Genomic DNA, 72,089 nt, shown 5'->3' with positions numbered 1-72,089 from the left:
TGTTTCTTGTTTTGCTTCTTGGCTGAATTAGTTGGTTCTACTTAGTTTCCTCTGGGGAAGTGGAAGGTATAGGTGCACCTTTGAGAACAAGCCGATGCATGGCAGACTAGTAGAAGGAGTAGGTTCCCTATACTGAGGGCACAGAAAGAGCCTTCTTCAATCCAAACTGGTCACCCAGTTTATGAGAGGGATACGTAATGTGAATGTTGTTTTTAGGTCAAACTGATATTGAACTAATTTTGATCGAAAGGTTTCAGCTTTTAGTGGTGATACCTATTATATTTAAGATGTTTTCAAAAACAAACTCTGATCACTAAAAACACATTTTTAAACAGCTAATTTCACTACATTCTAAACAGAGCACAGACATTTCCACTCTAGTTTTTCATTCTCCTGTCTCCATATAGCTTTATTTGAAAGGAAATACTTTTTTCTGCTGCTGAATTCACTGAAAGAAACCTCTGGCTAACAGGTGTGACAACTTTCATACGTGAGTGTTAAGACTGGGGGGGAAGAGTTTGCTTGATAGACACTGTATCCTTAACGTAAATTCATACTGTTGTAACTTTGGAGCAAGGATGATATTTTGAAGATAAATGCTTGTTAAGTTGCCTTGGAAAATGTGAAATACTGACCTGTGCCACAACTGTGTGTGTGTGTGTGTGTGTGTGTGTGTGTGTGTGTGTGTGTGTGTGTGTGTGTGTGTGTGTGTGTGTGTGTGTGTGTGTGTGTGTGTGTGTGTGTGTGTGTGTGTGTGTGTGTGTGTGTGTTTAGCCCTGGCTAACTGAGAGTGCTAAATATTGTCTTTGTGATACAAAACGGTGAAATTCCTCCAATGCTCACTGCTTCCACCTCTTAACAGTGTTAGAACACCGTGATGTGTATTGTGTGTGCATTACAGTATGTGACTAGTGTGTATGTGAGCACACAGCATGAAATGAGACGGTTTTACACCCTTTGTGTACTTCGTGGGAGACCTAGTAATAAAGCCACACACACACCCACACTCACATTCACTAGGCCCCCATGAAGGCATCTTCTGCCTGTAACGACCCCGTAGAAGTTGAACTCTGACTCCAGTATAGTTAGTGCTTATTTGTTCCTCCTTTGAGTTCAATCGTCCCTAGAATGGTCTTCTCTTTCCACCGTTAAATACTACTACGGTAACAAACTCTTACATCTCAACTATACCATAAACTGCCAGAGCACCAGTTTCAATTAATTATAGCAAAACGTTGATTCTGAGTGAAAAAGACTGACATTGCAGTAGTTTAGTATGGTTTATACAGTCTCTAATGTCTCTCTATAGGTTAAATCCATGCCTATCAATATAACTATGGGGAGATTTTGAGTTTGACAGCGTATTTGTGGCTTTGCCAGTTTATACAGTAGGATAAAGCTTTTTCTATGCCACATCTACTCCCGTTCCTCCCGCTGTCGACGTCGCCGGTTTACTAACCACAAGTCCTGGCAACCATCATCACGCGTACCTGGAATCAATCATTACGCGCACCTGTGCTTCATCATGAGCCACACCTGGACTCCATTACCTCACTCATTACCTCCCCTTTATCTGGCACTCCCTTAGGTTCATTCCTCAGGCAGTATTGTTTCACGACGCTACTCCTATGTTGTAATGGTCCATGTTCTTTGTTCTATTAAACTTACCACCTGCTTCTCGACTCCCAGCGTTGACAAACAGGGATACCTACTTCGTCAACACCACGACTAGCTGGCGCAACTGGGGACGGCTATGGAAGAGGTTCTTCGCAGCGTTCAACATCTCGAACATACACGAGAGGCGTTGACTTCACCTAGCGGGGGATACCACCAGTCGACCCAGCGAGCCAGCACACCAGTTCATTCAACAACCCACGCAGGTCAGCGATGCCCGTTTGTCCCTCCTGGATAAATATGACGGCACTCTAGCCATCTGGGAGAGAGGAGAGGAGGAGCTGGATTCGTATGAGGGGTTCATGGCTCTGTTCAGAGGTATCTTCGATCAACCACCGGATGGCAGAGAGGGGAGTGAGCAGCTACTCCAACTATGGCAGGAGGACCAGACTGCTTCCGAGTACGTGCTCACCTTCCGGACAGTAGCAGCATTCAGCGCATTGGAATAAGCCGGCGCTTCGTACAGACAGAACCTATTCAGAAGAGGACTGGGCAAGGAGGTCCAGACAGAACTGACCTGTCGAGACGACAACCTCTCCTTGGGCGCACTCATTGTGATGGCCATCCATCTGGATGACCTACTTGAGGAGTGTTGGTAATCTCATCGCTACTCTCCCTCCCTCAGTGAACACTTTAGATCGGAGCCTGAACCCATGGAGGTAGGGGTCACACGCCTCCCAGCGGTGGAGCGACGCAGATGATGACAGCTGGGGCTCTATCTCTATTGTGGTCAAGGAGGGCACCAGCTCCAGCAGTGTCCGGTATGTCCCAACTCGGGATCCACGAGAGCAGATGGATGGTCACATGATCTTCCACCTCCTGGGTCAGGTGTGAGTATCCCCTTTTCATCACTTCCTGCCAAACCCTTTTTGGTGTTGATCACACTAGTTTACTGTCACTTCATTGAGGATGAAAGTCACGGACTGGACACCTGAATTCCGGATGACCTGCTTTCCCCTCCCCTGTGGTTCCATGTCAGTTGTGAGTTCTGTGGTTGCCCTTCAGCCCAACATCCCGGAGGTATACCAGGACCTGCAGGAGGTACAGTATTTTCCAAAACCCGCGCCACCTGTCTCCCTCCTCATCACCCCTGAGAATGTGCCATGTACCTGCTGCAAGCTCTGCCCGCCCGCATCTACCCTCTGTCGGTGGCTGAAACCAAGGCCATGGAGGAGTACATGCATGAGGCGCTCCAACAAGGTTTCATCCGCATGTCCACTTCTCCTGCATCTGCAGGCTTCTTCTTCATGGCCAAGAAGGATGGAGGGTTACGCCCTTGTATTGATTACTGAGGACTCGATGATATCACCACCAAATACCGTTACCCTCTCCCGTTGGTGCCGGCAGTCATCAAACAGCTCTGCGGGGCCCGGTTCTTTACCAAATTGGACCTGCAGAGTGTATACAATCTCATCCGCTTCCAGGAGGGGGATCAATGGAAGACAGGTTATAGCATGATGTCTGGTCACTACGAGTACTTGGTGAATCCTTTTGTCTTAGCCAATGGTCCGTCAGTGTTCCAGGCATTCGTCATTGAGGTATTCGGGGACATCCTCGGACGCCAGGTGGTAGTGTATATCGATGACATCCTGGTCTACTCGGCTACCTTGGAGGATCACATCGCTCATGTCCGAGGAGTCCTGGAATGCCTGCTGGCTAACCAACTGTTTGCCAATGCTGAGAAGTGCCAGTTTCATCAGGAGGCTGTCTCCATCTTAGGCTACCAAATCAGCCCGCAAGGAAGATGAAGATGGACGTCAAGAAGATAGATGCGGTCAGGTCATGGCCAGTCCCAACCACCATAAAGGGGTTACAACGGTTTTTGGGGTTTGCCAACTTCTAGCGCCGTTTCATCAGGAACTTCAGCTCCTTTGCCGATCCTCTCACCTCTCTCCTCAAGGGTGGTCCCTGTAAGTTGGTGTGGAGCATCAGCTGACGAGTCCTTCCGCCTACTGAAGGGACGTTTCACCTCATCCCCATAGCTGAAACACCCAGATCCCACGATACCCTTTGTGGTGGAGGTGGACGCTTCAGAGGTGGGCGTGGGGGCAGTTCTGTCTCAACGACAAGGTAATCCACAATAATTTGATCCGTGTGCGTATTACTCTAAGAAACTGTGGAGACACTAGCTGGAGGGCGCCAAGTGGAGACACTGGCTGGTGTGGAGACACTGGCTGGAGGGCGCCAGGACGCATTCGTCATTCTCACTGACCATCAGAACCTGGAGTACATATGGACAGCAAGGAGGCTGAATCCGCGGCAAGCAAGGTGGGCCCCTTTCTTTATGAGATTTGACTTCACGCTGACCTATCACCAAGGTTCAAAGAACACCAAAGCCGATGCCCTGTCCTGTCTCCGCGATTTGGGAGAGATTTCTGAATGCACCTATAATCCCTTCCTCTCGAGTCGTAGTCCCTGTGGTCTGGGACGTAGATGTGGACATTCGCCAGGCTTTGGAGAGGGAGCCCGCACCCACTACCTGTCTTCCTGAGCGCATCAACATTCCCACAGGGATAAGGGATCGGCTGCTGAACTGGGCGCACACAGCTGTCGTCGCTGGACATCCAGGTATTTCTCGTACTACTCAATCTGTCTCTGAGGGTATTGGTAGCCTACCTTGGTGGAGAGGATTTAACAGGAGCAGGGGAGGTTCCTGAAGAGTCACTGCCAGGACCGGCAGGGAGAGTGGGCCCGATTCCTTCCATGCACGGAGTACGCCCAGAATTTGTTACGTCACTCCTCCACCGGGCTGACTCCCTTAAAGACGTCCACTGTCAGAAGGAGCAGGCGGACCGCCACTGCAGTGAGGCTCCCGTGTTCCATCCTGGGGATCGTGTCTGGCTCTCTACCAGGAACCTCCCACTCCGCCTACCATGCAAGAAAATGAGCACTCGGTTTGTGGGGCCATTCAAGGTTCTTCGGAGGGTCACCGAGGTGACGTATAGGTTACAGCTTCCCAGTGACTACCGTATATCACCTTTTCATTTCTCCCTGCTCAGGCCGGTGTTTCCTAGTCCCCAGGCTGATGCTGTCCCCCAGGACATCGAGGGAGGTCCCGCCTATGCCGTCAAATCCCTACTGGACTCCCAACGTCGTGGGGGTTGGCTCCAGTACCTGGTGGACTGGGAGGGGTACAGCCCAGAGGAGTGGTGTTGGGTTCCGATGCAGGACATTCTGGATCCCAACATCATCTGTGATTTCCATCTGCACCACCCGAATCGGCCCGCTCCTTGTACTCGGGACCTTCCCTCTGGCCGGTTTCGTACTGTGTACCCCAGTTTGGGAGTACCTGGCTCAGTCCATTAAGAGAGTCCTGGCTCGCAAGTGGTCTCTGGAAGAAATTCTGTTAACTCCATCTTATTCTGCACATTTTCTGTCTGTGGTAGGCATACAATTTAGACCACTTATTTGTCAACAAGAGACAGAATAGGTAAAATATTCCCACGTTTTATACCCTGGCTGTCACGCAGGACTAGGTGGGTGAAGGAATCAGACGCAGAGAGTTCCACTTGGGAAAAGTACTCCTTTTACTATTGCACACAAAAAATTATAAGCCCAAACATACAGGGCGCAGAGAACAACTTGATAACCCAAAACACAGGGCGCCAAGTAAATAGTAAACATAATACACCTCTACCTAAACCACACACACGTAACATAAAGACAATCCTGCACAAAACAAGCGCGGGTCCACCTACTAAATATAGGGAAGCTCATTAACCGAAAACAGAAACACAGGTGAAACTAATAAGACAAAACAAACAGACAAACGAAAAAGGGATCGGTGGCGGCTAGTAGGACGGTGACGACGACCGCCGAGCACCGCCCGAACAGGCAGGGGAGCCAACTTCGGCGGAAGTCGTGACACTGGCCTTATGCGACAAAATCCCAAATCTCAATTTTACACTTTAAATCAGGGGTGGTCAACTCCAGTCCTCGAGGGCCTGATTGGTGTCACACTTTTTCTCCATCCCATTTAAACACAGATGATTAATCAAATGTTATTCTAAACTGAGGATCATGATTAGGTGATTATTGGAGTCAGATGTGTTAGCTGGGGCTGGGGCAAAACTGTGACAGCAATCAGGCCCTCGAGGACTGGAGTTGCCCACCCCTGATTTAAAGTGTAAAATTGAGATTTGGGATTTTTTCGCAGAAGGCCAGGGTATAAAACGTGGGACTATTTTAAATGCTTCTGCTGTTTATGGTAGAAATGAAACCTTTTACGAAGTATTTAGGTAATGTATGCATTCAGCTTGTGGGGTTTACATGGGGATTCATGCAGGATGGAAAGGAAAATAAACAGCACCTGGAGCAGGAATGTGAGAGAAGATCCTAGACAGACAGTTACACACCCAGCATTAGGGTTCAGAGGGTACACAGTTATACAACTACATACTACACAACTTCATTACAACTAAATAACTGCATCACAACCACACAACTTCCTCATAACTACACATCTACACCACAACTGATACATACACGCATCAAGCTCTACAGATCAGAGTACACAGTTACACAATTACATATTACTCACAACTACATCACCACTATACCAATACACAACTACACAACTTCATCACAATTACACAACTACAAGTGCACCACCAGATATGCAACCAGCCCCAGGGTTCAGAAGCTAAACAGTTACACAACTACATCAAAACTGCACAGCTACATAACTACATAACAACTGATACAGAGACCCAGCCCCAGGGTTCAGAAAGTTCAGAGGGTACACAGATAACTGACAAGCAGGCACACATACACTTCATAAGTTGAGTGACATATACAAAAATGATTGGCAGGTGGGCACACATGCAGTGGATATGTGAAAGGGGCATGTGGCAGCGCTGACACAGATGGAGCAAACAGAACAGAGTTACATTCCTCCTCAACCAGCTCGGGGCAAACACGCCACCCAGGGGAGGGGTCAGAGGTCACACAAGAAGTACCCGACCAGAGCCTTGCGGTCGGCTGACATTTATAAGACAAACGCTTCATACTGTAATGAGAGACAGAGCGGGTGAGAGAAAGGGGTAAAGAGAGAGTGTTGGGGGGAGCCATCTTTGATACTGTAAATGGATCTTTGCTCTTCCTACTGTTACAAACCAGTGGCATATCAAAGTATCTCAGGGACTCAGTATGTCCCACATCCCTAATACTGCTTTATTACACACAGAAGGTCTGGAGTACACACACAGACTGTTAGATTGCACACACAATGTCTGGGTTATACTGTATTACTACTGTTAGATTGCACACACAATGTCTGGGTTATACTGTATTACTACTGTTAGATTGCACACACAATGTCTGGGTTATACTGTATTACTACTGTTTGATTGCACACACAATGTCTGGGTTATACTGTATTACTACTGTTAGATTGCACACACAATGTCTGGGTTATACTGTATTACTACTGTTAGATTGCACACACAATGTCTGGGTTATACTGTATTACTACTGTTTGATTGCACACACAATGTCTGAAGCTCACCATTACTGACAGGGACCAATGTGTGTGTGTAAGTCACAATGTGTGTGTAAGACTACTGAGATCAAACACCGTGTCTGGAGAGACAGAAACACCACACCGTCCACCCACCAGAGAATAAATATAACCACAAATCAGAGAGAGAGAGAGAGAGAGAGAGAGAGAGAGAGAGAGAGAGAGAGAGAGAGAGAGAGAGAGAGAGAGAGAGAGAGAGAGAGAGAGAGAGAGAGAGAGAGAGAGAGAGAGAGAGAGAGAGAGAGAGAGAGAGAGAGAGAGAGAGAGAGAGACAGCAAACACAGACATCAGACAGTAGCATCTGTCCATCCATACTGTCACCTATGATGTCATTCTGTCTTTGATCTTTTAGAGGGAAAGTTCATCAACAACAAACTCCCCCATAATAGGAGCTTCCATCAAATTAAGAACATTTGTGATACCAAAAATAATTAACCATAACGTGTGTGTGTGTGTGTGTGTGTGTGTGTGTGTGTGTGTGTGTGTGTGTGTGTGTGTGTGTGTGTGTGTGTGTGTGTGTGTGTGTGTGTGTGTGTGTGTGTGTGTGTGTGTGCGCATCTGTCTGCGTTTGCGGCCTAGAAAGGTTTGGGAAGATGGTCTAATCTGTTGTCACCTTTCCTTACCACCTCTCGTCTATTTGTTGGTGTCTCACTAAGCTATTTACAAAACCTTCTAGGTAACAAGCATACACTCTTTCCTCCAAAATAAACCACTAAACTATTCATATATATTAGCCAACGCACATATAAACATACATACACAAACATATGGATTTCTTAAACACGGTGTAAAATGTTACACTGGAGCCTGTGTGTGCGCGGGTGTGTTTTTCATATTACGCAAATGTCACAATGTGCTATATGAGTAGACGTGGAGATCAGATTTTATACAGACCTGGTGAGAAAATAAAGCTTCAGCCTGAACAGGTCTGACCAAAAGAGTAGATGAATATAGTGGGCTAATTTCATAGCTATGGACAGCAGTTTTTCAGATCATGAGCTATAACTAGGTCATTTCTTTTTATGACACGCTCTTTGCGAGAGGGAGGGAATCTAATTTGATTAGTCCTCAATTCACGGCTCCAACACTTAAATCAGTGTAAGTGGAGTTTGCCCTAAGTTAGCCTGCCCCGGAGCAGGTTAGTTCTGAAGGATTCGTTGCCATAGAAATTGACCTGGCTAAAAGGTGAACCACTTTTGTGTCACCGGTTATCCTGAGTTGAACTCCGAGTTGACCTAAGTTAGCTGCCTAACTCCTCTATGTAGATCGGTAGTACACCATTCTGGGCATTGCACTGGGATCATCTTTTCTGCCTCCCCACTACTTTACCACAACGGTCTCCCTAACAATTGGAAATCACATATCAATTGAGGTGGAATTGAGTCCATCTCTAACGAACTTATAATGATATGCCATATACTCACTCACATACCAAAAATGGTGCCGACGGATAGGGCTGCCGTGCTTCAAGCTCTTAGGAAACTTTGCAGTATTTTGTTTTTTTTCTGTGTTATTTCTTACATTATTAGCCCAGGATTTTTTTTGTGTTATTATATACAGCCGGGAAGAACTTTTGGATATCAGAGCGGTGGTAACTCACCAGCATTATCAGCATTACGACCAGGAATACGACTTTCCCGAACCGAATACTTTGTTCGTAAACTCAGGGCAATTGAACTGATCCCAGAGGCTGTTCCAAAGCTCCGCTGGCGGAAAAGAGGTATTCGGAGCGGACTTTTAGTCCGACTCGGGAGGCGCGCACACCACCTACCGCTTCCGAGTATATTACTCGCTAATGTTCAGTCTCTGGATAATAAAGTTGACGAGCTCAGGGCAAGAATTTCCTTCCAGAGAGACATCAGGGATTGTAACGTAATCTGTTTCACGGAAACATGGCTCTCGGGATATACTGTCTGAGTCCTTTCAGCCAGTTGGGTTCTCAGCGCAGACAGGAATAAATATCTCTCTGGGAAGAAGAAGTACAGGTGTATGTTTCATGATTAACTACTCGTGGTGTGATTGTGATCATACAAGAACTCAAGTCCTTTTGTTCACCCGACCTAGAATACCTCACAATCAAATGCCGACTGTATTACCTCCCAAGAGAATTCTCTTTGGTTATAGTCACAGACGTGTGTATTCCCCCTCAAGCCGATACCACGACGGCCCTCAAAAAACTTCACTGGACTTTATGCAAACTGGAAACCACATATCCTGAGGTTGTATTTATTGTAGCTGGGGATTTTAACAAAGAAATTTGAGTAAAACGTTACTGAAGTTCTATCAACACATTGAATGTAGTACTCACGCTGCTAAAACACTCAACCTCCAACTTCCAGGAGGCCTACAAGGCCCTCCCCCGCCTTCCCTTTGGCAAATCTGATCAAGACTCCATTTTGCTCCTATCTTCCTATAGGCAGAAACTAAAACAGGAAGTACCCGTCCTAAGGACTATTCAACGCTGGTCTGATCAATCAGAATTCACACTTCAAGAATGTTTTAATCAAGTGGACTGGGATATGTTCCAGGTAGTCTCCGAGAACAACATAGACGAATACACTGATACGGTGACTGAGTTCATCAGGAAGTGTATAGGAGATGTTGTACCCACTGTGACTATTAAAACCTACCCTAATGTAACGGCTGTCTAATTCCTCCTCCTCGGATGAAGAGAAGGAGTAAGGGTCGGACCAAAATGCAGCGTTGTATGCAGACATGATGAATATTTATTAAGGAAAAAACGAATACGGAAAACACTCGGAAAATACAAAACAACAAAACGAACGTAGACAGACCTGAACTTGAGAACTTACATATACACGAAGAACGCACGAACAGGTACAGACTACACAAACGAACGAACAAACGAAACAGTCCTGTGTGGTGCACAGACACAAACACAGAAGACAATCACCCACAAACAAACAATGTGAACAGCCTACCTTTATATGGTTCTCAATCAGAGGAAACGTCAAACACCTGTCCCTGATTGAGAACCATATAAGGCTAATTACCAAATGAACCTAAACATAGAAACACATAACATAGACTAACCACCCAGCTCACGTCCTGACCAACTAAACAAAGTAAAACAAAGGCAACGTCAGTATAGAGACAAAGTGGGGTCGCAATTCAACAGCTCACACACGAGACGTATGTTGCAGGCTCTACAGACAATCACGGACTACAAAGAGAAAATCAGCCACCTCAGGGACATGGACGTCTTGCTTCCGGACAAGCTAAACACCTTCTTCGCCCGCTTTGAGGTTAACACAGTGCCTTTTGTGCTTTTCTTTCAAAAACAAGGACATTTCTAAGTGACCCCAAACTCTTGAACGGTAGTGTATACTGTATACTGTATTATATCCTATTCTACTGTATCTTTGTATATGCCGCTTTGACATTGCACGTCCAAATATTTATATATTCTTAATTCCATTTCTTTACTTTAGATTGTGTGTATTGTTAGATAGTACTGCACTGTTGGAGCTAGAAACGCAAGCATTTCGCTACACCCGTGATAACATCTGCTAAAAACGTGTATGTGACGAATACATTTTATTTTATTTGAGGTGATTCACACTACTGTCTACCACTTCACCTCAATTTAGACCCCTAACATCCCACCCTGCCCATCACCTTTACACCAGCCCCCCGATGTGTCCATTTAGGCTGCTGTTGCTACAAAAAGCAGTGTCATTTAATGGAACACATATAAGGACAGATACACATGTTTAGGCGGTGTGGTATCCCGGGAGGTCTACCCCGGCGGTTGGTGATAGACGGGAGGTACGTGCCGCGATGTTGGCTCCCTCTGCTGGGAATACACGGGCTGGGCACCCCGACGCTGATGGCTCCAAGTAGAGGTAATTAGGGGAGAGTGCCAATCAGCCATGCAGGTCACATAAAGGGAGCACCGTGGCACACCACGAGGGGGAACAGAGAGACAGATACAGAGCAGAACCTGAGAAGAAGGGCCGAGCCAAACCTACGTTATTTTGTTGTTATGTTTATTTTGTTGCCTAGTAAAGTCGTGTTTTCTGACTAGAGCCTCCATGTCTCTGTGTTAATCTCTGCAAGCTCAACCCAACACCCCACGGTTACCATATATGGTGGAGAGTACGGGCATCTCAGTAGCTTTGGGTGCCGTGGTGTTGAGCGTAAAGAGACTACCATGAAGGAACTGGTGGCTCAGTTCATCCTCAGCCAGCAGAAGCAGCAGGCTCTCCAGGAGCAAGCACTGGAGGAGCAGCGCCAACAAAACCTCAGATTGGTAGTGGAGGTAGCCCACTTTAAGGCTGGGATGGCTCAGGAGTCTAGCCTGAATCAGTTCCTGGTTAAGTTAACTTCACTAGGGTAGGGGGGAGCATTCGGAATTTTGGATGAAAAGCGTGCACAAATTAAACTGCCTGCTACTCAGGCCCATAAGCTAGGATATGCATATAATTAGTAGATTTGGATAGAAAACACTCTAAAGTTTCCCAAACTGTTAAAATAATGTCTGTGAGTATAACAGAAATAATATGGTAGGCGAAAACCTGACGAAAATCCAACCAGGAAGTACTATTATTTTGAAAGTCTGTTTTTCCATTGAAAGCCTATCCACCATACAAAGACGTTAGGGCCCAGTTCACGAGCTCTGTGGCTTCCTCTACATGTGGCCAGTCTTTAGGCATTGTTTCAGGCTTTGACTCTGAAAAATTAGGGAGATACAGCACTTTCAATCAGTGGACAGTGGACATTTCCAGACATCAGCCATGCGCCTGATCGGGATGCCTTTCTTGTTTCTCCTTTCCTATTGACGAAGCTTTAGTCCGGTTGAAATATTATTGAATATTTATGACAAAAACAACCGGAGGATTGATTTTAAACATCATTTGGCATGTTTCTACTAACTTTTATTGTACTTTTTAAAAACTTTTCGTCTGGACTTAGTGAACGTGCCTTGTGCATTTGGATTACTGGACAAAACGCGCGAACAAAAAGGAGGTTTTTGGTCATAAAGAGGGACATTATCGAACAAAACGAACATTTATTGTCTAACATGGATACCTGGGAGTGCCACCAGATGGAGATCATCAAAGGTAAGTGATTAATTTTCATGCTATTTCTGACTTTTGTGACACCTCTCCTTGTTTGGAAAAAATCTGTATGAGTTTCTGTGGCTAGGTGCTGACCTAGCATAATCGCAAAGTGTGCTTTCGCCGTAAAGCCTTTTTGAAATCTTACAGAGCGGTTGCATTAAGGAGAAGTTTATCTTTATTTGTTTGTTTAACACTTGTATTTTTATCAATGTTTACGATTAGTATTTCTGTTATTTGATGTGGCTCTCTGCACTTTCACTGGATGTTTGTTTGAGACAATGCATTTCTGAACATAACACACCAATTTCAAAGGAGGTTTTTGGACATAAAGATTAACTTTATCGAACAAAACACACATTTATTGTGTAACATGAATTCCTGTGAGTGCCATCTGATGAAGATCATCAAAGGTTAGTGATGAATTTAATCGCTATTTCTGATTTTTGTGAGCCCTCTCTTTGGCTGGAAAATGGCTGTATGGTTTTCTGTGACTAGGCGCTGACCTAACATAATCGTTTGGTGTGCTTTCGCCATAAAGCCTATTTGAAATCGGACACCGTGGTTGGATTTACAAGACGTTTATCTTTAAAATGGTGTATGATACTTGTATGTTTGAGGAATTTTAATTATGGGATTTTTGTTTTGAATTTGGCGCCCTGCACTTTCACTGGCTGTAGTTGAGGTGGGACGCCAGCCTTTTGGCACCTTATCTCTCTGGGAAGGCCCAGAAGGCCTACTTCAACTTAAATGCCAACCAGGCACGAATTATGAGGGACACAAACGTGAGCCGTTATGGATTCAGCCTCGCAAGCCGTGCACAACTGGTCCAGGACTGGGCCTTTGACTCCACCATCTCCCCCCTCACTGTAATGAGTGACCTGTTGCGCCTGACCAAGGGCTGCTTAGTGACCGATGTACCGTCCCTCCCGGTAATCGATAAAGTCGACCTGGATCGATACCCATACTCTCCCATACGAGATGAAGAAGGCGGCGAGCATGAAGAACCCCCAGAGCCTGGAGGAATTGCTGACCACGGTGGAAACCCACCAGAACACCCATGACCTGCTGAAAGGGGCCCGGGCAGAGGGAGTGGACATGGGGAGGGGGAAGAAAAACACAGAGAGAGGCGAGGGGTTGAAGGGGGCCTGGACTGAACCAGCCGAGGCCCTGAAGCGGGAAGGCGCACCCAAACAAATGACGACGTCCGCTACTGGACCTAGATCAGAGGCGATGCTATGAGTGCGGCTAGCCGGGACACATTGCGTGGAGCTGCCCCGGCTGGGAGGAGTCCATAGCCTCTGCATCCCCCAGCTCCGGGGTAAATTGGATGGTGAGTTATGTCACCTCCTGTTGGGCGCACACCGAGACGGCCCCTCTGGTGATTCCTGTACGATTCGATTTGACACCAGTGCTCTGCTGGACTCTGGCAGCATGGTAACACTGGCCCAACCGCAGTGGCTCACACGAGAGGGGGAAGACGAACCGGGGGACAAGGAGGTGACAGTGCCCTGTGTACACGGGGACACAATGAGGTACCCAACCGTGCCGGTGTGGATAACCACCTCAAGGGGGGAGTACCAGATGCGCGTGGGGGCTGTTCATAACCTGCCCGTGCCCATTCTCCTCGGTAGAGTTTGCCCTCTCTTCCAGGCACTGTGGAAGGACATGGGGAGGTGCGCAAGCGAGGTAGGAAGGAGAGGAAAAAGGACAGTCGCCTGTGCAACCCATGCCCTGTGGCGAGAGGTGTCTACTGGGCCCGAGTTGAACCAGGAGGAGGGAGACAACCCCGCCCCGGGAAGCGAGCCATTGTCTGAGGAGGACCTCAGGCCCCCCTTTATGGAGAAGGACGCACCAGACGGACTTCCCGACACGGGAATCCTCATGGGCCAGTTAGGGACAGCCCAGTTAGAAGACACCAACCACCACAATGCAAGGGGCCAGGCGAACGCGCTGGATGGCATGCTATTACCTGGGGTAAGTGAGTGGCACTACACCCACTTCGCCATCAAGCATAATTTATTGTATCAGGTAGTAAAGTACAATGGTGAGACGAAAGACTTACTCATACCCACCCAGAATGTTAGGACTGTCTTGCAGCTCGCCCACACCCACCTGCTTGGGGCACACCTGGGGATGGAGAAAACCAAGTAGCGGATCGGGAATCGGTTCCACTGGCACGGAGTAAAGCGCACCGTGGAGGACTACTGCCGTACCTGCCCGGAGTGCCAGATTACAGCTCCGAGGGCACATTATGGAGACCCTTTGGGTCCCTTGGGTGATGTTTGAGCGGGTTGCGATGGATCTGGTGGGTTCGTTGGTGAAGACCATGAGGGAACACCAATACATCCTGGTCATCGTGGATTACGCCACCCGGTATCCTGAGGCGATCCTGTTACGCACAGCGGCAGGTGAAAGGTGGGAGCTCGGGAGCTCTTCCATCGCATGGGAGCTCTTCCATTTATTCAGCCGGGTGGGTATTACAGGGGAAATCCTGATGGACCATGGCACCACATTCATGTCTTGTGTAATGAAAGATGTCTGCAATCTGTTACAAATCAAACAGGTGAGGACCAGTGTGTACCATCCACAAACGGACGGGCTAGTCAAACGCTTCAATAAGACCCTAAAGCAGATGCTGAAGAAGGTAATCAAGAAAGATGGGAGGAACTGGGACCAGCTGCTGCCCCACCTGATGTTCTCGGTGCATGAGGTACCCCAAGCGTCCACTGGGTTCTCCCCGTTTGAGCTCTTGAATGGCCGTTAGCCCCGTGGACTGCTGGACCTAGCCAAGGAGGTCTGGGCAACCAACCCCCCTTTGCAGCGTAGTGGAACATGTGGAGGAGATGAGGGAGAGGATAACTGGGATTTGGCCAGTTGTGAGGGAGGTGCAACTCACTCAGGAGCATGTATTCAACCGGGGGGCCCATCCACCAGAGTTCCACCAGGGTGAGAAGGTCTTGGTGCTGATCCCCACAACGGAGAGAAAATTCCTGGCTACGTGGCATGGGCCCTACGACATCGTTGAGTGGGTAGGCAACGTCAATTATAAGGTCCGCCAACCGTGGCGGAGAAAACCCCTCCAGCTTTGCCATGTGAACTTACTGAAGAAGTGACATGCACGAGAACATCTCGTGGAACATCATATCCACACCTGTCCGGGAGAAAAAGGGGCTATACCACTACCGGGTTCTTACTTTCGGGCTCCACGGGGCCCCCAGCAACCTTTCAGACACTCAGGCTACTACAGTCAAATTGTACCTAACTTTTCTGCAATAGCTTCTCCCCTCACAGACCTAACGAAGGCATGCCTACTCCAAACGGTGCAATGGACGGAGGACACAGAGGCGGCAGTCCAGGCCCTGAAGGACGTTCGCACCCTGTACTCGTCACCCCAGACTTCTCAAATCACCTCCTGGTCCAGACAGTCGCGTCTGACACAGGGGTAGGGACCGTCTTGTCCCAAGAGCAGGAAGGCGAGGAGCACCCCATCATGTATGTCAGCAGGAAGCTCCTCCCGTGGGAGAAGAAATACTCGTTGTCGAGAAGGAGTGCCTCGCCACGTCACCCGCTGGTTCCTGTCCTTACAGCAATTCTGTAAGGACAGGTCTGTCCCTGTCTCTGTGTTAATCTCTGCACGCTCAACCCAACACCCCATGGTTTACCACAAAGGACAGACCGCAGGACACGGGACCCGTAGCTTGATACGGTTCACACACAGATGGAACAAATATTCCTAGAGTTCCTTCCATGACCATGTGCATACTGTACAGAAAAACTATGTCTGTCTAATGTTAGTGTTTCTGTCTCAACATGTATGTCTACACAAAGGCCATGTGTGAATGTGTTATGTGTGTCTGCCCATTCACTAATGTTTGTGTGTGTGCAGTCTTCCCCCTCTGTGTCTATGTATAGTGTGTGTGTGTGTGTGTATATGTGTGTGTGAATGGTCCCTTTGTCCTGTTGTTTAGCTGTGTGTGTTCCCCTGTGCAGATGGGAGGCCAGCTGAGGTAGAATGGTACCCCTCATTTAAAGTCCCAGATTTGGAGATCTGTTGCTTGTTTTTAAGTCCTCAGGGAGAAAAAGGCTGCATCTCCTAAGGTTCCGGGCCACATGGGGGCTCCAAAGAAACAGACAACCATGTGCAGTGTTTATTTGTGTGTGTCTTCTTCTTGTGCAGTTTGAGTGTATTTTGAGTGTCTTCATGTGCAATGTGTGTCTGTGTTTTAAGGTTCCCCATGTGGCCATATGCTGTGTGTGTGTGTGTGTGTGTGTGTGTGTGTGTGTGTGTGTGTGTGTGTGTGCGTGCGTGCGTGCGTGCGTGCGTGCTCGCGTGTGTGTGTGTGTGTGTGTGTGTGTGTGTGTGTGTGTGTGTGTGTGTGAGCCCCAAACATCCCAGCAGAGCACGGTACGTTATGGACGAGGTGGTTAACCGGCGAAGAGCGTCAGACCACCGGCCACGGTCCACTATTAGAAGCTGGGTGGCTTCACTAAGACTGACTCAGCATGGAGCAGACGCTTATTTATGGCACAAAAATGTTACATACATGTAGCTGTAACCCCACCCCAAAAAACCCCCACCATAACCCCAACAACCCCAATGAGTCACTGTGACGATGGTCTGGAAGGCTTGCGTGCGCACGCACACCCTTCTATGGACCAATGATAAAAGCTTCACCATTCACCTGCAAACCTATCAAAGTAATACCCCTACTGTTCATGCCTCCACTATGCTTTTTCCTTCTATGATTTTTTCAAGCTCTCTCTTTAAACCAAACCCTGTTAGAATTGGATCATTAGCCTTTACTTACACAGACAGACAGACAGACAGACAGACAGACAGACAGACAGACAGACAGACAGACAGAGATTCGAGGAATCGCTGAATGTGCTGAAGGAAAAGAGTTTGTTATTCAATAGTCAATCTTCTGGACCAGACATCTGTAGCTTTATACAGTGGATTCTGCAAAGTATTCAGACCCCTTGACTTTTTTCACATTTTGCTACGTTACAGCCTTATTCTAAATCGTTTTTTCCCCATCAATCTACACACAATACCCCATAATAACAAAGCTAAAACAGATTTCTAGAAATGTTTGCAACAGTATAAAGAAATGAAACATCACATTTACATAAGAATAAGAATTCAGACCCTTTACTCAGTACTTTGTTGAAGCACCTTTGGCAGCGATTACAGCCTTGAGTCTTCTTGGGTATGATGCTGCAAGCTTGGCACACCTATATTTGGGGAGTTCCTCCCATTGCAGATCCTCTCAAGCTCTGTCAGGTTGGATGGGGAGCGTCGCTGCACAGCTATTTTCAGGTCTCTCCAGAGATGTTTGATCGAGTTCAGGCTCTGGCTTGGCCACTCAAGGACATTCAGAAACTTGTCCCGGAGCCACTATTGCATTGTCTTGGCTGTCTGCTTAGGGTAGTTGTCTTGTTGGAAGGTGAACCTTCACCCCAGTCTGAAGTCCTGAGCGCTCTGGAGCAGGTGTTCGTCAAGAATCTCTCTGTACTTTGCTCCGTTCATCTTTCCCTCGATCCTGACTAGTCTCCCAGTCTCTGCCGCTGAAAAATATCCCCACAGCATGATGCTGCCACCACCATGCTTCACTGTAGGGAAGGTGCCAGGTTTCTTCCAGATGTGACGCTTGGCATTCAGGGCAAAGAGTTAATCTTGATTTCATCAGACCAGAAAATCTTGCTTTATGTGCCTTTTTGGCTAACTTTAAGAGGGCTGTCATGTGCCTTTTACTGAGCAGTGGCTTCCGTCTGGCCACTCTACCACTGATTAGTGGAGTGCTGCATAGATGTTTGTCCTCCCGGAAGGTTCTCCCATCTCCACAGAGGAACTCTACTATAGGGTTCTTGGTCACCTTCCTGCCCTCCCCTGGTTGATCAGTTTGGCTGGGAAGACAGCTATAGGAAGAGTCTCGGTGGTTCCAAACTTCTTCCATTTAAGAATGATGGAGGCCACCGTGTTCTTGGTGACCTTCAATGCTGAAGACATTTTTTGGTACCCTTCCCCAGATCTGTGCCTCGACACAATCTTGCCTTGAAGCTCTACGGACAATTCCTTTGACCTCATGGCTTTATTTATTTATTTATTTATTTAACCTTTATTTAACCAGGTAGGCAAATTGAGAACACGTTCTCATTTACAATTGCGACCTGGCCAAGATAAAGCAAAGCAGTTCGACACATACAACACATAGTTACACATGGAGTAAAACAAACATACAGTCAATAATACACTGAAGAATAAGTCTATATACAATATGAGCAAGTGAGGTGAGATAAGGGAGGTGAAGGCAAGCAAAATATATATATAAATAAATAAAAATATAAAAAGGCCATGGTGGTGAAGTAAATACAATATAGCAAGTAAAAAAAACACTGGAATGGTTGGTTTGCAGTGGAAGAAGGTGCAAAGTAGAGATAGAAATAATGGGGTGCAAAGGAGCAAAATAAATAAATACAGTAGGTAAAGAGGTAGTTGTTTGGGCTAAATTATAGATGGGCTATGTACAGGTGCAGTAATCTATGAGCTGCTCTGACAGCTGGTGCTTAAAGCTAGTGAGGGAGATAAGTGTTTCCAGTTTCAGAGAGTTTTGTAGTTCGTTCCAGTCATTGGCAGCAGAGAACTGGAAGGAGAGGCGGCCAAAGGAAGAATTGGTTTTGGGGGTGACCAGAGAGATATACCTGCTGGAGCGCGTGCTACGGGTGGGCGTTGCTATGGTGACCAGCGAGCTGAGATAAGGGGGGACTTTACCTAGCAGGGTCTTGTAGATGACCTGGAGCCAGTGGGTTTGGCGACGAGTGTGAAGCGAGGGCCAGCCAACGAGAGCGTACAGGTCGCAGTGGTGGGTAGTATATGGGGCTTTGGTGACAAAACGGATGGCACTGTGATAGACTGCATCCAATTTATTGAGTAGGGTTTTGGAGGCTATTTTGTAAATGACATCACCGAAGTCGAGGATCGGTAGGATGGTCAGTTTTACAAGGGTATGTTTGGCAGCATGAGTGAAGGATGCTTTGTTGCGGAATAGGAAGCCGATTCTAGATTTAACTTTGGATTGGAGATGCTTGATGTGAGTCTGGAAGGAGAGTTTACAGTCTAACCAGACACCTAGGTATTTGTAGTTGTCCACATATTCTAAGTCAGAGCCGTTCAGAGTAGTGATGTTGGACAGGCGGGCAGGTGCAGGCAGCGATCGGTTGAAGAGCATGCATTTAGTTTTACTTGTATTTAAGAGCAATTGGAGGCCACGGAAGGAGAGTTGTATGGCATAGAAGCTCGCCTGGAGGGTTGTTAACACAGTGTCAAAAGAAGGGCCAGAAGTATACAGAATAGTGTCGTCTGCGTAGAGGTGGATCAGAGACTCACCAGCAGCAAGAGCGACATCATTGATGTATACAGAGAAGAGAGTCGGTCCAAGAATTGAACCCTGTGGCACCCCCATAGAGACTGCCAGAGGTCCGGACAACAGACCCTCCGATTTGACACACTGAACTCGATCAGAGAAGTAGTTGGTGAACCAGGCGAGGCAATCATTAGAGAAACCAAGGCTGTCGAGTCTGCCGATGAGGATGTGGTGATTGACAGAGTCAAAAGCCTTGGCCAGGTCAATGAATATGGCTGCACAGTACTGTTTTCTATCGATAGCGGTTAAGATATCGTTTATGACCTTGAGCGTGGCTGAGGTGCACCCATGACCAGCTCTGAAACCAGATTGCATAGCGGAGAAGGTATGGTGGGATTCGAGATGGTCGGTAATCTGTTTGTTGACTTGGCTTTCGAAGACCTTAGAAAGGCAGGGTAGGATAGATATAGGTCTGTAGCTGTTTGGGTCAAGAGTGTCCCCCCCTTTGAAGAGGGGGATAACCGCAGCTGCTTTCCAATCTTTGGGAATCTCAGACGACACGAAAGAGAGGTTGAAAAGGCTGGTAATAGGGGTGGCAAGAATTTCAGCAGATAGTTTTAGAAAGAAAGGGTCCAGATTATCTAGCCCGGCTGATTTGTAAGGGTCCAGATTTTGCAGCTCTTTCAGAACATCAGCTGACTGTATTTGGGAGAAAGAGAAATGGGGAAGGCGTGGGCGAGTAGCAGAGGGGAGGCCAGTGCTGTTGACCGGGGTAGGGGTAGCCAGGTGGAAAGCATGGCCAGCCGTAGAAAAATGCTTGTTGAAATTCTTAATTATAGTGGATTTGTCGGTGGTGACAGTGTTTCCTATCTTCAGTGAAGTTGGAAGCTGGGTGGAGGTGTTCTTATTCTCCATGGACTTTACAGTGTCCCAGAACTTTTTTGAGTTTGTGTTGCAGGAAGCAAATTTCTGCTTGAAAAAGCTAGCCTTGGCTTTTCTAACTGCCTGTGTATACTGGTTTCTAGCTTCCCTGAAAAGTTGCATATCACGGGGGCTGTTCGATGCTAATGCAGAACGCCAGAGGATGTTTTTCTGTTGGTTAAGGGCAGTCAGGTCAGGAGAGAACCAAGGGCTATATCTGTTTTCCTGGTTCTAAATTTCTTGAATGGGGCACGCTTATTCAAGATGGTGAGGAAGGCATTAAAAAAAATATCCAGGCATCCTCTACTGACGGGATGAGATCAATATCCTTCCAGGATACCTCGGCCAGGTCGATTAGAAAGGCCTGCTCGCTGAAGTGTTTCAGGGAGCGTTTGACAGTGATGAGTGGAGGTCGTTTGATCGCTGACCCATTACGGATACAGGCAATGAGGCAGTGATCGCTGAGATCTTGGTTGAAAACAGCAGAGGTGTATTTGGAGGGCAAGTTGGTTAGGATGATGTCTATGAGGGTACCCGTGTTTACGGAATTGGGGTGATACCTGGTAGGTTCATTGATAATTTGTGTGAGATTGAGGGCATCAAGCTTAGATTGTAGGATGGCTGGGGTGTTAAGCATGTTCCAATTTAGGTCGCCTAGCAGCACAAGCTCTGAAGATAGATGGGGGGCAATCAGTTCACATATGGTGTCCAGAGCACAGCTGGGGGCAGAGGGTGGTCTATAGCAGGCGGCAACAGTGAGAGACTTGTTTTTAGAGAGGTGGATTTTTAAAAGTAGAAGTTCAAATTGTTTCGGAACAGACCTGGATAGTAAAACAGAACTCTGCAGGCAATCCTTGCAGTAGATTGCAACACCGCCCCCTTTGGCCGTTCTATCTTGTCTGAAAATCTTGTAGTTAGGGATGAAAATGTCTGAATTTTTGGTGGTCTTCCTAAGCCAGGATTCAGACACAGCTAAAACATCTGGGTTGGCAGAGTGTGCTAAAGCAGTGAACAAAACAAACTTAGGGAGGAGGCTTCTAATGTTAACATGCATGAAACCAAGGCTATTACGGTTACAGAAGTCATCAAAAGAGAGCGCCTGGGGAATAGGAGTGGAGCTAGGTACTGCAGGGCCTGGATTCACCTCTACATCACCAGAGGAACAGAGGAGGAGTAGGATAAGGGTACGGCTAAAAGCTATGAGAATTGGTCGTTTAGAACGTCTAGAACAGAGAGTAAAAGGAAGTTTCTGGGGGCGATAAAATAGCTTCAAGGAATAATGTACAGACAAAGGTATGGTAGGATGTGAATACAGTGGAGGTAAACCTAGGTAATGAGTGATGATGAGAGAGATATTGTCTCTAGAAACATCATTGAAACCAGGTGATGTCATCGCATATGTGGGTGGTGGAACTGAGAGGTTGGATATATAGTGAGCAGGGCTAGAGGCTCTACAGTGAAATAAGCCAATAAACACTAACCAGAACAGCAATGGACAAGGCATATTTACATTAAGGAGAGGCATGCTTAATCGAGTGATCATAAGGGTCCAGTGAGTAGAGGTTGGTTGGGGTCACGGCGATCCAGACAGCTGGCCGGGTAGCTGGCTATCGGTAGCAAGATAACATAGGATGGAGGTCTGCTTTTTTAATTTTTTAATTTTATTATTATTATTTTATTTTTTTGTCACCTCGTTCGTTTCCGTCGGTAGATTAGTGGGGTTCCGTGTGGTAGAGGGGATCGATCCAATTGGCAAAATAGATGTAGTGACCCAAGAAAAAAAAGAAAAAAATTGTCTGGTGTACTTATTTAGATAGCAGCCGATAAGACAGCTAATAATTAGCAGATGGGTATTCAGAAACGTCGCAATGGAAAAGCCTGTTGAAACCACCTCGGACAATTACGTCGGCAGACCAGTCGTGATGGATCGGCGGGGCTCCGTGTCGTAACTGGTGCTTGTTTCGGGACAGAGGTATTAGCCAGTAGTAGCCACTTGGTTGCAGCTAGCTAGCGACGATGATCCGGTGTAATTGTCCAGAGCTTGTGTCAGGAATCTGGTGATGTGGTAGAGAAAAAGCAGTCCTATATGCTCTGGGTTGATATCGCGCCTGCAGACTGGCAGGTATTGGCCCGAGCTGAAGCTGGCTGGTGTCCGAGTTAAGGGTGAAGACCGCAGCAGTGGCTAACTGACTACTAGCTAGTAGCTAGTTATCTGGCTAGCTTCTGATTGGGGTTACGGTTCTAAAGTATAAAAAATTAGCAGATCTGTACCACATTGGGTGAGGCGGGTTGCGGGAATGTATATTCAGTTCCTAGATGGAAAGTGAAATTAAAATATATACGAAATATATACAAAAAATACGAGGACTATTTACGCGGCGACAAGACGGGACAAGACAAACACACGTCCGACTGCTACGCCATCTTGGATGTAAAGCTTGGTTTTTGCTCTGAAATGCACTGTGAACTGTGGGACCTTGTATAGACAGGTGTGTGCCTTTTGAAATCATGTCTAATCAATTGAATTTACCACAGGTGGACTCCAATCAAGTTGTAGAAACATCTCAAGGACGATCAATGGAAACAGGATGCACCTGAGTACCATTTCGAAGTGTCATAGCAATGTGTCGGAATACTTATGGTATTATTATTTTTTTCATATATACACGTTTGCAAAATTTCTAAAAACCTGTTTTAGCTTTGTCATTATTGGGTATTGTGTGTAGATTGATGAGGAAAATATTTTATTTAATCAATTTCAGAATAAGGTTGTAACGTAACAAAATGTGAAAAAAGTCAAGGGGTCTGAATACTTTCTTAATCTACTGTACATTTTATCTCCCAGTATGTTCTATATGTCCATCTACAGTGACCTGAGTCTGCTGGTCTGCTGTCCCTCCAAATCAAACAGAATGATATCACCAGACAGAACCTGTGGCCTCTGCCATATGCTAATGAGGCAACGCTCTGTCCCTCACCCTATCTCTCTCAACACTGGTCTTGTGACTGATCATATAAAGAGCTCTATACTGACACCAGGTGGGTGTAAACAGTACAGCAGGCTGAACTTTGAATTCCAAAGACAGTGAATAGGTATAAGCCTACTTTTACTGTAAAACCAATATGATTTCTATTCCAGAAGGTACATTCTCTCTCTACAGGTCAGTGTGTTAGAATGTATGTGGAAGACACCAACATTCCACAATTGTCTAGTCCACTGACTTCTCTGGAACATTCTGCTCAGAACATTCTAATGTCAGAGGATTCTGGGACATTAATCTAATTGGTCAGATACGTTTAAGTACTTTATTACCCAATTCTCATATTATTCAACTTACATGAGTAGCCTATGGCCTACAATATGAGCACTAATGTATTTTTTCCCGAGCTACAGTTTACAGTCCTTGAGTGCCACAGTCTTGCTGGGTTTCCTTTCCCCTTGACACTAAACTGATTAATTAAATGTGATGTGGCTCTCAACAAATTGATCGGTGCACCCCTGCGCTCACTCCCATGTAATATGTCTAATGCATATGTGTGCAGTTACATGGCCTATGTTTACATCTCTCTGAGCTCTGGCTACTGCTGCTGGGTGTCTGTCTCCATCTCCCAGTAATGAGCCTGGCCTGTTGTCCAGATGGGACTGCTCCTTCATTCCAAACAGTCATCTTAACAGTGACGTCATCAAACAGGGATACTGCCAATCAAACATGAGCTCAAAGCGTGTGTTGACAGATTCCATCTCCCTCCTTTTCCTCAGAATCTTAACCAAGGAGGAGTAGGGGATTGAGGTGTAAACTCTGGGGTTATTATGGTTGTCTTTTGAACTGTGAGGCAGAGAAAGGGTGCTGTTGTGTTGTGTTGGTTCCTGTCTAGACTGACTAAAAGAGAGAGGGAGTGAGAGGGGGGGAGAGGGGGAGGCGGGGGTTACTTATCTGAGGAGCACACGGACACACACCGATATCCTTCAACATCTCAGAGCCCTGCAAACACTCAGAGCCCTGTAACCATGGAATCACTCGCCCAGCCTGCTGGCTGTATCCATCACACTGTGTGGCTGCCATGGTAACCATAGGGCGGCGCACAATTGGCCCAGCGTTGTCTGGGTTTGGCCGCGGTAGGCCGTCATTGTAAATAATCATTTGTTCTTAACTGACTAGCCAAGTTAAATAAAGGTTAAATATTTTTTTAAATAAAAAAACAGGATGAGTGTAATACTATGGAGGTACATTACATTTACATTTACATTTAAGTCATTTAGCAGACGCTCTTATCCAGAGCGACTTACATTATACTGTATATACAAAGGTATGTGGACACCCCTTCAAATTAGTGGATTTGGCTATTTCTGCAACACCCATTGCTGACAGGTGTATACAATCGAGCGCACAGCCATGCAATCTCCATAGACAAACATTAGCAGTAGAATGGCCTTACTGAAGAGCTCAGTGACTTTCAGCGTGGCACTGTCATAGGATGCCACCTTTCCAACAAGTCAGTTCGTCAAATTTCTGTGCTGCTAGAGCTTCCCCGGTCAACTGTAAGGGCTGTTAGTGTGAAGTGGACAAGTCTAGGAGCAAAAACGGCTCAGCCGCGAAGTGCTAGGCCACACAAGTTCACAGAACGGGAGAGCAGAGTGCTGAAGCACGTAGCGCATAAAAATCGTCTGTCCTCGGTTGCAACACTCACTGCCAAGTTCCAAACTGCCTCTGGAAGCAAAGTCAGCACAAGAACTGTTCGTCGGGAGCTTCATGAAAGTGGTTTCCATGGCCGAACAGCCTAAGAATCACATGCCCAATGCCAAGTGTCGGCTGGAGTGGTGTAAAACTCTCCGACATCGGACTCTGGAGCAGTCGAAACGCGTTCTCTGGAGTGATGAATCACGCTTCACCATCTGATAGTCGGACGGACGAATCTGGGTTTGGCAGATGCCACTAAAATGCTACTGGCCCCAATGCATAGAGCCTGTAAAGTTTGATGGAGGAAAAATAAAGGTTTGGGTCTGTTTTTCATGGTTTGGGCGAGGCCCCTTAGTTCCAGTGAAGTTCTCATGCATGTTTCAGTATTACTTGCCTTGAAGCGAGCATAGAAGTAATTTAGCTCGTCTGATAGGCTCGTGTCACTGGGCAGCTCTCGGCTGTGCTTCCCTTTATAGTCTGTAATAGTTTGCAAACCCTGCCACATCCGACAAGCATTGGAGCCGATGTAGTACGATTCGATCTTAGTCCTGTATTGATGCTTTGCCTGTTTGATGGTTTGTCGGAGGACATAGCGTGATTTCTTATAAGCTTCCGGGTTAGAGTCCCGCTCCTTGAAAGAGGGAACTCTACCCTTTAACTCAGTGGGGATGTTGCCTGTAATCCATGGTTTCTGGTTGAGGTATGTACGTACAGTCACAGTGGGAACGACGTCATCTATGCACTTATTGATGAAGCCAGTGACTGATGTGGTGTACTCCTCAATGCCATCCTTTATTTCCATCCAGGGGGCAGAGGTCAACCTCTTAATCAGAAACATATTTCTGCTATTTAGATAATTTGGAACATGTTGTATTACTTTTAGACAACGCATTTGGTCAATGTGAGAAGTTAGCTGGTTAGAGAGGAGGATTCCAGCCACTATCCACTGCCTAGAAATTTCTGCAGGAGAACTGTTTTGCTGTCTGCTGCGTAACCGGCGTACCCCAGCCTTTTCCCAGGGCATCTACTGATAAGAACACTCCAATAACACACATTACTGGAATTCCCCAAACTTTACACACTAGAGAGATAGAGAGAGAGGACATCATATTCAATAACGAGACAATTTTCGGCCACTCCTCCACACAGCAGAAATCATGTCCCTGTAGAAAACATCTGTATGCATTCAGATTCCTCAACTGTAGACCTACACACACACACCTACACTAGGCTCCTCACTGGTAAAAACACTGTTGGTTGCTACGGACTACTAATGGATACTCAGTTAGTTGCATCAAAATCCAAAGCATGCTATCTTGTTCTTCCCTCTCTGCCAAGTGTGCCTGAGCCATAATAAACGCATGACGTGTTCTTGACATAAATGTAGAAATAAACTAATGCACCACTGGGACTCACAAAATGTGTTCATTAATTATAGATGATTACTGGCATACAATCTACTAATTACAACAGACAGCCAATAACTAGGCCACTCAGTGTTATTGGAGAGAAAAAGTAAGCCTTCGATCTGTACACAACAACTAAGTACTGACACTGACACTGTGGTTGGGTCATAGGCCATGGCATTGGGCAGGTATGGTGTATGGCTGTATGGGCAATAGGTTGTAGACCTATGACAATTGTACAACAGTGAATGCTGATTATCTGGTTCATCCCTATCACGTTCAACGGGGAAGTCGTTGCAGGATGCTTAATATTTCTTAATATCTTCCGTCATACCACTTGGTGGATTTCGGATTCCTAGTGAATCATATTGCAGTGTGGGAGGAGCTGAAGTGTAGGAAGTCGTTCTACAGCAGTTTGGGTAATGTTCCTTCAGATTCAGTTGTGAAAACGAATCTGACCGCGACCCGCGCTGTGCTTTCAGAGAGAGAGCGTCGGACGTTTCCGAGCGCAGAAAGAAGAAGTAGCGGTTTTGACTGAGGACGGAGGCTTTGCGGAGCAGCGTTTTAAACTGCCCGTACAGACTAAACTCTGAGTTCACCGGTGTGAAAGCGAACAGTATGCATTCAGACTGCAGGCTGCTATGGGCAGAGCGGTAATGGTGGGCAGGGGACCGACAGAGGCCGGGCTTTTCTTCCTGTGGACTCTCATCATCCTCCTCACCGCCAGAAGCAGTCGAGCGCAGAAAGGTTGGTGTCGGTCGGTACCACTTAATGTAACCATGTGTAATACAAGTGTACAATAGATCCATATAGACAGTACCACATTCGCTTTGACGCAGTGTTAGTATGAAGTGTGTCTGCTTTGTTGCATTCCGGATAGCCAGCGGCAGAGATTATGCTGCTGCGCCTCTGCAAGGTTGGAAAGAGACGATCGCTAGATAGCCTACCTTACATGGCTCGACTGCTTCGTTCTCTCCCCTATCCCAAATATGTAGCCAGAATCAGACTGCAAAAGTTGCTCTCTTCTCCGAACAGTTTGCTAGTCATTGGAATTGGTTATTTAAGTGTTTAGCCTAGATATAAAGGACAGACAGTACAAAATAAACAATAGTCATTTGTGGGCAGGATTTCAGCTGATTAAAGAGAATACACCATTTGGTCAAATTCTAACCGAGGGGGGAAGGGTTGAGGTGGTAGAGAGGTAAACAGCCTCAACGTCTCGTGGCGGTACGGGTAGGCTAGTAACGAGTTAAATAACAGTCTATTTAACCCCACAACCTTCGTTCACAAACTTTTATCACCTCTCCAATTGTCACTTGGACGTTTGCGACGTTTTTTTGAGCTTTTGGAAATATTGGTGACAGAGTACGGCATTTGGTTGGTGTAAACTAATCCGAAAGCTGCTTCTCTCTAGGTCAGGAGGGGTGGGGAGGTCGCTGTGTTTAGATCCAAAAAAAACACGCCACTTCGATACAACTACGATTTTTTGGGGGGTAGCAGGTTGAGAATTTACGCAGAAGGTTATGATAATTAACATAGCAGGTAGGATAATTAGGTCGAGGTTTGGAAGAAGGTTTAGGGTTAGCGAAAATATTATCCTAACCTGCTACGAAAACACATGTATCGAAGTGGCGTGTTTGAAGGGAGTCCCGTTTTTGTCAAGTAAATCTGAATAATATGTCAGTTACGTTACATGACACCAGCCCAGCCGCGGGTCCACTCAACCCATGACGCAAAACTGTCCACTGTTATCTCTGGTCCGAAAACTAGCCCTAGCCAATTCCACAATAGCTCTAGTCTTTACCTCTCAGTTTAAGCACATCTGTAAAGTGTAGCAATATGGGGTGGACTCCACCTAGCTTGACTTTAAATGGATTAAAGGACGGACATCTACTTGGTCTTGTTTTCGAATGAGGCCTCTGACTGGGCCTAGTACAGTATAGGACAGGGTCAAAGGTCAAGCCAAAAACCACAGTCATGATTGACTTAAATCAGCTGCAATGGATTTGTTCACTAGAACTCCGTTGGAATCCTGAAAACTAAACAGTGATGGTAAAATCCTTACACTCATCCTCTCCTGTCCAAACTACTGGTGTGTCAAAGTCTGAACATGTCTACTGTCTATCCCACTGATATTTCCAACTCTAGATTTATCCATAATGTGTAGTTGTGTAACAACCCTTATGTGCATATACATCCACCCATTATGTGTGGGTAGGAACAGTACATGTATGTCTCCACTAAGTCACTCGGTGTGTGTGTGTACAGGTGATGGCTGTGGCCCCAGTGTGTTGGGCCCCAGCAGTGGGACCTTGTCCTCTCTGGGTTACCCCGGGACTTACCCCAACCACACGGTGTGTGAGTGGGAGATCAGTGTGCCGCAGGGCCGGAGGCTACACTTCCGCTTCGCTGACCTGGACATAGAGGACAACAACTGTCAGGTCAACTACCTCAGAATCTACGAGGGTGTAGGACCCCAGAGGACCCAGATAGGTGAGAGAGGGATGGAGATGGGAAGGGGGAGGGGATAGGGATTGGCTCTATCTCCTAGGGGAAAAGAGAGGGGTGTATGAAATATATATCATCAATCAATATACATCACTATATGACAGTATGTCACTATGTGACAAACACATCAATAGAATAAATGTCTGTACCACTATCTGAATGTAGATAATAACCACTACATCAGAGTGCAAGATTAAGAAACTTACCCCTCTCCTCCCGACCCCCAGTGAAGTTCTGTGGTCTGGGTCTGAAGGTTCCTGAGCTCATCCAGTCCGCTGGGAACCGGGTCACCATCCAGTTCATGAGTGGAACTCACCGCAGTGGGCGGGGCTTCTCTCTGTCCTACTCCACCACAGAACACACAGGTACAAGGGGTCAGGGGTTGGGGTCTGAACTGCATCCTAGCTGTGAGGTGATCATTCAAGCTGCTGCTGGTGTCCCAATCCTCAGATATGACAATGTCACCCATCATAGACCGCTGTGTTAACTCTTAGTTGAGATTACAATAGATTGTTTTACAGTAACATTGTGCCCCCATAGCCAAGGGAGTTGCCTAGGTAGCAGTGTGTGTTTGCACGATTGGGAGTTGCAGGGTCTCATGTGAGTCCTATTATAAATGCTTCTCTGCTCCCTCTTTTTTTCCCATTCATCCTCATCTACTCTCTCTCCCTTTTGCTCCTTTTCCTTACTGGATAAATATCTATTTTAAATGTATGAGACTGACTGTGTTGTCTGTAAGTGGTATCTCATGCTGCTCTCTCTGTCAGTGTGTGTGAGATGTATGGAGTGAATTCTGTTACAGGGAGATGTGATCTGCTGTAACATGACAGACATGGAGAATGTCTATTACAGCTGGCATTTATCTCCACATAACTGTGTGTGTGTGTGTGTGTGTGTGTGTGTGTGTGTGTGTGAATACTGGAGTTCTATATCTAGACATACTGCAGCTCTGTGTGTGTTCATCATGCATGTGTACATGTGAGCTTGCATGTGTGGATGTGTTTTGTGTGTCTTTATGTGAATGTGTGTGTGTGAGAGAGAAATAGAGAGAGGGTATAAGAAAGTTGAGATGGGATGTGAGTAGAGAAGGAAGTAGAAGGAGCGTTTTGGTCCAGGGCAGATGGAAGGACACGGAGGTTCAGGCCAAGATTCAATCTGAAACAACTGTATATAGTGCGCTTCACATTTAAAGGTCATTTCCAATTGAGGAGACATCTGCATCGTTTACCTTGAATGCGAACGGGGTAACATTGCCTTTAAGGCGTTTACTGACGGGCCGCATAGACTTCAATGGGAGTAGGGCGGTGAGCGGCAAAATGCCAGCAGTTTTGTAAGCTGCTCGGTCCCGTGCTGATGGCTCAGCGCTTGAGATGCCAAAAGATTAAATTAGCTGAAGTAATGAGCGTAGTTCACCTTGTCAACCAATCAAACTATGGGAAAGGGGGATACAAGGGAAAGAGGGATACCTAGTCAGTTGTCCAACTGAATGTATTCAACTGAAATGTGTCTTCTGCATTTAACCCAACCCCTCTGAATCAGAGAGGTGCGGAGGGCTGACTTAATCAACATCCACGTCTTCAGCGCCCGGGGCACAGTGGGTTGTGCTGCCTTGCTCGGACAGAATGACAGATTTTTACCTTGTCAGCTTTGGGATTCGATCCAGCAACCTTCTGGTTACTGGCCCAATGCTCTAACCACTAGGCTACCTGCCGACAACAACTGGGGCCGCTGTTTTGGCGAGGTAGGTGGGTTTTCTCACGGTTAAATTGTCGTTTACTGCAGCCCGTCTCTAAGCGCCTTTAAAATCTGCATTGTCTATAAGCGTGATCGGATTGAATCCCGGCCTTAATGATGAGGTTGCAGTGAGAGTGTCGGGAACAGTGTGTACGTATCCAGAACCCTTAGATGAAGCCCAACCTGTTCCTGTGTGGCTGGGCTTCGTCACACACCACTCCAAAGAGCTGTACATCTCTGCAGACTAGAGTGGCACAGGCGTGTGTGTGTGTGTGTGTGTGTGTGTGTGTGTGTGTGTGTGTGTGTGTGTGTGTGTGCTGAGAGCCATTAGCGCTGTGCACTGCAGATCCAGTGTGTCGTCACACTTCTGTTGTGTCAGGAGTCTGTCTACATCGGCAGTCTCCCTGGAGTACTGTGGGGAGGGAAGAGATGGATGAGAAGGAGAGATAGATGGGAAAGGAAGATGGAGGAAACTAAAGGGGGATGCAGGGGGGTGGAGAGACAGAATGGTTGCAGAAGGGAGAGTGATGAGAGAGAGGGAGATACAACAAAGCTTTTATTCTGAAAAAAGGAAATCAAATTACTGAAGAGAGAGAAAGAGATGGGGTGAAAGACAGATGGATATGTTATTACACATTCATATGTTGGAGAGCGTTATCATCCTCAGTGACTGGATGGGGTTTTCTAACCCTGTGGGCATCCCCACAGTGTTTTTCTCTTACAAAATGACCATGTCGCCCGTTACAGCACACTGTGTGTGTCGGTCCGTCTGTGCGTGTCTGTTCTGCTTGTGTCCATGTGCATGTGTACCTAGACAGGGTGGAATACAGACAGAGAGAGCTGAGTTAATGTGATCTGTCTGTGTTTGCCTTTGTACAGGGACACAAACGCACCACTTTTGTTTTTCAAAATAGCATTTGTGAGAATTCTACAGAATACATTTTGCTTTCACAAGACCTGCAAATAACAGTTTCAGGGTACGATAAGCAAGACACATATTCTACATTACGTTAGTGAGCTAGCTTGTTTACAACGGGGAAAAAAGTTCCACACGACTTGCGCTGTAGCTTCACAATACCTGGTACTCTTGCCTATGCCGCTTGTCCCATCTGGACAAGAGGAATACCTATGTAAGAATGCAGTACTTTCCAAGCTCATCACTTAACTTGCCCTGGGTCTCAACCCCACTCTGTGCAACTGGGTCCTGGACTTCCTGACGGGCCGCCCCCAGGTGGTGAAGGTAGGAAACAACTTCTCCACTTCGCTGATCCTCAACACTGGGGCCCCACAAGGGTGCGTGCTCAGACCCTCCTGTACTCCCTGTTCACCCATGACTGCGTGGCCATGCATGCCTCTAACTCAATCATCAATGTTGCAGACGACACAGCAGTAGTGGGTTTGATTACCAACAACGACGAGACAGCCTACAGGGAGGAGGTGAGGGCACTTGGAGTGTGGTGTCAGGAAAACAACCTCTCACTCAGCGTCAACAAAACAAAGGAGATGATCATGGACTTCAGGAAACAGCAGAGGGAGCATCCCCCTATCCACATCAACAGGACAGTAGTGGAAAGTTTTAAGTTCCTCGATGTACACATCACGGACAAACTGAAATGGTCCACCCACACAGACAGTGTGGTGAAGAAGGCGCAACAGTGCCTCTTCAACCTCAGGAGGCTGATGAAATTTGGCTTGTCACCTAAAACCCTCACAAACATTTACAGATGCACAATTGAGAGCATCCTGTCGGGCTGTATCACAGCCTGGTACGGCAACTGCACCGCCTTCAACCGCAAGGCTCTCCAGAGGGTGGTGCAGTCTGCACAACGCATCACCAGGGACAAACTACCTGCCCTCCAGGACACCTACAGCACCCGATGTCACAGTAAGGCCAAAAAGATAATCAAGGACAACAACCACCCAAGCCACTGCCTGTTCACCCCGCTCCATCCAGAGGTCGAGGTCAGTACAGGTGGATCAAAGCGGGGACCGAGAGACTGAAAAACAGCTTCTATCTCAAGGCCATCAGACTGTTAAACAGCCATCACTAACACAGATAGGCTGCTGTCTACATACAGTCTCAAATCATTGGCCACTTTAATAATTGGAACACTAGTCACTTTAAATAATGACACTTTTATTTTTTTATTTCACCTTTATTTAACCAGGTAGGCTAGTTGAGAACAAGTTCTCATTTGCAACTGCGACCTGGCCAAGATATAGCAAAGCAGTTTGACACATACAACAACACAGAGTTACACATGGAATAAACAAACAATCCATAATACAGTAGGAAAATCTATACACAGCATGTGCAAATGAGGTAGGATAACCGAGGTAAGGCAATACATAGGCCATGGTGGCAAAGTAATTACAATATAGCAATTAAACACTGGAATGGTAGGATGTGCAGAGGATGAATGTGCAAGTTTAGATACTGGGGTGCAAAGGAGCAAGACAAATAAATCAATACCGTATGGGGCTGAGGTAGATTGGATAGGCTATTTACAGATGAGCTATGTACAGGTGCAGTGATCTGTGAGCTGCTCTGACAGCTGGTGCTTAAAGCTAGTGAGGAGGTAAGAGTCTCCAGCTTCAGAGATTTTTGCAGTTCGTTCCAGTCATTGGCAGCAGAGAACTGGAAGGAGAGGCGGCCAAAGGAAGAATTGGCCTTGGGGGTGACCAGTGAGATATACCTGCTGGAGCGTGTGCTACGGGTGGGTGCTGCTATGGTGACCAGTGAGCTAAAATAAGGCGGGGCTTTACCAAGCAGAGACTTGTGGATGACCTGGAGTCAGTGGGTTTGGCGATGAGTATGCGAGGGCCAGCCAACGAGAGCATACAGGTCGCAGTGGTGGGTAGTATATGGGGCTTTGGTGACAAAATGGATGGCACTGTGATAGACTGCATCCAATTTGTTGAGTAGAGTGTTGGAGGCTATTTTGTAAATGACATCGTCGAGGATCGGTAGGATGGTCAGTTTTACGAGGGTATGTTTGGCAGCATGAGTGAAGGATGCTTTGTTGTGAAATAGGAGGCTGATTCTAGATTTAATTTTGGATTGGAGATGTTTAATGTGAGTCTGGAAGGAGAGTTTACAGTCTAACCAGACACCTAGGTATTTGTAGTTGTCTACATATGTCCAGAGTAGTGATGCTGGATGAGAGGGCAGGTGCGGGCAGCGATCGGTTGAAGAGCATGCATTTAGTTTTTCTTGCAGTTGGAGGCCACGGAAGGACAATTGTATGGCATTGAAGCTCATCTGGAGGTTAGTTAACACAGAGTCCAACGAAGGACCAGAGGTATACAGAATGGTGTCGTCTGCGTAGAGGTGGATCAGGAGCAGCGAGAGCGTCATCATTAATGTATACAGAGAAGAGAGTCGGCCCTAGAATTGAACCCTGTGGCACCCCCATAGAGACTGCCAGAGGTCCGGACAACAGGCCCTCCGATTTGACATACTGAACTCTATCAGAGAAGTAATTTGTTATACCAAGCGATGCAATCATTTGAGAAACCAAGGCTGTTGAGTCTGCGAATAAGAATTTTGTGATTGACAGAGTCGAAAGCCTTGGCCAGGTCGATGAATACAGCTGAATAGTATTGTCTCTTATCGATGGCGGTTATGATATCATTTAGGACCTTGAGCGTGGCTGAGGTGCACCCATGGCCAGCTCTGAAACCAGGTTGCATAGCGGAGAAGGTATGGTGGGATTCTAAATGGTCGGCAATCTGTTTAACTTGGCTTTCAAAGACCTTAGAAAGGCAGGGTAGAATAGATATAGGTCTGTAGCAGTTTGGGTCTAGAGTGTCTCCCCCTAAATTCACATATGGTGTCCAGGGTACAGCTGGGGGTGAAGGGTGGTCTATAGCAAGCGGCAACGGTGAGAGACTTGTTTCTGGAATGGGGAATTTTTTAGAAGTAGAAGCTCGAATTGTTTTGGTACAGACCTGGATAGTAAGATAGAACTCTGCAGGCTATCTCTGCAGTAGATTGCAACCCCGCCCCCTTTGGCAGTTCTATCTTGGCGGGAAATGTTATAGTTAGGGATGGACATTTCAGGGTTTTTGATGGTTTTCCTAAGCCAGGATTCAGACACGGCTAAGACATTTGGGTTGGCAGAATGTGCTAAAGCAGTGAATAAAGCAAACTTATGGAGTAGGCTTCTAATGTTAACATGTATGAAACCAAGGCTTTTATGGTTACAGAAGTCAACAAATGAGAGCACCTGGGGAGTAGGAGTGGAGCTAGCCACTGCAGGTCCAGGATTAACCTCCACATCACCAGAGGAGAAGTAGGAGAAGGGTACGGCTAAAGGCTATAAGAACTGGCCGTCTAGCATGTTCGGAACAGAGAGTAAAGGGAGCCGGTTTCTGGGCACGATAGCATAGATTCAAGGCATAATGTACAGACAAAGGTATGGTAGGAAGAGAGTACATTGGAGGTAAACCTAGGCATTGAGTAATGGTGAGAGTCTCTAGAGATGTTTAAACCAGGTGATGTGATCGCATATGTGGGAGGTGGAAGAACATGGTTGGTTAAGGCATATTGAGCAGGGCTAGAGGCTCTACAGTGAAATAAGACAGTAATCACTAACCAAGACAGTAATGGACGGCATATTGAAGGCATATTGATATTAGGGCGAGGCATGCATAGCCAAGTGATCCTATGGGTCCAGTGGGTGGTTGGGCTGGCTGGGGACACGGCGATTCAGGCAGTTAGCAGGACAGGGCTAGCAGTTAGCAGGCCGAGGCTAGCACAAGGGCCTTAGATGGACGTTGCGACGGGGAAACGTCTGTTTTTGCCTCCTCGTGTGGGGACGTTGATAGACCAGTCGTTGAATTAGTAGGGTTCCAAGTAGCAGAGGGGTCCAAGTCCAATTGTCAAAATGGGTATAGTGGTTCAAGAAACTGGCCGATGGATCAGCTAAGTCCAATATGCTATAGATAGCTAGCAGGCAGCGGTTAGCAGAATGGGCCTTCAGGGGACGTCGCATCTGAGGGGCCTGTTGGGATCCTCGGGCAGATTATGGCGGTATTCCAGTCGTGAAGTATCGGGGGGTTCCATGCCCCGTACCGGCAGTAGAAGGGGTCCGGATATTGTAGCCGAGGAATGGGCTTCAGGAGTAGCCCAGGAGCCCTAGCCGGGAGATGGGTCTAGCATTGGCTTGCTCCAGGCTAGTTGGTGCTAGCTCTGGGACGGAAACGTTAGCCAGGAGTAGTCAACCCGGATTGCGGTTAGCTAGCTGTGATGATCCAGATGAAAAGGTTCAGAGTTTGCGGTAGGAATCCAGGGATATGGAGAGAAAAATAGGTCCGGTATGCTCTGGTTTGGAACGCGTTGTACGAACTGGCGAGAGCTTTCTGAGCTAAAGGTTAGCTGATGACCACTAGCAGGGGTTAGCTGACTGATAGCTAGATAGCTAGCTAGCTAGCTTCATTTGAGGTATTCCAGTTCGGAGGTAAATATAAGTACTTTAGGAAAAAAACAGATCCACACCACATTGGGTGAGGCAGGAGAGTATTTTGAAGTTGAGGATTAGGAAAAATATTAAAAAGAATGCGAAGAAAAATATATAAATACATGGGACGAGACAAGACAAAGACGTCTGACTGCTACGCCATCTTGGATTGTGTTTACATATCTTACATTACTCATCTCATATGTATATACTGTATTTTATACCATCTATTGCACCTTGCCAATGCCGCTCGGCTGTCGCTCATCCATATATTTATGTGTACATATTCTTATTCCATCCCTTTTACATTTGTGTGTGTATAAGGTAGTTGTTGTGGAATTGTTAGATTACTTGTTAGATATTACTGCACTGTCGGAACAAGAAGCGCATGCACTCTTGTCCAGGATCTTGGAAAGCTACCAACTCAGGTCCAGGATTAGTTTCAGCCAGGGTTGGTTTGCGTTTCACACATGCTTTATAGGGAGGATCTGGGTGCTAAACACTCCAGGATCCAGATCATATGGGGATGTAAAAAAACGCACTTAATCTATATATGTCTTTGTCACAGAAAATGGATGATTTGCAGTATGGATCAGATGAGATGGAGGTCATTACCACTGAATATATTAAGAGGGACATTTTTGGTGTGCCACAGAATTTGTTATCCCATCAAGGTGTGCGACACTTCAAATAAGTTGGGAACCACTAAGATAGCCTGTTGAAAAATATGCTTCAATGGTAGGATGCATATACCTAATCAATGTAATTCTGAGCCAAATATGAATAAAAAAAATCTATGTATTTTTCTGGCGTTCCTTAAATTCTGTTTGGTGCCTAACTTTTTGGGGCAAACCGTGTGGTGCCACGATACTGCCTGGTTTTGTGATACTTGGCCTGGTATCACATTCTCTGAAAATAGGCACCTTTTCTTGCAGTTTACACAGATTTCTTTGCATGTTTTGGACCTTCACCAGTTTGCATCCCTGTTTTTAGATCTGATCACCTGTCTCGACAAAGGAATCAACTTCACTGAGGCAGAGTTCACAAGATACTGTCCTGCTGGATGTATGACCTCTGTTGGGGAGGTCGCTGGGACCGTACCCCACGGCTACAGAGACGTGAGTATATGCGCAGTACTCAGGGAATGGTGTGTGGATGTGCATGAGTGGTGCTGAGTGATGAGCAAGTCAATGAAACAGAGATAGACTGGGTGGGAACTGTGCATGTGTGTGGGTGTGTGTATCTTTGTGTGTGTGTATACGTGTGGTATGTGTGTGTGAGTCGTTGTGGAGGGCACACAGTTCCCAGGTTATTCCCACTGCCCAATACCCCCCTCCACCATCACTCAGCAGTACCCACCACCACTGCCACTACCCCACAGGAACTAACTGGCCACACACAGTCATGACTCACTTCATGGCTATGTTCCCCTCTCTGTCATTCTATCTCTTTTTTTCTCTCTCTCTCTCTCTCTCTCTTCCAATCTCTCTTTTCCTATCTCATTCACTCTCTCTTTCCCCTGCTGGACCTTGTCTGTCCTAACCCCCCCCCCCCCCTCTCTCACAAAGTTCTTTGTAAACAGAGCCTCTCTCAGCGTATGCACATCCCAGGCTGATGACCTCACAATACCCCGGCTGTGTCTGAGGTCATGGGGGCTGAGTGAGTCTGCGGATGATGACCTCATGCCTGGGTGGGTCGGGGGGCCATGGGGGTGGGAGGGCTAGATTTGGTGTTGTGGGTGTTATCGAGAGTCAGTGTCGAGAGTACAGAGTCAGTGTCCGGGGGTACAGGTTAGTCGAGGTCATTTGTACATGTAGTAGGGATAAAGTGACCATGCGTAGATAATAAACAGCGAGTGGCCGCAGTGTAAAAACAAATGTCTGTGGGGGGGGGGGGGGGGGGGGGTGTGTCAATGTAAATAGTCCGGGTGACCATTTGATTAATTATTAATTGTTCGGTCTTATGGCTTGGGGGCAGAAGCTGTTAAGGAGCCTTTTGGTCCTAGACTTGGCGCTCCGAGGCACAGTGGAGGGCAAGAGTGTTTGTGTGTATGTATGTGTGTCAGGGGGTGTCTCTGAGTCATAGGGGAGGAGACGAAGGTTTGGGGGTGGTGAGCTAATTGTTTGGCCGACGGAACAGCTTCTTCTAATCCAGTCCATCTGGAGGAGAGTGCTGAGCGGACTGGTGTGTGCTGAGCGGACTGGTGTGTGCAGTGCGTGCGTGTGCACGTGAGCGTGCCTATGTGATGTGTACAGGCGTACGTTTGTACCTGGTGGTGTGTATGTTTCTGTTGTGTAAGCGGTGTTGCAGATTGCATAACAGAACAGGATTCCGGGTTCTCCATGTTCAGCCAAACAGAGCTGTACGGGGTTACAACCCGAGTCAGTCTGACTTTGGTTTCTGTGGAGCGTTGCCATCTGCTGCTCATTGGACCACACCTTAAGTCACAGGGGGGTCAGTGCACCCCACCCATCTCTGAACCTCTACTTTACTCTCACACTCTGTCAACTTTTTCAGTAGGAATTTGTTTCTCTCTCTTGCTCTACCGGTTCTCCCGTACCTTCTCCCATACCTTTTGGATTGGTGTGTGAGGTGTTGTAACGAGTGAGAGAGTTTGTGTGAGTGCATTATGTGAGTGTGTGTGTGAAAGCGGTCAGTGCTCTGAGGTGGTGGTTTGGAGCAGTGCAGTGTGTTTGTGTTAGTGGTTTGGTGGGGGGCTGTTTAGGATGTGGTGTGTTACTGGGATGTTGTAGAGCTGTGAGGGTGTTCAGTGCCTGTGGGTACCTCGACTATGTGGTTAAAGTCTGTGCGTGTGTGTGTGAATGTGTAGAACGTGTCTATGATTGAAAAGTGTGTTTGTGTGTCACAACACGGTGCCTTTGGTGTTACCCACTGTCCTGTCAGCTGTGAAACCCCATGTGGGGCCTTACCAGGAAAACCATCCCACTTCACTCACGCAGCTGCCCACTGCTGGGAACTGTGGTCTCACTAAATGTGTGTTCAGAAGCGTGTGTATGTGTTTTGACTATATGAATGAATAGATCAATTTTATGACATCAGCAAATGACTGAGTTAGTTACTTGAAAGCTAAGGGAATGCTTGAAGAAGAGAGAGGGAAATGTTTAAACAATCCAACCTTTTCAGTGATCTTAATATATTAACTCACGGAAGGAGGGAAGAATTAAGGAAGGATGTATATCAAAGTCAAATAAAACATTTTTATGAAGCCCTTTTTACATCAACTGATGTCACAAAGTGCTGTACAGAAACCCAGCCTCAAACCCCAAGCTGTGCAGATATAGAAGCAAGAGAGGAAACCTAGAGAGGAACCAGACTCTGAGGGGTGACCAGTCCTCTTCTGAATGTGCCGGGTGGAGATTATAAGAGTAAAGTAAGTAAGGCCAGATTGTTCTTCAAGATGTTCAAATGTTCATAGATGACCAGCAGTGGTTGTGGAGAGTTCAACAGGTCAGTAACTCAGAAGTAAATCATAGCTGAGCATTCAGAGTTAGAGACAGCAGGTGCGGTAGAGAGAGTGTGGAAAACAGCAGGTCTGGGACAGGTAGCACATCCGGTGAACAGGTCAGGGTTCCATAGCCGCAGGCAGAACAGTTGAAACTGGAGCAGCAGCTCGACCAGGCGGACTGGGGACATCCAGGAGTCATCAGGCCAGGTAGTCCTGAGGCATGGTCCTAGGGCTCAGGTCCTCCGGGAGGGGAGGGAGAGAAGTAGAGGAAGCATACTTAAATTCAGGACACCAGATAAGACGGGAGAATTACACCAGATATAACATACTGACTCTAGCCCCCCGGCATATTAACTATTGTAGCATAGATACTGGAGATTAAGACGGGTGGGTCGGCGGTGACTGTGACCCCGTCCGACGATTCCCCTGGACAGTGCCAACCAGGCAGGAAATAACCCCACCCACTTTGCCAAAGCACAGCTTTCACACCACTAGAAGGATATCAACAGACCACCAACTTACTACCCTGGCAAAGCTGAGTATAGCCCACAAAGATCTCCACCACACAAACCCAAGGGGGCGCAAAACCGGACAGGGAGATCACGTAAGTGACTCAACCCACTCAAGTGACGCACCCTTCCTATGGACGGCATGGAAGAGCGCTCGTAAGCCAGTGACTCAGCCCCCGTAATAGGATCAGATGCAGAGAATCCCAGTGGAGAGAAGGGAGCCGGCCAGGCAGAGACAGCAAGGGCGGTTCTTCTCCCCAGTGCCTTGCCGCTCAGCTTCGCACTCCTGGGCCAGACTATACTCAATCATAGGACCTACTGAAGAGATGAGTCTTCAGTAAAGACTTAAAGGTTGAGACCGAGTCTGCGTCTCTCACATAGATCAACAGACCATTCCATAAAAACTTAGCTCTATAAGAGAAATCCCTGCCTCTAGCTGTTTGCTTAAAAATTCTAGGGACAATAAGGAGGCCTGCGTCTTGTGTAGGTATGTACGGCAGGACCAAATCGGAGACATAGTTAGGAGCAAGCCCATGTAATGCTTTGTAGGTTAGCAGTAAAACCTTGAAAGCTGCATCATTTTTCGTCAAAAAGTTTCGGATTTTTGCATTACAAAAATGGAAAAAAGCTGTCCTTGAAATAGTCTTGATATGTCAGGGTCCAGAGTAACGCAGAGGTCCTACACAGTTTTATTTGAGACGACTATGCAACCATCAAGATTGTCAGACCCAACAGCAGATGGGACATAGACATCTTGGGACATAGAACTAGCATCTCTGTTTTTTCTGAGTTTAAAAGTTAAAAAAATTGCCACCATCCTCTTCCTTATGTCTGAAACACAGGCTTCCAGGGAGGGCAATTTTGGAGCTTCACCATGTTTCATCGAAATGTACAGCTGTGTGTTGTCCGCATAGCAGTGAAAGTTGACATTGTGTTTCTAAATGACATCACCAAGAGGTTCATTCATTGTTCAGTCAGTATTGTCATTATTACAAATATCAAAATATCAACCGATTTTGAATCGGTATCGGCTTTTTTTGGTCCTCCAATAATCGGTATCGGCGTTGAAAAATCTTAATCGGTCGACCTCTAGTGTAGACCAATTAGGGTTTCCAATCTCTCCAAAAGAATGTGGTGTCAGAAGCAGCGCTAAGGTCTAGGAGCATGAGGACAGATGCAGAGCCTTTGTCTGATACCATTAAAAGGTAATTTACCACCTTCACTTCATAGATAGATAGCTATTAAAACAGGCCAGTTAAAAAAATAAATGTCATGCCACTCAGGGTTCCCGCTGCCAGGAAGTGACATCATCGTGCCGACTCATCTCCTGTTATCTGTGGAGCTGAGGTCTGGGAACTGAGAGCTGTTCTTTGTGATCTATCTCACTGTAAAACCTTATACAAGCCATTACTGTCACTCACTGGGATATATGGCTTCTCAGTTGACAGTGGAACAATCCTAACCACCGACTGACCGCTCTCTCTCCATCTCTCTCTCCTCTCTTGTTGTCACGCTCTTATCTCCCCCTCTCATCATCCCTCTCTCTCCCTCCAGTGTTTGAACCCTTTTCTTACAGCAGTGAGGATTCAATTGACATAGAAGTCATTTGATGAAGATGTTAATACATAAAAATTCACATTTCTAAACACTTGGATAGATCATAATGAATATCTCATTCTCCCTCCCTCCTCTAGTCATCTCCAGTGTGTCTAGCAGCCATCCATGCAGGTGTAGTGTCTAACTCTGTGGGCGGTCAGATCAGTGTGGTCAGCAGTAAGGGCATCCCTCACTATGATGGCTCGCTGGCTAACAACGTCTCCTCCACTGTGTAAGTACTCAGTCTGTCTGGGAGAATACATCTGCGTTCTCTTCCCTTTCCATCTCTCGCCATCATTATGTCTATCTTTCTCCAGTGGTCCCTTGTCCAACAGCCTCTTCACTTTCAAGACCAGTGGTGAGTTAAGCTACAATACAAAAACAGACCATGATACCACAGCCACACATGCTTCTGTAACCGTTTCAACTATACCTGCCACCACAATCACTACCACAATCGCCAAGACAGCCATGTGTCCTCCCACTTAAAATACACTCAGTTTCTTGCTCTCTCTTGCGCTCTCTCTTGCGCCCTCTCTCGCTCGCTCTCTGTTGCTCTCTCTCTCTCGCTCTCTGTTGCTCTCTCTCTCTCGCTCTCTGTTGCTCTCGCTCTCGCTCTCTGTTGCTCTCTCTCTCGCTCTCTGTTGCTCTCTCTCTCGCTCTCTGTTGGTTCTCTCTCTCTCTCGCTCTCTGTTGGTTCTCTCTCTCTCTCGCTCTCTGTTGGTTCTCTCTCTCTCTCGCTCTCTGTTGCTCTCTCTCTCTCGCTCTCTGTTGCTCTCTCTCTCTCGCTCTGTTGCTCTCTCTCTCTCGCTCTGTTGCTCTCTCTCTCTCGCTCTCTGTTGCTCTCTCTCTCTCGCTCTCTGTTGCTCTCTCTCTCTCGCTCTCTGTTGCTCTCTCTCTCGCTCTCTGTTGCTCTCTCTCTCTCTCGCTCTCTGTTGCTCTCTCTCTCTCTCGCTCTCTGTTGCTCTCTCTCTCTCTCGCTCTCTGCTGCTCTCTCTCTCGCTCTGCTGCTCTCTCTCTCGCTCTGTTGCTCTCTCTCGCTCTCTCGCTTTGTTGCTCTCTCTCGCTCTCTCGCTTTGTTGCTCTCTCTCGCTCTCTGTTGCTCTCTCGCTCTCTGTTGCTCTCTCGCTCTCTGTTGCTCTCTTTCAGGTTGCTATGGGACACTGGGTCTAGAGTCGGGCGTTGTTAGGGACTCCCAGCTTTCTGCTTCCTCTGTGTGGGAATGGAGTGACGTGATTGGCCAGCCCAGCGAGTGGGGCCCATCTGGGGCCCGCCTTAAAAGGGTGGGGCTTCCCTGGGTGTCGGCTCACAGCGACCAGCAGCAGTGGCTACAGGTGGACCTGAAGAAGGAGAAGAGGATTACAGGCATCACCACTACAGGCTCCGCCCTCCTGGAGTATCAGTTCTACGTGTCAGCCTATCGGGTCCTCTATAGCAATGACGGACAGTACTGGAGCACCTATCGGGAGGCAGATGCTACCCAGGACAAGGTGAACTAAACACTGCTCTCATCAATAACATTCAAGGGAAACTCCACTCAAAAATGATATTTTTGGCGTTTTGCATCCTCATGCGGATGTGGCAGGTGACACTTTGCTTCTTGAAAGTCCAATATCTTGAAAACTTGACTGCTGACATGCAAAACATTTTGGGAATGTATCAACAGTGGACTAATGAAAGAAATACCAAAAGATAGTTTTGAGTGAATTTTCCCTTTAAGGAGAGAGGAAGCCACTTTAGACAAGAGCAGGGGGGTTTGTGAGTTGTTTGTTTCTATGGCAACAGTGATTGATTGCGGTTGTTTATAGCAGGAAACATGGGAGCTGACTGTGGTTATTAAGTCCTGTGGTCACTCAGGACAGCATGTCATTAAAGATGGATGGAGATTGATTGAATGGCTGTGTTAGTCAGGATCTGTAATCAGGGCTTTTTATCCTATATTTATACAGTAGATGATCTCACTAAGGTTAAAAATCTATTTTACACGGGAAACCTGCCCCAAGAAGGTAGCAATCAGACATTTGTTACAGACCATATATAATATTAACAATACAGTAGGCAAAGGCAAGATAACATGAGATATCATTTGGAAACATACTGTAGCTTCAATGTCCGTGTGTACTGAAGACTGTTTCTCTTTCCTGACAGAGTTTCCAGGGAAACACCAACTATCTCCAGGAAGTGCGCAATAACTTCATCCCACCAATCGAGGCACGATATGTGAGGATGAGCCCCACCCAGTGGCACCAGCGAATTGCCCTTAAGTTTGAGCTGCTCGGATGCCAGTTCCATCAAGGTAACCAAACCAGCCAATCAGATGCAAGTCAGGTGTTTTGATTTTTTTAGCCCTTTAGTAAATGAGATTTTCTTGTGGGCAGTCAAAGGTTTTCTTTTGGCATAGAGGGATTATAACTGTTCTGCCAATTCTCCCATTGGACAGCTAGGCCACGGATAAACCACCCCCCTCGTCCTCCTACTCCCCCACTGGCCGCAGACACCCCCTCACTGTACGGTTTGACCACCCACACCCCTGAAATCAGAAACACCACCATGCCCCCACGCACCAGCAACGGTGAGGGAGGAAGCGAACAGATAGAAGGAAAATAGTTACAGTATCTAGTTGTGTTGATGATCGTGATTGGTTCACACTGGTTGTGTTGTGGTCATAGATGTGGCATTGGCAGCAGTGTTGGTGCCAGTGTTGGTCATGGTTCTGACCGCCCTCATCTTGACCATGGTCTGTGCCTGGCACTGGAGAAACAGGTGATGATTAACTAGTAACAACTGAATACCCATGCAGTCAGTAGCTCCGAACAAAGTACATTTGAATCATTTAGCAGACACTCTTATCTAGAGCGACGTCAGTTAGTGCATTCATCTTAAGATAGCTAGGTGAGACAACTACATATCACAGCTGTAAGAAGTACATTTTTCCAGAGTAAGGACTTATCAGCAAAGTCAGTGCGTGTAGGAAAGTGCACAATTTTTGGGGGGGTGACAGTTGTCTTATTTAAGATAGTCTTTGAAGACGTTTTAATGTTTTCAGAAGATGGGCAGGGACTCTGCTGTCCTAGCATCAGGGCAGAGTATCACACTCTTTGATTTTCTCCTCTGTTCTCTCGTTCTCTCCTCAGGAAGAAGAGTTCAGAAGGGGCTTATGATTTACCTCACTGGGACCGTACAGGTAAACACAACACTCTCAGTGTGTGTGTGTGTGTGTGTGTGTGTGTGTGTGTGTGTGTGTTTAATGTGTGTGTGTGTCTGTCCAGACTGGTGGAAGAGTATGAAGCAGTTCCTGCCGTCCAAGATGGCGGAGGGGGAGGAGTCAGTCCGCTACAGAAGCAGTGCAGTGGGCCGGCTCAGAGGAAGAGGGAACGCCCCCAGACTACAGGCCAAACCCGCAGGTATACACACACACACACACACACACACACACACACACACACACACACACCAAACTGAGTGTTTGTATTTGTAACACACTCTCTTCATCTCCTCCATTAGAATATGCCCAGCCCCTGGTGAGCGGTGTGGTGACATCACTAGGTCAGAGGTCAACCTTCAAGCCAGAGGAAGGTTCTGACCACTGCTACACTGACCCTGACCTCTACGGCGCTCCTATGGCAACAGACATCTACCACGCCTACGCTGAACCTCTGCCCGCCTCCGGTGCTGAGTACGCCACGCCCATCGTGATTGACATTGCAAGCCACTTATCAGGGAGCTCCTTGCTGAGCCAGCCACCCACAGTCTCCAGCTTCATGGGCCGTAGCCCCGCCTCCCTACTAGCACGGACAGACAGTGGGCAATCGGGTAGGTCAATGTACGACACGCCCAAGAGTACAGGACAGGCCACGCCCACTGAGGATCTAGCCTATCAGGTGCCTCAGAGCAGCTCTCAGAAGCCAGCGGGGCAGAGCTGAAGGGGCGGAGGGAGGACTGTGATTGACAGGGCCGTAACCATAAACTACATCCCCCATGGACAAAGAGAGGGGGATGTAACCCTGGGTCTGAGTCTGTAAAAAACACACTGCCTTCAAGTTAGTTCACTTGGCATGTGAGTGTGTCTACACAGGAGTCTGTATGTACAGTATGTGTGTGTTTACATATACATGCGTGGCCAGAGAGTGCTAGCATAGTGCCATACCAGTCTTATCACTGAAATAACAAAGATGAATGTCTACATGAAAGAGGAGAGATGGAGAGCTCACTACTGTTTCAGCCAGGCTTAGTCCACTCTGTCAGTGTGTCTTAATTTTATGTTTAGTCAAACTGTGAGTTTATATTCCTTTCGTGTGTCAATTTAAAAGTTAGCTAATTCTCCGAAGATAAGGTCTCTGAAATGGTTGCCTTCGATAGAAAGGCAATGTTTCTACCACTAATGTGTTCTAATAGTGTTTGCATAAAGGCCAAAGGTCACCTATGTCATTTTTACTACGGTACGCTTTGATTGGAGGCTTTTAGATCTGTTAGTTCTCAAAATCAGATCTCTTAACTTTTGAATTTAACCAATCACCGTTGTACATAAATCTAGAGTGAAATCCACAACAAAAACCTGTGCTCAAGTTACTCAAAATGATTTTATTTAATTTATTTTTCTTTCATAATTCCTGCTGAAAAGGACATACTCTCACTTGAATGTTCCCAACCATTATGTGGTTGCACTGTTTTCATGGTTACACTGTTGTCATGGACACCTTGCCTCACGTGACACTGGTTGGTGACAAGTCAAAAAAAGAACCCATACACAACGTTTAGGTGCCATTTGTGTTCGCCTGATTGGATTCACACACTGCCAGATTAGGACCAGCGACTTGAGGCAGAATCCGCTGTCATGGTGAGCCTAGAGAGGAGCTGCCCAACTGAAGGGCTAATGTCTCTACAGTATGTCAGTGAGACTAAATGTTTTATTATTTTTCATCATATAGCCATGCATGCAAATATGGCCACTGTCTGTAAGTTCACACAGAATACAGAGGGTGTAGGACGTCTGTGTGTGCTAGTTAGAGGAAGCTAGAGTCCACTCCAGCCAAACTCTGTCCCGGGGCCCACCCTGGGTGAAAGTTTTGTTTTTGTCCCCTAGCACCACACAGCTGGTTCACATAATCAAAGCTTGATGGTGAGTTTGGGACCAAGTTTGGGGAAACCCTGGTCTAGGTTACCGCGTCAGCCTTAAAGAGCTGTGTGTAGGTCATGGATCATGTCAAATATGGTCCGGAGAGGGAACATTATCACTAGTGACCGGTCAGCATACTGAAGTCAATATGTACAGAAATACTTCAAAATATACAGTATGCGTGTGAATGTGCATCTGTGTCTGAATTACTCTCCTGTGTGTATTTCTTGGACATTGATTGTCTCTACTGTGATTGCTGTGTTTTGTGTGTGTGTACGTGACTTTCCTTAGTGTCTTTATGTTTAGTTTAAGTTTTTTTTATTCTGAAATTTGAGCAAAAATCAAATGTCTGTCTGTTGAACCTTTGTATCGGTGTGTCTATCTTTGTATGGCTGTCCTAAAGAGAGCATCTGTGTGAAGCTAGCTATGTCTGTATGTCTGTCCCTATGAGTGTACTGTATCTGTGTTTGATTAGACATGTCTTTAGTAATGGATGCGAGTAGATAATTTGTCTGCTCACTCCCGGTCCTGAAAACCAAATCTGATCCTGGACCAGTTTAACTTGTGTGTTGTTAAGGGTTAGGACATCAGTAGGGAAGGCTGGCCCTAGGTCAGTGTGTGTTTCTGTGAGTTCACAGACTGAACAAAGAGAAATAAAGACTTAAAAAATAAGTAGTGTTTTTTACAAAAGTGTTAATGCACAACACATTCATACGGTCGACAGTAAAAAATGTCATCTTAAATGATTCCTTCATATTTCACATGACTTCATATCAATTTCTTGGAAGATATTTTCTTAATAGATATTCAAGCACTGGTGTAAATTATACAGTGCATTCAGAAAGTATTCAGACCCCTTGAATTTTTTCAAAATGTGTTACATTACAGCCTTATTCTAAAGCAAAAACAGTATTTATTTTTATTTTTAATTTGTGCAAAAGCAGAAATATTACATTTACATAAGTATTCAGACTCTTTAGTACTTTGTTGAAGCACCTTTGGCAGCGATTACAACCTTGAGTTCTTGGGTATGATTGTTGTCCTTCTGGAAGGTTCTGCAATGTCTACAGAGGAACTCCAGAGCGGCCCAGCGTTGTCCGGATTTGGCTGGAGTAGGCCGTCATTTTAAGTAAGAATTTGTTCTTAACTGACTTGCCTAGTTAAATAAACTCTGGAGCTCTATCAGAGTGATCATTGGGTTCTTGGTCAACTCCCTGACCAAGGCGCTTTTTTTCCATGATTGCTCAGTTTGTCTGGGCGGCCTGCTCTACTGCTCTAGGAAGAGTCTTGGTGGTTTAAAACTTCTTCCATTTAAGAATGACGGAGGCCACTGTGTTTGTTCTTGGGGATCTTCAATGCTGTAGAAATGTTTTGGTACCCTTTGCCAGATCTGTGCCTCGACACAATCCTGCCTCTAAGCTCTACGGACAATTTCTTCGACCTCGACTTGGTTTTTGCTCTGACATGCACTGTCGACTGTGGGACCTTATAAAGACAGGTGTGTGCCTTTCCAAATCATGTCCAAGCTATTGAATTTACCACAGGTGGACTCCAATCAAGCTGTAGAAACATCTCAAGGATGATCAATGGAACAGGATTTACCTGAACTCAATTTCGAGTCTCATAGCTTAGGGTCTAAATACTCATGTAAATAAGTTATGTTTTTTATTTGTAAAAAATTGGCAAAAATTTCAAAATGGTTTTCGCTTTGTCATTATGGATTATTGTGTGTAGATGAGGGGGAAAAATATGTAATCAATTTTAGAATAAGACTAAAGTAATAAAATGTCTAAGTATGTCCCGAATGCACTGTAATATCTGAAAACAATTTCCAAATGTATCCCACCTCATTTCATTTTAACACCGCTACTGCCACCACATGGCGATGTAGGGAAATTAAACCAAGCACAAGCATTCATGATGATCAAATGCTAACCACATCTCGAATGTGAACTACGTGCATTTGGATCATTGACCATTTCAGTAAATCAATTGGTCACATTCACAGTATTTAGAATGAAATATTAGACTTCTCTTTCTCATGATTCACTCAATATTTATTTTCTTCCTCACCCCTTTTCACATTGGTCCTTTTACATCACTCCATGTTCCAGCTGTTCTTACCAAAATTCCACCAAATGGCAGTGAGGATGACAGCGAGGAGCAGGATGAGACAGCCAGTGATCAGGTAGGCTACGGGCAGGAAGTTGTTCTGACTCCTGAACCAGCTGACTGTGGACAGTACCACTTCCTTTCCGCCCTAGAAGGAATCCACTGCAAATTCTAACGGGGGGCTTCATGTGCTGAGGCCCACATTGTTTTTATAACTGACCAAATAAAGAAATCCAACATTTCAAGCCACAACCTACTGTTTCACTTCCACTCAATGAGAAACTAGCTAACCCCAATCCGTCTCAGGGTCGGAAATAGTCATCTGCCAATTGTAAACCGTTTTAATTCAATTGATTCAAATCTCATAATGATCAATCTGGTAGAATAAAGCATTAATAAGCAGATGAATAATAATGGCTACTGTAGGAGATATGGATGCAGTTGTTCCCAGTCGGCAGCCCTTCAGTTATGGGTTCTCTAGCGCGGGACCCCGTAGAGCTTCTTGAAATCGGGGAAGGCAGCCTCCCTCATCCACACTATCAAGTCCTCGTTCATGAAGCCGTTGTTGTGGTCCCAGGGGTCCAGGTCATACACTGGCTTCTACCAGTACAGAGGCCGGACCGTGCCTGACAACACATAGACAACATTTGGAAAGTTAAGTAAGAGGGAGCAGCGATACATATGTCTATTAATATTAAATAAGAATGTGGTATTACACCATGACTACTAATAATAGAGATGGCCATGAACACACTGTGTGGGTGTATTGTGAGACACACCTTCAATCACATGTGCTAACGTTAGTGTCTTGTTCTCATCCAGTGGGTTGCGGAACTTGACGGTGTACCAGGTGATGCCCTTCCTGAACAGATGAACATGGACCACTGCACCCCCCTCTCCTGAGTGGTACGTCAGCGTGAAGGAGTCTGGGACAAACAAACAAAACACATCAAGAAATCAGTCAGTCAATATATTAATCAAAACCAGGTCTCGTGTCAGATTGATTTGATCATATCACTGGATATTAAAATGTGTTTTCCCCCAAAATCCTATAATGCTGTCACATCATTAGCAGAGACTCAGAACATAGTGTGGGTAATGGTGTAATACCGTTGAACATGCTGTTGGCTACGGCCCAGCAGGGGGCGATAGGGAGTCCATTCTTTTCCTTTATGAAGGGCTCACAGTAGGTGCTGGGGTTATGTAGAGGAGAAAGACAGGAAGAGTTTGACAGGGAAGAAGTTGTAAAAGCTCAGAATGAACCAGCATAAAGTTGGATAGAGGCAGACAGACAGGGATAGATAGATAGAAGTAGATAGTAACAGTAGCTACCTTCAGGTTTTTATTTTCTCCCGACCATCTGTCCATCGTCCCTGGAGTACATGTATGTTCCGGTGGAAGTTGATCAGCCCATAGAAGAAGAACACATTTCTCTGGGACAGGAAATAGGAAACATAATCACTGTGCTTCTCAAAGGACTTAGATTTGGCTCAACAGCTTGTGGTCTCAAAACACGTATCACATGACCCTGCGTGTGTGTAGTCCACCCGTGGAGAGAGAGAAGAAGAGATGGTGAGAGAGGGAGTGACAGAAATAGATAGCAAACAAATAAACCCATGTGAACATTAGATACATGTTTGTTCTCTACCGCCACTCCTCCTGTTATACGGTACTCATTCTCAGGATACCCTTAAACTCTTCTTATTGTCTCTCTCTACCTCTCCATCTCTGTGTTCATGGTTAGATAAGATATGCATTGTGGAGGGTGTTACCTGCTCCATTTCAAGTGATTATGTGTGTGTGTGTGTGTGTGTGTGTGTGTGTGTGTGTGTGTGTGTGTGTGTGTGTGTGTGTGTGTGTGTGTGTGTGTGTGTGTGTGTGTGTGTGTGTGTGTGTGTGTGTGTGTGTGTGTCATCGGTGGAAGTAGAGAAAAAAAGGCAAAAAAGATTTGATTCATTTGAAGGGATTGATTACTCACATTCAGTTCATGTGTGTTCTGCACGGTGACAAGTAGGCACACTCCCAGTTTCACACAGTGGCCATACAGTAAAAGAATGGCAGGGCGGTGTGAGCAGTGAGCATTGGGGACCAGACAGGCAGTCTCTGATGTTTGAAAGCCGAGTTGTCAGGCCAGAGAACAACCAGAGAACAAGCAAGAAATGTGAGTCTTGTCTCTCTTCTCTTCCGGTCTTCTTTAACACAGTCTTATTTCTTTGTTCCTCTCCCTTGTTCTCGGTTCCCTCCCTACCAAGAGATTTTTCCCAGCAGGCTACTGGGAGAAATCCTTAACCAGAATCATCAACTCTTCTTCCTCTTTCCGTCTCTTCTTTCTCAATCTTTTTCTACTGTTCTTCTCTCAGTTCTTCCTTAGAGCTTCAGTCCTACATACAGATGTTTTACAGTCTAACAGATCATCAAGCTAAAATACTTAAGGTTTATTTTAGATGGTAACTTACAATCAGTTCCCCTTCAAACCAGTTGACTGTGTCTGTGCCTGCCTCGTTGTAGAACAACTTCACACACAGGATATTATGATAAATCCCACTTCCTACTGGGTGAAACAACTCAGGGATGGGCTTCACGGTGGTGTGGGTGACCAAACAGATAGAATCTGGTTCCATTTAGAATGTCTATATTCAGACCATCCCACAGGAGGGGTGGAGGTGTTGAACTACAACACTGTATAAACAATATCAGACATGTTACATGGTCACTTAAAATATAAAAATAACATCAAAAGTGTCACACCGAGAAGGTAAGAACAGGATAGGGAAGAGGGTTGAAGTGTCCAGCAGTCTCTGGAGATTGGATTGAGAAGCGCCATTTAAGTTTGTTGCGTGTGTGTGTGTGTGTGTGTGTGTGTGTGTGTGTGTGTGTGTGTGTGTGTGTGTGTGTGTGTGTGTGTGTGTGTGTGTGTGTGTGTGTGTGTGTGTGTGTGTGTGTGTGTGTGTGTGTGTGTGTGTGTGTGTGTGTGTGTGTGTGTGTGTGTGTGTGTGTGTCAAGGTTATTATAGGTTTGTGATTTAATATTTGTTTTTATTTCTATTCATTTTTAGATTTTTATTGGAAATTCAGTTTAGTTACAGTTAGTTCAGAATTGATTTGCTCGTTTTTAGTTTCAGTTTGATAAAAACATTTCTATTTTGTTTTTATATTATTTACTTTCAGTTCTAGTGTTGGGGACAGAATACATGGGAGGCTAGGAGCCATTATGTGCCTATAGTTTTTTGGGGTTTTGGGATGTCACTTCAAGCCACTAGGGGGCAGTAATACATACAGTTCTGGGCCAGGACCATAGAACTGGAAAGACACTACAGGACTCCATACAACTCTGTAGCCAGGATTTAGGTTTAATTATAAAACAATCCTAACGTGACTTGGATTTGAAGGATAAGCACCTAGACTGGTGCAAGAAATATGGTGGAAGGATGTGTAACCTTAATTTATCTAGGCAAGTCAGTTACAAACAAATTCTTATTTACAATGACGGTCTACCCCGGCCAAACCCAGACAACACTAGGCCAATTGTGCGCCACCCTATGGGACTCCCAGTCACGGCCGGATGTGATACAGCCTGGATTAGTGACACATCTTGCATTGAGATGCAGTACCTTAGACCGCTGTGCCACTCGGGAGAAATACTCATGTTTAAACCAATCCAGTCCTTTCTTTTAGATGTAAGAAGAATCAAGTACCTTTCCCTTTATCTGACAGAAAGAGAGGAAAAAACTACAAATTAAGTCATGGCAAATATGACATTATGTTTATGTAATATTAAACAAGTATCACTGACTAACCCCTTCAAATAAGGTTAATAACAGATGCAACAACAGAAGAAACATAAGCAATACAACACTTATTCACAGATCTATCAGTTCACAGCCAGCCAGCTTGTATGTGTGTGATTGTTTCTGTTCAACCAAACAAGATCTTCTGGTTTATCTTCAATAAGACTCTGTGTTCCAGAGAGGTGGCTGTTGGGGTTCTCAAGCCGGATGACAGTTGTCCACAGACAGAGAATATTTTCTCCACGAACACTTGGGGTGCAAGGGAAGAAACCAGATCCAGCTCTACAGCGCACAGCTTTGGATAAAGAGCCACCCTTGTCTGCCAGAACTGGAGAGGTGACTCTGTAAACATACCCCATCCCCCTTACCTCCTTCAGGTATTTCCGCAGCTCACACCGGGAACTTAATGCCCTGCCAGGTTGACCCTCCAGCTGGACAGTGACCTCAGACACAATCTTTGATGCGAGGCTATATTTCTGAAGAACTGTGGTCTAGATATTCACTGGATTCATCGTGCTGGCATCTTCGATGACGTGGATGTCAATTAAGGCAGCCCCCAGCTCCCCTCTGATTCAGAGGGGTTGGATTAAATGTGGAAGACACATTTCAGTTGAATGCATTTAATTGACTGACTAGGTATCCCCCTTTTCCTTTTCCTTTTCCTGGGGTCCTGCTGCTCCACAGCTGTACTCTCCAATTTGTTGAAGTACAAATGACTCCGCTTCCCTCATCAGTGGCTCCATCTCTGTTGAGCGTAGTGCCAGAGACGCATTTGGGTCCATATGGCAAGCTGCTGCAGGGGTTGGATCGAAGTTGGCTGCAAGAGGATTCAGTATGCATGCAAAGAGCTCAAACAGTGACTTCAGGAGGACCTGTGCCAACTGTTTTGCAAGAGTAGTTGACTGCAAGTGTGCCTCAAGGTTGAGAAGACACAGCACCACATCAGACAGTTTGAAGTTTGTCATGGGGATTGCGAACGGTTCCAGCAACTTCACAAGACGTTCTAGCTTGGCCCAGTCACGCTCCTCACTCGCCCTGGGATTTCTTCCCTGTTAGCTAGTGATACAGTAGCTGGTGATAGTGATGCACATGCTACCTAGTAGGCAAGAACTGGTTGAATCAGCATTGTTTCCACGTCATTTCAACCCCAAAAATCAATCTGATGACGTTGAATTAAGGTGAAAACTGATTGGATTTGCAAAATGGAATTAGCGTAAGGGCATTTCATCTTTTTTCACCAACATTTACTGAAATCCAATGACATGGTGACATTTGTTATTGATTTCACGTTGAAATCACTTTAGTTGACATCTCAACCAAATGTAAATCAAAACTAAACGTCAACAAAAAAAAAACATTTGATTTTTGCTCAAACTTCAGAATAAAAAAAACTTAAACTAAACATAAATAATTGTTATTTTTTTTACATTTTCTTTTAGTTTGTTTTGCAGTTTGTTTTGCAATTGTTTTCCCAATTTTTGCTTCAGTTTTTGTTTACTACAATAACTTTGGTGTGTGTGTTTGTGTGAGAGCAGAAGAGGTCCAGTTCGAAATGGTTGGGTGTCAGTCTATGGCAGAGGGCAGAGTATGGCAGTAGGTGTGTGTGTATGTGTATCAGAAGAGTCCCAATTTGACTTTTCCTTCTCTACAGCCTTTCAAGATGTCCGTATCCAGCAGCTTCAGCAAGTCAGTTTGGACCTGGAAGTGAAAAAGAGGGCTATATTATTAAGAAACTCCATATTGTCTGTGACAGAAAGCCCATGTACTACCAGAGAATATTTTCAGTGCTGTGTAAAGTGTGACTGTGTTCTTTGCCCAGCAGAGGGAATTATAGTCTCACCTCAGGGATGTCCACCATCATACGAAGCTCCTGGTCCCTCCAGTTCCAGTCCAGAACCAGGAAGCCCAGCGCTGGCAAGGCCAAACTGGGGTTAAATCCCTGAGGGGGACTAAATGAGTGCCCACCTCAGGGTGAAGTGTAGAATATCCGAACAAAGTATAATGTAAATTAAACCACACTAAGGACAAGCCCTTACCTTTCCCTAGGAGGGCTTTCAGTCTCCCTGGTGTTCCCACCCCAATGTATGTCACCTCAAGCTTCAGCTGCTCCTCTACCTGGGGACAGAGACAGACAGACATACAGAGGACAGTCACACTTGGCTTTACTCACTCACAGAACAGCTCATCTGTATACACAAACATTCATAGGAATCTATTCTACAATAAAGTATGTTACATTGATGTGCTTTGCAAACAGCTTCAGCACTATAGCCTCTTGCTCAAATGTTGTCAACTGTCTGGTGACGACATAAAAACAAGGGAGCATTATACTGAGCTGAGAAGTACCATAAAGTATACACAATCAAAGGAAATACAAATCAGATGAATAACTTTAAAAGAAGGAGATGTGAGTTGTTGAGCTTGATGAGTCTGAGGGTGGAGTTACAGACAATGAACAAAATTACAGAACTATTCTCTGTGTGCTGCGTCTGGACCTCAGCCCATTTGGGACAAACTGAGCGAAAAGAGAAAGGGAAAACATATACTCTGATACAAGGGACGGATGTCAATAATCGAAAGTGTCTTCCTCTTTGAACTTCCTCCACAGATCAGTCAGATGAAGAAGAGGAGATGAGGAGGGGAAGCCAGCACCAGACTATTAAGTTATACCCAAGTACAGATCTAGGAACATGACAGAAGACTTAAAGCACAAATGGGACAGAAGTTCTATTAGTTTAACATTGAGGTTAAAAATGATTAATGGATTGGTGAGGTATGTAGGTATGTAGGAGGGATAGTTTGGTGAGGTATGTAGGTATGTAAGGAGTGATGGTTGGTTTGTACTCACTTTCTTTCAGGTAGGAGGAGAGGCTGTATGTGAGGTCATTACTAGTCAGGAAGCAGGAACCAGAGAAAAAAGTCACATTACATTATTCAGGGAAAGTGAGTGAGTAAGAGTGGGAGAGAGAGTGGGAGAGAGAGTGGGAGAGAGAGAGAGAGAGAGAGAGAGAGAGAGAGAGAGAGAGAGAGAGAGAGAGAGAGAGAGAGAGAGAGAGAGAGAGAGAGAGAGAGAGAGGGAGGGAGGGGGAGTGAAAGGGAGAGAAGGTGTAGAGAGGGAGAGATAAAAGAGAAAGAGAGAAAGAAATAGAGAGACTGACAGAAAGTCTGGTAAAAGAAGACAGAGGTCAGGTGTGACAGTTGAAAGGTTAAAGGTGACTCACCCTGCAGTTTAATCTATTCCAGCTCGATGACGAAGCGCTCATCTTTGAAGTAGAACCAGGTTCTGCAGGTCACCTAGAGAGACCGGTTTGGGTTCTGTCGTGGCCAGGACGCTCGTGATCGTCTTCTTCTGAATACACACAGAGATATAATTCCAACTTCTAACACCAATGTGGTTGAATTTAGGCACAATTTAACGGCAGCTCCTTTTTAGAACAGCGGGTGTCTTTTCACTCCCCTCCATCCTTAGTCTTACCCATCTCTTTTTCTTGGTCTTTTTCTCGACCTCATCAACTTTCTTCTCCTGAGCCACAAAACACTCCTGGATTTCTGTGTAGACAAATAAAATCATTGAGAAAGTAGTAGTACAGTCGTACACCAAACGAAATGCAATGAAGTTTAAAACAAACTTTTACATACAAGTGCAGTCTTCTTCTAGCCGGAACTGGATCCTCTGTTTCCTCTCTTTCCTTTCTTCTCCCGTGGGGTGGTTTCCCTCTCTTTCCTTTCTTCTCCCGTGGGGTGGTTTTCCTCTCTTTCCTTTCTTCTCCTGTGGGGTGGTTTTCCTCTCTTTCCTTTCTTCTCCTGTGGGGTGGTTTCCCTCTCTTTCCTTTCTTCTCCCGTGGGGTGGTTTCCCCCTCTTTCCTTTCTTCTCCTGTGGGGTGGTTTTCCTCTCTTTCCTTTCTTCTCCTGTGGGGTGGTTTCCCTCTCTTTCCTTTCTTCTCCTGTGGGGTGGTTTTCCTCTCTTTCCTTTCTTCTCCTGTGGGGTGGTTTCCCTCTCTTTCCTTTCTTCTCCTGTGGGGTGGTTTCCCTCTCTTTCCTTTCTTCTCCTGTGGGGTGGTTTCCCTCTCTTTCCTTTCTTCTCCCGTGGGGTGGTTTCCCCCTCTTTCCTTTCTTCTCCTGTGGGGTGGTTTCCCTCTCTTTCCTTTCTTCTCCTGTGGGGTGGTTTCCCTCTCTTTCCTTTCTTCTCCTGTGGAGTGGTTTTCCTCTCTTTCCTTTCTTCTCCTGTGGGGTGGTTTTCCTCTCTTTCCTTTCTTCTCCTGTGGGGTGGTTTTCCTCTCTTTCCTTTCTTCTCCTGTGGGGTGGTTTCCCCCTCTTTCCTTTCTTCTCCTGTGGGTTGGTTTCCCTCTCTTTCCTTTCTTCTCCTGTGGGGTGGTTTTCCTCTCTTTCCTTTCTTCTCCTGTGGAGTGGTTTTCCTCTCTTTCCTTTCTTCTCCTGTGGGTTGGTTTCCCTCTCTTTCCTTTCTTCTTCTGTGGGGTGGTTTCCCTCTCCTTTCTTCTCCTTTGGGGTGTTTCTCCTCCTCTTTCTCATGTTCTCTCTCCTTCTCTCCCCCCCAAGGCATCTGAAAAAGCAGAAAAAACGTGTCTGCTATATTTTGACTTTGCGCAACCTCAACCTCTGCTCACTGGACAGGCATAGTTACCATAACAACAATGTGCATTGTCAACATGGACACTACATTATAGTCACCATGGATATCAATGTTGTAACATACAGCCTAACCAAATGCCTGGCTATCTTTAACAACCCTCTCTCCCCTCTTTACCACATCCCCCCCATCTCTCACCCCTCACCTCTTATCCCCATGCTATGAAATCATGTTCAGGCCCCATGGGAACAGAGGACAGAGGAGAATGCTGCTCAGAAATACCTCTGGTTTAATTTAAACAGGCTAATGCCACAGTCCCACCTCTAAGGACCCACTCTTGTACTCTAATATATAACCATAGATATAGGCTGTAAAGAACAGACTGACACAGGTCTCTATTCCACAGGTTATCATGTCATGGACCCACCCACATGGTGATTGAATTGAACAGCTACTTTGACATATTGACATCCTGTCTGTCATACAGTACAAGTCTGCCTTTTAATGATAATGTTCATTCTATCTATTCCATATATGTGGTTGAACCTCACTTGTCCCAGAGAACATTATCTACCCCTGAGGCTGCCTTGTGTCACGTCCTTATTAAAGCCCATGTATGTTCCATTGCCTGTCTGTCTGTCGGTCCCAGGTGAATAATGATCACAATGTGACCAGGGCTTATTGGGGACCTGGTGGCATGTGGCACGGCTGGGTTTTACGAGATCAACCCGAGCTGTGGTGTTTGCTAGACTGAATGTGTAGGCTGAGGAGTTCATACATTTATAATACGTTTGTAAGACACCATTGCCTGATTCCCTCTTCATGTGACCCTCATAAATACCACCAATAGGACAGCAATAGGTCATTCCCAATTCCCATGGATCCATAGGCCTATGAGGTGAAGGAGTAATAATAACCCTCCCTCTAAAATACAGATGAGTGTCTGTCTGCCCAGACAGTGACAGAGCTTACACATTAGTGTATGTATGCGTAGGCAATTATTTACACTCGACTATATTCGTAATGCATTAATCAATTGGTATAGCCTAACAATAACTGACATTTTATTGAGAAAATCTTACAGACTGTGACTTTAAGAGTTGCTGGAAATCACTTGGAGATTTAGATATCACTATGGTTGCCAAGCACTTGTGGAGTAACATCAATGTGGCTACAGAGTATATTTAGAGTAATGAAGGAGTATATTTGGAGTAACACAAGGGTGTCCACTGATCTTTCTAGGCTTAGTACACTCACAGGACACTTTGCAGGATGGTTGGGTCATTCTCTGAGTGGCCGGCATAGCTGACAATCAAATCAAATCAAATCAAATTTTATTTTTCACATACACATGGTTAGCAGATGTTAATGCGAGTGTAGCGAAATGCTTGTGCTTCTAGTTCCGACAATGCAGTAATAACCAACAAGTAATCTAACCTAACAATTCCACAACTACTACCTTATACACACAAGTGTAAAGGGATAAAGAATATGTACATAAAGATATATGAATGAGTGATGGTACAGAACGGCATAGGCAAGATGCAGTAGATGGTATCGAGTACAGTATATACATACGAGATGAGTAATGTAGGGTATGTAAACATAAAGTGGCATAGTTTAAAGTGGCTAGTGATACATGTATTACATAAAGATGGCAAGATGCAGTAGATGATATACAGTACAGTATATACATATACATATGAGATGAGTAATGTAGGGTATGTAAACATATTAAGTGGCATTGTTTAAAGGGGCTAGTGATACATTTTTACATAATTTCCATCAATTCCCATTATTAAAGTGGCTGGAGTTGAGTCAGTATGTTGGCAGCGGCCACTAAATGTTAGTGGTGGCTGTTTAACAGTCTGATGGCCTTGAGATAGAAGCTTTTTCAGTCTCTCGGTCCCTGCTTTGATGCACCTGTACTGACCTTGCCTTCTGGATGGTAGCAGGGTGAACAGGCAGTGGCTCGGGTGGTTGTTGTCCTTGATTATCTTTATGGCCTTCCTGTGACATCGGGTGGTGTAGGTGTCCTGGAGGGCAGGTAGTTTGCCCCCGGTGATGCGTTGTGCAGACCTCACTACCCTCTGGAGAGCCAATGACGTACATTAGCCACTCAATATACCTCAATGACAAACTGCACTCAACACAACGCCAACCAACCGGAGTGTGTGTCTGTGCATGCATGTGAGGGTTATCAGCCATCTCCTTTCCCGTTGTTCTCCATCTTGGTCACCCTCTCTGTTCCCATCTCACGATCTCTCTCCATCTATCCCTTTTCTATCTTGATCTGTCCCTCTCTTTTTCCTGCTCTGTCACTTTTCACTCATGACCATTTGTCCAGGGGAAAGAGGTTAGAACGTTAGCGTGTTTAGGCACAGGGGGTTGTAGCAGGAAAGTGTGTGTGTGTGTGCGTGTGCGTGTGCGTGTGCGTGTGTGTGTGTGTGTGTGTGTGTGTGTGTGTGTGTGTGTGTGTCTAGTGTGAGAGAGGGTGCATGTTACATTTAATTAGCACTGACTCATTTCTGCATGGTAGGTCTGATCCAACCACTACTCCCTGGCCCCACCCCTTCACTCTATACTTTACAGTCCTCTGTCAGGGCAATCACTCCCTCTCTCCATCCGTCCATCCTCCACTCTAAGCCCCACTCCATCCCATCCTTAAGGATCAAACCACACACTCTCTCTCACACACACATCCCCTTCTCTTTCCTTCTATCTGGACCACTTGGAGAAAATGTAAGGACACAAAAGTGGGGGAAACAGGGAAGAGAGAGAAAAGCGTATCAAAGAATAGACAAACAGGGGACAAGAGGAGAGCATAAGAAGAAGAAAAAAGAATAGGGGAGCACTTTATTGGATGACAGATAAGGGGAAGGAGTACCATACGGAGCAGCACAGCCGGACAGAATCACTTGTCTGCTCCATCAGTCCTGCAGGTACATTTGTCTGCCTGCCTGCCTGCCTGTCTGTCTGTTAACTGGTCTGGCTGTGTGAACATTGGCTTTGTAAACTGGGAGTTGCTCTCATAGAAATAAGAATTAATTCTAGTTCTGTGGTTGCTCTGGACTGGTTTGGATGAGCCAGTTTTAGCTGCTGTTCTATTCTAAATTCTAAGATTGAGTTTCTCTGCTTCTTACGTTTGACTCACTTCATACTCCATCTACACTGTAGATGCATGAGGATCTGAGTGTGTGACTCACTGTGTGAGACTGAAACAACGCCCTCTCTTCTGTACAGTCTGGTGCTGGGAAACAGTGACCGACTCAACAAACATCAGTTCCTGGTTGACTACATCAATCGCTCAGTAATATGTAATATAATGATGAGCCAAGCACTGTATGACTAATGCCGAGCAATGGATGACCACAAATACTCTAGAGTATTTTGCTCCTGAGTGGCACAGCGGTCTAAGGCAGTGCATCTCAGTGGTAGAGGCATCACTACAGACACTGGTTTGATTCCAGGCTGTATCACAACCGGCCGTGATTGGGAGTCCCGTAGGGCGGCGCACAATAGGCTCAGCGCTGTCCGGGTTTGGTCAGGTTAGACCGTCATTGTAAATAAGAATTTGTTCTTAACTGACTTGCCTAGTTAAATAAAATGAAAAAATACCACTGACAACCTGTCAAGCTGTGTGAGTGTGTGTGTGTGTGTGTGTGTGTGTGTGTGTGTGTGTGTGTGTGTGTGTGTGTGTGTGTGTGTGTGTGTGTGTGTGTGTGTGTGTGTGTGTGTGTGTGTGTGTGTGTGTGTGTGTGTGTGTGTGTGTGTGTATATGGTACGTGCCAGGTGTGTGTGTGTAGTATGGGCACAGGGTTACTGAGGGCATCGGGTACAAGGGATATGGTTTCCCCCCATGGAACAGCAGATGGATCACATTTCCCTGGAGGTGACTCTAGGAAAGGATCTCTATTAATATAACGTTCTAATGCTAGAACAATAACACACTATGCTAATGCTAGCATGAAACCCCCTCAGAGCAGCTGGACTGCTGGGAGGAAAGGCTAATGCTAATCACATTTACAGCCACTAGCAAGAATGCTATCAATTATCAAATACATGCAGTACCCTACATACACAACTACTGTAGCCTAGAAAGTAAGGAAAGATGCTAAACACATTCACATGTAGGCCTACATAACAGCACAAAAAAAGCGAACGTGTTTTGGTGTTTGAAAGTGTGCTAGTTTATGTGTCGGGAACACTGCTAGGCTAGGCTGTGTTATATACTGTATTGTTATGTACTGACCTGTCCTGTTCTTGTCAAAATACTTGCCCATTAATCCCTGATTTATACATGTGTGACGTGTGAAAAGTAAAAATACCCCCCATGACGCATCACACAGAGGTCGCTCCTAAAAGTCACTGCCATTTTGGGTCTGTCCGGCTACACACACACCGTATATACCGCACGCACACTACACACACTACATCTGGGCCAGTCCTGCTACACACATCACGAGTACGCCACACACACATCACATCTGGGCCAGCCAGTCCTACCAAACACACACACACTCCTGGTCTTGTTCCATCTGAGCAGGCCCACAGCCCGAAAAGGTGAAAGGTCAGAGGGGGGTGAAATTTTGCCACAAGACGCATTATTTTTCTGACCCCTAACCCCTGATCCTCCCAGGTCAGTCCAGATAGTTAGAAACTGCTCTGGACACAGATAAGGCTTATGGGTGAATGAGTTCACAGGAGACAGACACAGGGATCAATGGAAGTGAATGGCCTTAGAGTGGGCCAATACTAAAATAAGTTGAGATGACTGACTGGTTTTAATTGAGATCAATGGAGATGACTGGTTTTAATGGGAATCAAGAGGTGATTGGTTTTGGAGATCAATTGACTGGTTTCCGGATAGAGCTGATTCTGCCTCAGACAGGCACCATGCTTTCACTGACACACACCCACTGAAATTGTCTCTGTAGTACAAAATACCCCTGTTGCTGTTGTAAATTTACGATAAAATCATGGAATGGTTTTGAGTATCGTATAAAAACCAGACTCTTTTCAAAATACACACACACACACACACACACACACACACACACACACACACACACACACACACACACACACACACACACACACACACACACACACACACACACACACACACACACACACACACACACACACACACACACACACTCTTGGTTGATTATCACTGCAGGGCAGATAGCTCTAAGTGCCCTGTGTAAAGCTATTTATCACTAACGGGGCTAACTCTATTAGTCTGATTAAAGATACCACTCAGCCTTGCAGGATAGCATCAACCCGTGTGTGTGTGTTTGTTTGTTTGTGCTTGTGTGCTGCTTCAACACAATTAATCTCACTTTTGATCACTCAAGACCGTATCCTCACTTACTGAATCCTTACTTGAGAAATATAGTGTATGCATAAGTTCAACATCCATTGGTAGTGGATGAGGTGAGTTACCCCCTTATTAGGGATGGGCATTTGAAATGACTTCACTATTCAAATAATATCATGCATTTTTGGGGATATGTGGATAGTCGAAATACACTTTATATTTTTTTTTACTTCAATGGGGACTTGCTCGTGTGACTCAGGAAAGGCGCTCTACTTGTTGTTTCAGCACAGGCAGGTGGCGAAGGGACACGAGAGGAGCAGGGACCGGTGTGTTTGATACGGAGGGAGTGGACTCGTGCAAGTTGGCGTGTCATCTTCAATGCTTGGACATGCCTACCTGGACATATTTCCGCCACTTTTCCTGTAACGGTTTAAACCGGCCTGGCAAAAAAAGTAGATCTCATACATTGTAACATATTCAAGAGTACAAAAACAACATTTCACGACTCAATTTAGTGATATAAAGATGGCCTCAACTGTACATGTGACATAATGTACAGTTTAAGCTCTTAAATTATTAACTTGCGACGACTGGCTCCTGCCAGCTCTTCACTTGTCACCTGGAAAATCTCTCTCCATTTAGGTCATTGAGGCTAGCATTTGTTGAGCTAGTTGCCATGACACCCATACCTACAAAAGCCAACAAGGATCAAATTAAGAACTCATCTTTTCCTGCTGGTAGACAGAGATCCTTAGCGGAATGAGAAAATGCGTTTCTCAGCTGGCAGATTTGGAATCATATGCAGATTGCAATGCGATTCAAGATCAGATCAAATCAAATTGTATTGGTCACATACACATGGTTAGCAGATGTTAATGCGAGTGTAGCGAAATGCTTGTACTTCTAGTTCCGACACTGCAGCAATATCTAACAGGTAATCTAACAGAGCGGCATAGACGGTATAAAATACAGTATATACATATGAGATGATGTCACGGTTGTTGAATGAACTGGACCAAGGTGCAGCGTGGTGAGCGGACATTTTCGTTGCGGGCCCCGGACTGGGCACCGTCGCTGGGGGCCCCGGACTGGGCACCATCGTTGCAGGCCCCGGACTTGGCATTGTCGCTGCGGGCCCCGGACTGGGCACCATCGCTGGGGGCTCCGGACTGGAGACCGTCGCTGGGGGCTCCGGACTGCGTGCCATGACTCCTCACTGGAGGCTTCGTGCAATGGATCATCACTGGAGGCTTCTTGCCATGGATCATCACTGGAGGCTTCGTGCCATGGATCATCACTGGAGGCTTCTTGCCATGGATCATCACTGGAGGCTTCGTGCCATGGATCATCACTGGAGGCTTCGTGCCATGGATCATCACTGGAGGCTTCTTGCCATGGATCATCACTGGAGGCTTCTTGCCATGGATCATCGCTGGAGGCTTCGTGCCATGGTTCATCGCTGGAGGCTTCGTGGCATGGATCATCACAGGAGGCTTCTTGCAATGGATCATCACTGGAGGATTCTTGCAATGGATCATCACTGGAGGCTTCATGCCATGGATCATCACTGGAGGTTTCTTGCCATAGATCATCACTGGAGGGAGGAGACGTATGGGCAGTCTGGTACGTAGAGCTGCCACGGGGCTGGGGAGACATACAGGAGGATTAGTTCTGGACGCAGGCACAGGACTCACCAGGCTGGAGAGACATACAGGAGGCCCTGTCCTTGGCAGAGGCACCGGATAAACTGGGCCGTGGAGGCGCACTGGAGGTCTCGAGCTTGGAGCCTGCACAACCCATCCTGGCTGGGTGGTTATCTTCACCCTGCAAATGCGGGGCGCTGGCACAGGACGCACAGGGCTGTGCAGACATACCGGAGACACAGTGCGCATAGCCGGCGCAGGATATACTGGGCCGAGGAGACGCACTGGAGGTCTGGAGAGCAGGACTGGCACAACCCGTCCTGGCTGGATGCTCACCCTAGCCCGGCAGATGCGGGGAGCTGGAATGTAGCACACCGGGCTAAGAACGCGTACTGGAGACACCGTACGCTCCACCGCATAACACGGTGCCTGATCAGTACAACGCTCGCCACAGTAAGCACGGGGAGTTGGCTCAGGTCTCCAACCTGACTCAGCCAAACTCCCCGTGTGCGAGGGAACACATCCCAAACATTCCAGCTCCCCGACAAACATTTTTGAGGGGGAGCTGGAATGTTTGGGGGGGGGCTGCCTCTCAGGCTTCCTTGCCAGCCGTGTTCCCTCGTAACGCTGCTGCTCTGCTTTCGCTGCCTCCAGTTCCTCCTGTGGACGGTGATACTCCCCAGCCTGCCTCCAGGGTCCCTTACCGTCCAGGATTTCCTCCCAAGTCCATGAATCCTGACCATGCTGCTCCTCCTTACCACGCTGCTTGGTCCGTTGGTGGTGGGAAGTTCTGTCACGGTTGTTGAATGAACTGGACCAAGGTGCAGCGTGGTGCTCCCCAGCCTGCCTCCAGGGTCCCTTACCGTCCAGGATTTCCTCCCAAGTCCATAAATCCTGAACACGCTGCTCCTCCTTACCACGCTGCTTGGTCCGTTGGTGGTGGAATGTTCTGTCACGGTTGTTGAATGAACTGGATCAAGGTGCAGCGTGGTGAGCGTACATTTTCTTTACAAAACAAACTGTAAAGCTAAAGGCTATGTGCCATAAACAAAGTTAACTTCCCACAAAGACAGGTGGGAAAAAGGGATACCTAAGTATGGTTCTCAATCAGAGACAACGACAGACAGCTGTCCCTGATTGAGAACCCTACCCGGCCAAAACATAGACATACAAATAATAGAACATAGAATACCCACCCCAACTCACACCCTGACCAAACCAAAATAGAGACATAAAAGGATCTCTAAGGTCAGGGCGTGACAGATGAGTAATGTAAACATTATTAAAGTGGCATTATTAAAGTGACTACTATTCCATTTATTAAAGTGGACAATGGCTTGAAGTCTGTATGAGGCAGCAACCTCTCTGTGTTAATGATGGCTGTTTAACAGTCTGATGGCCTTGAGATACAGTGGTTTGCGAAAGTATTCATGCCCCTGGGCATTTTTACTATTTTGTTGCCTTACAACCTGGAATTAAAATATATTTTTTGGGGGGGTTGTTTAATTTGATTTACACAACATGCCTACCAGTTTGAAGATGCAAAATATTTTTATTGTGAAACAAACAAGAAATAAGACAAAAAACAGAAAACTTGAGCATGCATATCTATTCACCCCCTCAAGGTCAATACTTTGTAGAGTCACCTTTTGCAGAAATTACAGCTGAAAGTCTCTTGGGGTATGTCTCTATAAGCTTGGCGCAGCTAGCCACTGGGATTTTTGCCCATTCTTCAAGGCAAGACTGCTCCAGCTCCTTCAAGTTGGATGGGTTCCGCTGGTGTACAGCAATCTTTAAGTCATACCACAGATTCTCAATTGGATTGAGTTCTGGGCTTTGACTAGGCCATTCCAAGACATTTCAATGTTTCCCCTTGAAACACTTGAGTGTTCCTTTAGCAGTATGCTTAGGGTCATTGTCCTGCTGGAAGGTGAACCTCCGTCCCAGTCTCAAATCTCTGGAAGACTGAAACAGGTTTCCCTCAAGAATTTCCCTGTATTTAGCGCCATCCATCATTCCTTCAATTCTGACCAGTTTCCCAGTCAGTGCAGATGAAAAACGGTATTCTCGGGGGGATGATAGGTGTTGGGATTGTGCCAGACATAGCGTTTTCCTTGATAGCCAAAAAGCTCAATTTTAGTCTCATCTGACCAGAGGACCTTCTTCCATATGTTTGGGGAGTCTCCCACATGCCTTTTGGCAAACAGCAAACGTGTTTGCTTAATTTTTTCTTTAAGCAATGGCTTTTATCTGGCCACTTTTCCGTAAAACCCAGCTCTGTGGAGTGTACGGCTTAAAGTGCTCCTATGGACAGATACTCCAATCTCCGCTGTGGAGCTTTTCAGCTCCTTCAGGGTTATCTTTGGTCTCTTTGTTGCCTCTCTGATTAATGCCCCACTCGCCTGGTTTGTGAGTTTTGGTGGGTGGCCCTCAATTAGCAGGTTTGTTGTGGTGTCATATTCTTTCAATTTTTAAATAATGGATTTAATGATGCTCCGTGGGATGTTCAAAGTTTTGGATATTTTTTATAACCCAACCCTGATCTGTACTTCTCCACAACTTTGTCCCTGACCTGTTTGGAGAGCTCCTTGGTCTTCATGATGCCCCTTGCTTAGTGGTGTTGCAGACTCTGGGGCCTTTCAGAACAGATGTATATATACTGCGATCATGTGACAGATCATGTGACACTTAGATTGCACACAGGTGGACTTCATTTAACTAATTATGTGACTTCTGAAGATAATTGGTTGCACCAGATCTTATTTAGGGGCTTCATAGCAAAGTGTTGAATACATATGCATGCACCATTTTTCCGTTTTTAATTTGTTTGAATTTTTGGTAAGTAGTTATTATTTTCAGGGTAAAATGTGTCTTCACCAATTTAAACTATTTGTGTATGTCCATTACATGAAATCCAAATAATAATCTAGTTAAATTGCAGTTTGTAATACAACAAAATTGGAAAAAAAGCCAAGGGGGATGAATACTTTTGCAATGCACTGTAGAAGCTGTTTTTCAGTCTTTCGGTCCCAACTTTGATGCCCCTGTACTGACCTCACCTTCTGGATGGTAGCGGGGTGAACAGGCAGTGGCTCGGGTGGTTGTTGTACCCGATGAACTTTTTGGCCTTCCTGTGACATCGTGTGCTGTAGATGTCCTGGAGGGCAGGTAGTTTGCCCCCTGTGATGCGTTGTGCAGCCCGCACCATCCTCTGGAGAGCCTTGCGGTTATTGGCGGTGCAGTTGCCGTACCAGGCGGCAGACCGACAGGATGCTCTCAATTGCGCATTGTAAAAGTTTGTGAGGGTTTTAGGAGACAGATCAATAAATGGATTCAAGATCAATAAATGCTGTTAACACATTACTTTGATTGATGTATTACAAATGATTTCCATATGATTTGATTGATTCACCATTCATTGTGCAGTAGACACATTTTTCCCTGAAAAAAGTCCAGTAGATGGCAATATTCATCTGACAGCAGCAGGTCAGTGCAATTCGCCATTGTAACCAGGAAAATGTTTCATTAATAAAACAGAAAAAAAACTAGAGACCGCTGCAATTAGAATAAGCGTCTGAGGTTAGATAACCATTTGCATTTGTGTCCAGCAGTCGACCACGTGTCAAATATGTTAATACAATAAGAAAATATCACAACAGAAAAAATTATCACTTGGTGCAGTGTTATAGGACACCTGCAGCTAAACAATCAGCTAGCTAGGTAGTGGGCAGTAAATAAAGTTTTTTTTGTTTGTTGCCACATTCATGTACTTTGATTTCACGTAAATAGTGTACGTTTCACAAGACACTTGTTACTGCGATAGGTTACCTATCATCTCGTCTGGTAGTGTCTGTCTTAACGGCATCAAATCGATATATAAAGAAGCTCGTTAGCTACACTAGCCAGCTAAGTTAGCTAGCTAGCAAGGCTAATTGAGGCTATTTTTCTGTGCCCCCGTATCCTTGTCTACAACAACTCCATTCATAATAAATAACAGCCTACCTGTTGGTTGATACTTGGAGCCTACTCTTTCTCATTTAGTCATTTTAATTCCATTATTGTAATTACATTTTGCATTGATTAGAACCGGTGTGTTTTTTACATGCGGCACACTCATAAAAACTGTTGTTTTACTCAAATGTACAGTGTAAGTCATGGTCTATCCCTGCATGTAGCAATGTCACAGACAAAGCCGTTCCCATCGACTAACCGTGCAAAATCCATACCCCTAATACAATATAAATCAACCTAAGCACCCGTAGAAGAGGTGTATAAGAGTCTTCCTATAAATAAAGGGGCCAATGTGTGACATCAGGGTCAACATTTCTAAATGGTTTGATGTACATTTAAATATGATTTTCTTGCAGCTTCATGTGAAGTTACAGGAATAAAAGTCTACGTAAGCACAATGAGACCGTATCTCCACCTAGCAACAACAAAACATCTACATTTCATTCAAAATGTCACAAGAAATATGGACACCACACGTTTCTTTGTCATACCTAGTTGCCAGGTATTTTTGTGCTTTAGTCAATTTATAGCCATGTCAAACAATTCTGAAGAATAAAAAAGATAAACAACAGCAGTTCTATATTGTTTTATAGTTGATATAATAATATATCACAATGGGTTCTTTCAAAAAAATCCTTGACAATAATAATAACCAATAATGAAATCAATATAATTAGTAAACTCTTCAAGCATTGTGTGTGTGAGTCTGAAAACTAGCTCTCAAATTCTTGCTTCCTCTGTCCTTGTTTCCTCCACTCCTTGCATCTCCTTGAAAGTGCATTGTAGCCTGAGGGAAGGAACCTTCACTCCTCCCAGGGGCGAAAATCTGAGATCAACCTTGGAGGGGACAATTACATTACATTTTCTCAAGAGCAATTCCTGAGGGGGACACCAAAAGTAGTGCTGTAACACATAACATATGTTGTTAAATGTATATTGAGGAACCATAATTCCTACAACTGGATAATTGATAGGTACAGTAGTTAACTGAAGGGTTTTCCCAACTTGTTCAAATGTTTAAATCATTATAATTCTACTACTAATAATAGTTATAGCAGTGCTCCTTACCAGTCCAGTATGTATGCAGGTATTCGTACTTACAACCAGCAATATCAAGAAAGGTCAGTAGGTGACAATGGTACTGTACACTGTATGGGTGTAGTTTTCATAAATACAATGAACATGGTGTGATCACATCTAAAAGAATCTCCATTGAGAACCATCACAAAGTTGGTCTCCGTATTGAATTAACCTTTTAATTGGACTTTTTCTGATACATTTATATAGTCATTAAATATGTCCACCTGGCCTGAGTCTACAATATCTTTGCAAGAACAAAAAGCTTAAAATAAGTAGTTCTAAAAGCAAAATAACTACTTCAATGAAAAACCCAAATAAATCAAACAAAATATCCTTCAGTGTCTCAACTCAGCCAGTGTCTCAACTCAGCCAGTGTCTCAACTCAGCCAGTGTCTCAACTCAGCCAGTGTCTCAACTCAGCCAGTGTCTCAACTCAGCCAGTGTCTCAACTCAGCCAGTGTCTCAACTCAGCCAGTGTCTCAACTCAGCCAGTGTCTCAACTCAGTCAGTGTCTCAACTCAGTCAGTGTCTCAACTCAGTCAGTGTCTCAACTCTTCAAACAGCAGCTATGGACAAGTATGTCGCACAAAGTAGGCCATTTTAAATAAAATAACATGAAATAAATCATTTGTAAGTGTCCTGAAAACTACTAAACAAAAGAACAAATATCAATTACACCAGGGGTTCTCAAACAGGGGTCCATGGACTAATTGCAAGGGGTCCGTGAAATAAAAAAGTGTAATGAATGTAGTCAGTACCACAAGGTTTCCAGTAAGTTTACATATAATATAGAGGGGGTGGAGGTCCCTGAGGACTGCTCAAAACCTTGCCTGCCTTGCCTCAAAATATGCAGGGGTTCCAGTACCCCAAAAAGGTTGAGAACCACTGCTATACACACTACTGAACAAAAGAACCGAGCATATGTTTGCGGGTTTCCTCAACAACACATCAGTTGGCACTTTCGCAATGCCCTCGCCTGTTGTCTCCGACACCCTGTATAGCCCAATAAACTCCTTGTGAGGGACATGGTCATGGTCAACATAACGCAGACAGACACTCTCCTGTTCAGCACCAGAGACATCTTGAGTACCATCAACAATTAATGAAAATTGTACAATCGGAAGAGACCTAATCTCAGCTGCAATGCCTCGAATGACTATTGGCCATGATGTTCAGAATTTCATTCTGTGCTTTGGGGCCTGTGTACATTGTGGTACGCTCTGTTAACCACTTCAGTAAAATGGGATCATCCTCTTCTGCCCTAAGTTTCAAAATCTGGTATAAATTCCCACTGTCATCCGTGTGGCCTCTAAAGGCTTGTCCCTGTCTTACTACATGCCGCACCGAACTAACAATTTTCATCAAGCAATGCCTTGCGTCATCCAGCTGTTTAACCCACGCGCTGGACATAACTGGACACTGATTGGATTTAGCTGGTGTGCTGTTACAATTACAAAGTGGCGGTGGGTTTGGCAATTTTGATGTGCTGTGAATTTTTCAATGCCTTTTCTCCAGTTCCTAAATCCTGCACTAATGAAGGCAGCATCAGCTCTTTGGCCAAAAGATGGCTGGCTTGAAAACCCTTGGCTACAGTGAAAACACAACACTCCTTTTATTGATGGATTATAATGTAGCCAGGGGAAATCGCGAAACCATCTCTCTTGAAACGTCAACACTCTGTTGGCAAGAGTTTGCGGTTCTATAAATTGTGGGTGTGGCTGATATGGTTTTGTGCCATCACTGTGGTAACTGGACAATGCTGTGCCACTGTCCCCTATACTGGTGCTGCTGGCAACAAGGGTGACACTTGGTCCTGCCGTGGCTGTGACACTGTCCTCTGAAGTCTCTCTTCCTGGCTCTTTCCCTTTCACCCCCCTAACTGACTCAGCCGGTCTCCTAGAAAATAAATAAGGTGTTTGCCGTACTCCTAACTACCGGTACCCAAAACTACACAATTAATCACAACAGCAATACCATTGCCGTAAACAAATCTTAGTTTAGTCACCAGTTTAAGTTGAGAGTGGGGGTATCCATGGCATTTTCCAATTATGTCCCTATTTTACAAGTCAAAAAAATTGAGAACCTTTCATAATGTTGCCAAACAAAGACTCAACAAACTTACCTGAGACTCCCTGTCTCTGCCAGTCTGTCCCTGCATATCTGTCCCCAGCTCTGCTGTCTGTGTGCCATCTGTTGCCTGCTCTGCCTAATGACATCATTGTGAAACATTTCCATTAGCATTTCACTTCTTTCTTATGAACATTTTATCAACTAGTCTTTGAGATATTAGGATACTAGAGTTCTTACTATGCGTTTTGGTGTACTGACAAATACTCTGATGTCCGTCTTCTTACTTTTTTCTGCCATTTTTCTACCTGGCTGGCTGGCTGGCCTAGCTGCACACACACACATTTACACAACACATGCTGCAACCTTTTGTAATTTAAATAGTTTGTTTCATATTGGCTGGCTTCCAACAATAGCTGAATTTGTAAAGCTAGCGAGCAC

At 45.7% G+C, this 72,089-nt stretch overlaps 1 protein-coding gene and 2 pseudogenes across 3 annotated transcripts; 1 reads left to right on the top strand and 2 right to left on the bottom strand.

Annotated features, from left to right (window-relative positions):
* The first annotated feature begins 27,018 nt into the window (after nucleotides 1–27,018).
* LOC129816768 (discoidin, CUB and LCCL domain-containing protein 2-like) lies at nucleotides 27,019–47,709 on the top strand. 3 transcript variants are annotated; one of them, XM_055871643.1, is made up of 13 exons: nucleotides 27,021–27,393; nucleotides 28,915–29,139; nucleotides 29,382–29,519; nucleotides 37,344–37,468; nucleotides 42,020–42,153; nucleotides 42,239–42,279; nucleotides 43,071–43,411; nucleotides 44,070–44,217; nucleotides 44,362–44,493; nucleotides 44,591–44,684; nucleotides 45,056–45,105; nucleotides 45,191–45,325; nucleotides 45,426–47,709. In XM_055871643.1, the coding sequence occupies exons 1-13, from the start codon at nucleotides 27,288–27,290 to the stop codon at nucleotides 45,842–45,844; spliced, it is 2,088 nt and encodes a 695-aa protein (XP_055727618.1). In that variant the 5' UTR covers nucleotides 27,021–27,287; the 3' UTR covers nucleotides 45,845–47,709. The 3 variants fall into 3 exon arrangements, with proteins under 3 accessions (XP_055727619.1, XP_055727618.1, XP_055727620.1); XM_055871644.1 differs by lacking the exon at nucleotides 44,362–44,493 and having other exon boundaries at nucleotides 27,019–27,393; XM_055871645.1 differs by lacking the exons at nucleotides 27,021–27,393; nucleotides 28,915–29,139; nucleotides 29,382–29,519 and adding an exon at nucleotides 36,772–37,024.
* A 487-nt stretch (nucleotides 47,710–48,196) lies between these two features.
* Nucleotides 48,197–52,794, bottom strand: LOC129816204 (cell cycle control protein 50C-like; annotated as a pseudogene).
* Nucleotides 52,795–54,550: 1,756 nt separating this feature from the next.
* LOC129816203 (protein CMSS1-like) lies at nucleotides 54,551–57,742 on the bottom strand (annotated as a pseudogene).
* Nucleotides 57,743–72,089: the final 14,347 nt, after the last annotated feature.

Source organism: Salvelinus fontinalis, chromosome 19 (genome assembly GCF_029448725.1).
Source record: "Salvelinus fontinalis isolate EN_2023a chromosome 19, ASM2944872v1, whole genome shotgun sequence".
Classification (NCBI taxonomy): Eukaryota; Metazoa; Chordata; class Actinopteri; order Salmoniformes; family Salmonidae; genus Salvelinus; species Salvelinus fontinalis.
Note: the sequence above shows the minus strand (reverse complement) of the source record. Positions and strands in the feature narration are given on the sequence as shown.

Excerpts from the sequence above, each read along its gene's own strand:
- LOC129816768 (XM_055871643.1), top strand. The coding sequence starts at position 27,288 with ATGGGCAGAGCGGTAATGGTGGGCAGGGGACCGACAGAGGCCGGGCTT. Across the intron at positions 27,394-28,914 it reads AAGCAGTCGAGCGCAGAAAG|GTGATGGCTGTGGCCCCAGT; the intron begins GTTGGTGTCGGT and ends GTGTGTGTACAG. Across the intron at positions 37,469-42,019 it reads TACCCCACGGCTACAGAGAC|TCATCTCCAGTGTGTCTAGC; the intron begins GTGAGTATATGC and ends TCCCTCCTCTAG.